Genomic DNA, 72,089 nt, shown 5'->3' on the forward strand with positions numbered 1-72,089 from the left:
TAGCACCCACAGATAATTTTGGGTAAAGAACTCAAGAATTTAAAGAGTAGTTTATAGGGGTCATATTCATACCAAAATGCTACGAAATAAAACTAAAAGTGAGAACATTAAATTAACTCAGAATAGTTAGAAACAACAATAGTTAGGGTGAAATAAAACTAGCATTATTTGACGCTCGTGACACAGCTAGGACACCCAAGTCACTCTAGCAGATACAGTAGTACAAGTCGGATATTTCAATAAGTGACAATGTACTTATCGTCATTTATGCACATATGCTCCAAGACTCGACGAAGTAAGTTGGTCGAGTGTATATTTCTGATGCAGATTCCAAATCTCACCTAGAGTACCTTCAGGTATTCATAAAGACCAAAGGGGTGCATGAGCTCCGAGATACAGAATCTCTCAATTGTACCATGATGTTCAATATAGTATAGTAAACTAGTATATTTTATGCCCTTTTACTTGCTCCATCAACTAGCGTATTTAATGAATGAATATAGTATAATACAATTTCTAGTGAGGCATTGAGCTTGCAAGCTCAGCATTCGGAATATGTTTTCGTGCACAAGTTATGAGACCATTTATGGGTTGTTATCGTCATCAGGTATTCTAGTGTAATAGACCAAAGCAACCAAATATTTTAGAGTATCTCTTGATTCACTTTTAAAGGGCATGTACTATTATAGACCCTTGTTTATTCGGTCATAACTCTTGATTTAACTCAATATAGTATTATTTTGAATACTTTGAGAGTTCCCTTGTACTTGTAACTCATTTGTTTTTATTTTAATTATTATTCGTACGGGCTAATTTACCATACAATTGACATTCAATTATTTTAAAAGAACAAATTTTGGGTTAGCCACTTAGGTGGTCCCATGTGACATCATGATTCAGTGATCTTTGGGCCGGACTGGCTATGGTGTTACATTTATTGGTATCAGAGTGTCAAGTTTAATCAATTCTAGAACCTGCAGGTTAGAGTCATTTAAGTGTTTATAAGTGTACATGCCTATAGAGTGTTAGGAGTACTTTTAAGGCTAGAATGACGATAATAACCCCTGGTCTTTTCAATTTCAGATGACACACGGTCCAATCCACAGTCAGAATGGTAGGGTAGAGAGTCATGTTTCTCTAACAGTAGATTCTGGGGACGAGTTCGTCCCGAATTTAGATCAGCATAATACCCTAGTGGATCCAAGAGTTAAGGAGATAACCTTCTTTAAGGACCTCACCTCGGTACTTAAGTAGATCGCTAGGTCCTTACCTAGTACTTCAGTTGCACCATATCCCCCACCTATAACCCTACCTCAGCCAACAGTAGTTTCCCTAGAGCCCCCTATAGAGAGGCCCCGTAGATACATGATAACTGAATTCTTCGGTTCAAGGGATGAAGATCCTATAGCGGCCGACCAGTGGCTCAGAGAGACCCTTCGTACCCTCAGAGAGCTACATCTCACCCCTGAGGGTAGACTTGAGTACGTCACCGCCTTACTTAAGGGTGACGCTACAGATTAGTGGGAGACCATTGAGCTAGCACTGGAGCCAGAGAGGCTGACATGAGAGATGTTCATTTCTAATTTCTGACAGAAGTACATTGGTGAGGCTCACATTGATGACCTAAGGGAGAATTTTCTACATTTGGTCCTGAGGGATCGGATAATGATGGAATATGAGTTCAAGTTTCTCCGACTAAGTAGGTACACGCCTGAGTTGATCTCCTCACATGAGCATCATTTTCGTAGGTTCAAGGAGGGCCTACACCTTGATATCCTCTCACATCTTACAACCAACCTTCCCTGAGTTTTTGTTGAGTTATCCTGTCAAACTAAGGCATTCAAAAGAATTTTGAGTAGGAGGGCTAGACAAACCAGTGTAACCGAATGGTAGTTTAGGAGGGTTTTCAAGATAGTTGGATCGTCACAGACTTTGACCAAGAGGGCCAAAGCTAGTCAGGGTTCAGGGAGACTCCCAGTCTCACAGATGAGGATGACTAAAAAATCTCAGATCGAGGATGTATATCCTTTTTATGATTAGTGTGTTAAGAGGCACCCAAGGACGTGCCTACAGGGATTGAGGGGTTGCTATAGTTGCGGTATCTTGGGTCACTTTGCCCGTGATTGTCCAGGAGTTTTAGGAGTTACACTGGCGATGACTCAAAGGTTAGCCCCATCCGTACAGACATGACCAAGACCAACGAGTAGTGGTAGTTCAGTGTCGGGATAGTAGAGCATAGGGAAGACCAAGTCAATAGTTGGTACAAAGCCAAGGGTAGCCTCCAGACGATATACGGTGAGAGCTCGTGAGAAGTGTGATGCGGTAGATGTGATCTCAGGTACCTTCATCGTATTTTCCATTCTAGTTACCGCACTAATAGAACCTGGTTCCACCCACTCCTACATATGCTCTGACCTAGTTTAAGAAATAAGAACCCCAACTGAAGACTTAGAGATAGGAGTTCGTGTATCAAGCCCTCTAGGTCTAAATATCCTTGTATACAAAATTCATAAATGATGCCTAGTAGAGATCCAATGACAGACCTTCTCAGTGAATCTAATGGAGTTGACCTTCTGAGAGTTTGGCAGAATCTTAGGCATGGATTGGTTGTCTAAACACGAAACTAGTTTGAAATGTAAAGCCAGACAACTCTACCTCGGGATAGATGATGGTACCAAGCTAATAATGACTAGTGAGAAATCAGGTCAACCAAGGATAGTGTCAGCAATAAAAGCCCAGCGAATGATCGACAAAGGTTGTGAGGCCTTCTTGGCTCATGTGGTTGATACCCGTATTTTAGTTCTAATAATCACGAACATCCGAGCAGTGTGATATTTTCCTGATGTATTTCCAAAAGAGTTGTCAGGCCTACCGCCTGATCACGAGCTATATTTTGGCATTGAGGTAATGTCAGGTGCAACTTAGTGTCTATTTCTCTCTACCGCATGGCACCGATAGAGTTAAAAGAGTTAAAGGCTCAGATTCAGGACTTTTTAGAGAAAGGATTCATCTGACCGAGCATTTCGTCATGGGGAGCACTGGTCTCTTTGACCAGCTTAGAGGAGTGTGTGTTTTCTCAAAGATCGACTTGAGGTCAAGGTATTACCAGTTGAAAGTAAAAGATATCGATATAACAAAGATAACTTTTAGGATAAGGTAAGGTCATTATGAATTCCTAGTAATGTTGTTTGGACTCACCAACGATCCAACGACATTCATGGACTTTATAAACTAAGTCTTTCACCCTTACCTGGATCAATTTGTAGTAGTGTTCATAGACGACATCCTAGTGTACTCATGTTCGGAATGGAAGCATGATTAACATCTTTGCATTGTTCTCTAGACCCTTTGAAAACTGTTAGTTGTATGCCAAGTTTGGGAAGTGCGATTTTGGCTCTCACATGTAGCATTTCTAGGATATGTTGTGTTAGGAGACAACATCATACTAGACTCTCAGAAGATTAAGGGCATAGTCAAGTAGGAACCTCCTAATAATGTATCAGAAGTGTGTAGCTTTCTAAGTTTGGTCGGGTACTATTTGTTTTTGTTTAGGACTTTTTGATAATATCTACCCTGTTAACCAAATTGCTTCAAAAGGGAGTTCTCTTTTTATGGGATGAGAAACAACAGAAAATCATCGATTAGGTAAAGACGATTCTAGCCCAAGCCCCAGTTTTAACTCAACTAGAGTTGGGTAAAGATTTCACAGTTTTTAGTTATGTCTCATTGAATGGTCTTGGGTGCATCTTAATGCAAGAAGGTAAGGTGGTGGCTTACACATCTCGTCAACTTAAGCCCCATGAGCGTAACTATCCTACCCATGATATCGAGCTAGCATCAGTGGTGTTTGCCCTGAATTTGGTGACACTATTTGTTTAGGGAAAAGTGTCACATATTCACAGACTATAAGAGTCTTAAGTATCTACTCACCCAGAAAATGAACTTGAGGCAGCTTAGGTGGATTGAGTTTCTAAAAAACTACAACTGTGCGATAGATTACCACCCATGAAAGGAAAACCTTGTGGCAGACGCCTTTACTCAAAAATCGATGTGAGCTCTGCTTGTGCCGTTGAGTTTCTCTTGTGATGGTGGGTTACTAATCGACTTGTGATTTGAGCCTGAACTAATTACTGAAACCAAGAGACTACAAAGTTTAGAGGAGTGGTGAAGGCTCAGATTGAGTAGGTTCGCCAAGGCGAAGTATCGGGTTTTGAGTTATACGATGATGGTATGTCATACTTAAGTGGTCGATTGTGTCTGCTCACAGATGCTTAGTTTTGTAGCAAGAGAATTCACGAGGCACATCACAACCCGTTGTCAGTCCACTCAAGTAACAATAAGATGTATCAGGAGCTTCGACAGTTATTTTGGCAGCTGGGTATGGAAATAAAAATGTTAGTGTTTGTCTCTCGGTGTCTAGTGTGTCAGCAGGTTAAGGTGGAACACCAGGTTCCTTCAGCGTTACTGCAGCCCATTCAGTTTCCTTAGTGAAAATGGGACTTAATGACCATGGACTTTGTGACCGGGTTATCGATGACCTTGCAGAGGCATGATACAGTTTGGGTCATAGTCAACCGATTAACTAAGTCAACCCATTTTATTCCAATTAATATGAATTATACCCTAGAGATATCAGCTCAGTTGTACATCCAGAAGATAGTAAGACTATACGGTATGCCAGTTTCCATCATATTAGACATAAATCCTCGATTCACTTCTCGAGTTTTGAAATCCCTTAATGAATCCCTAGGTACCAAACTAAATTTCAATACAATTTTTCATCCTCAGGCAGACAGCCAGTCAGAGCTTGTCATCCAGATCTTGGAGGACATGCTTAGGTGTACCATTATAGACTTCGAGGGTAGTTGGGAGAACTATTTACCTTTAGTGGAGTTTTTCTACAACAATAACTTTCAGTCGAGCATTCAGATGGCTTCGTATGAGGCTTTTATAGACACAAATATAGGACTCTGCTTTATTGGATAGAACTCAATGAGGGAAAATAGTGGGTCTAGACTTGATCAAGGAAATCGAAGAGAAGGTTCAGTTAATTAATAATTGACTGAAGAAAGCCTCAGATAGGCAGAGATCCTACGCGGATTTGAAGCTTAAGGATATAAAATTCTCAGTTAAGGACAAAGTGTTCCTCTAGATGTCTCCATAGAAGAAAGTTCTTCGTTTTGGTCATAAAAGAAAGTTGACCCTACGCTTCATAAGATCTTATGAAGTACTAGAGAGGGTTGGGCCAATAGCTTACAAGTTGGTCTTACCCCTGGAATTGGAGCACATCCGCAATATGTTCCATGTGTCTATAATCATGAGATATAGGTCTGATTCATCTTATGTCATCTCTCTAGAGAAAATTAAGGCCAGTAAGGACATGACCTAAGAGGAAAAACCAATTAGGATATTAACCAAAGAGGTTAAGGAATTAAGGAACAAGAGGATTACTTTGGTGGAAGTATTGTAAAGGAACCATGACGTTAAGGAAGCAACTTGGAAAACCAATGAGGACATACAACTTTAGTATCCCTACCTCTTCTACTCATGTAAATTTCGAGGATGAAATTTCTTTCTAAGAGGGGAGAGTTGTAACTCCCCGAAACCCGGGTTGGTAGATTTGAGCTAACCCAAGTCAGTCCTTGAATAAATTTCTTAGCCTATGAAATACCTTGACCCAAGTTGATGGAGTTGGGCTTGGGGTTTAGCCCAATAGTTGGCAAAAAAGAGGATTATGAGACTTGACCAAAGGTAGAGTGCCCAAAAGGGTAAATAAACATTTTTCAAAACAAAAACTAAAAACCTATAATTACATGGTGATATCATGTTGTCCTCTCCCTTCTTCTCTTTTTCATCGCTCACCTTGTCTTCTTCTCTCAAGATCTCATATTCTTGTATAGCAACTAAGTAAAGGTGTTAATTTGGTGTCCTTGTAACCTTAGTTGAGATTCCTAAAGGTAAGTTTAGAATCACCACCTTCATAGCATCAATCTAAGCCCACAATCTCTTCATTCCACATTGACTTCCAAAATGTGGGTTTAATGGGGCTTTTAGCAACCTTGTGAAATTATTCCGTTTGGAGAAATTCAAGTCTTAGAAATGGTTTGTAATCTCTTTTAAACTTTTAGAATAAGTTAGTAACATAAGTTTTTGATTCTTATCTAGTGAGAGAGACCTCTCAAACTAAAGGAAAGGAGAAGCTTACCTTGGGTTGAACCTTGAGCACTTCCAACAGCTTAGGGATTAAAGGTAACTCACTTCAGACTCAACTATACTATATGTAGGTCAATTAAATGTGTTTAGTAGGTTACATGAGCAAAGTGGCATTTGCATGGTAGAAATCGAAAATCAGTGTTTCCAGCATGTTTATATCCTCTTTATGATCATTTTCATCATACATAAGACTTTAAAAATAATTGGGATCCTCAGTAGGGCTTTAAGAGTGTAAATATTGCATTTTTTGTGCCCAAACAGGGCATTTTTTAGTAAGGTTGTATGTACTGGAAGAACAATACATATATTGTTCATAAAACAAAGAGTAAATTTAGTAGGTAGTATTGATACTCCATGAATGGGTATCGATACTGCAGGATCGATCTTGATACCCAAAGGGAGGTGTCGATATCAAGATCACTTAGCAAATTACAATAGGTGTTTTCGTATTGATACCTAAGGTGGTATCAATACATGTACTGATACTCTCTATAGGGGTATCAAGACTCAATCAAATATCAAAACATCGAAGCTAAAATTAGTATCGATACCAGGGTTTGGTATCGATACTCAGGGGTCAATATCAATAATGAAGGCTTAGTTTCGGTACCCATGAACAATTTGGGTTGACAACTCAAGAATTTAAATAGTAGGTTCTAGGGGTCTCATTCATACCAGAATACTACGAAATAAAACTACAAATGAGAACGTTAAATTAACTTAGAACAGTTAGAAACAACAAAAGCTAGGATGGAATAAACCTAGCCTTATTTGAGAATCAAAACACAGTCAAGAGACCCGAGTCACTCTAGCATATACAGTTATTCAGTCGGATATCCTAGTCAGTGTCGAGGTACTTATCGCCAGCTGGGTGCAGATGCCCCAAGACTCGACATAGTAAGTTGGTTGGGTGTATATTTCTGATGTAGATTTCGGATCTCACCCAAAGTACCTTCGGTTATTCAGGCAGACTAGAGGGATGCGTGAGCTCCCAGATACAAAATCCCTTTTACTTGTGCCATCAACTAGTGTACTTAATGAATGCATATAGTAGAGTACCATTTTTAGTGAGCCACTGAGCTCGCAAGCTCACAGTTCGGAATGTGTTTCTGTGAGCAGGTTATTAGACCGTTCGTGGAGAGTTATCTTCATCAGGCATTCCAATGCAGCACACCAGAGCATCCGAGTATTTCAGAGTATGTCTTGAGTCACTTTTAAAGGGCGTGTACTATTATGGACCGTTGTATATTTAGTCATAATTCTTGATTTAACTCAGTATTGTAATATTTTGAATACTTTGAGAGTTGCCCATACTTATAACTCAGTTGTTTTGAGTTTTATTATTATTCCTATGGGCGATTTTACCATACAATTGACATTCAATTATTTTGAAAGAAAATTTTTGGGTTAGCTACTTAGGTGGTCCCATGTGACATCATGATCCAGTGATCTACGAGTCGGACTTGATTAGGGTGTTACAATATATATATACATATATACTCTCTCTCTCACACACACACACACACACACAAGTATATACATAAGTATGTATATATAAAAAAGTATATCATTAAACATAAATGACTAAAATAAAATATTTTAAAATTAATATTCACATTTAATAATTGTGCACGTTAAAGAAAGAAGGGAAAAATTAAAAGTAATTATAATGTATATAGTACTAAATTGTATTGAATTGAAAATTCAAAAATAGATTTATAATTAAACCATGACTGAAATGAAAGAAATTAAAAATCAAATTACAAAATAGAAAAACTTTGAATGTTAGAGGAGCATGACCCTAATTAACCAAAATCTATTAGTTTTTCTCTCTTTTAAATTTTGACAAAAAATTAAATTTATTAATTTCCTCTTCTAAATTCCTAAATATTCTACTTTTACCTAAAAAAATAATATTTCTTTATAAAAGTTCTCACATGTGAATATATATATAAGTATACGGTTTATTTTTAAATTGATGCTTAAATTTTAAAATGTTAAATCTTCAATCTCAAGTAAATTTATCTTTTGTATATATTTTAAAATTTTAAGTTAAATTATATTTAATAAATTAATTAATTATTACATAAAAATAAATTAAATTTATAAATATTTAAATTAATTTTATATAATCAAATAAAATCATGTTCAGTAAATAAATTATTTAATAAAATTAATTTAATGATTGTAATTAATATTTATAATATAAATATTATCATTAATATAGAAAGTAAATTTATTAATTTAATTATCGTAACTAACAATTTGTTTTAACTTTTAAAGAGTAATCATATTAATTATCATAGTTTGTTTAATTGTCAAAAAAATATCATAACTAACAATTTGTTTTAACTTTTAAAAATTAATCATATTAATTATCATAGTTTATTATAAATTTATAATTTCACGACTTAATCAAAATCTTACAACTATATCAATTGTAACTTATAAGTAATGTTGTTTATTATAAATTCAAATTTTCACATCTTCATCAATTGTAACTTATAAGCAAGATAATTATCAAGTTAGGTAAATATCATATCAGTTCAATAACAAATCGGATCATTTACAGGTTGATTCAATTATTGGTTAGGTTCATAACAGGTCGGGTCGATAATAGGTTGGGTAATACCAGTTATTTACTAGGTCAATCTCGGGTTCGGGTTCATATCAGTTGGATGCAGATTAGGTTCAATTATCATATTATCGGTTCAATTACAAATCAGATCATTTACAGGTTGATTCAATTATTGGTTAGGTTCATAACAGGTCGGGTCGATAATAGGTTGGGTAATACCAGTTATTTACTAGGTCAATCTAGGGTTCGGGTTCATATCAGTTGGATGCAGATTAGGTTCAATTATCATATTATCGGTTCAATTCGGGTTCAAGTCGTTCTCAGATCGAGTGCAGGTCTGGTCCAGATCCACATTCTCCAGGTTCAACTCGGGTTCAGGTTAATACAAGTTCAAAATTGAATCGGTTTCGAATCATCACCACTCATATCACAAATAATTTTAACACAAATCAGTTTCAATCAATTTTACAAATCGAGTCAACATTTTACATCTTTAATATCATGAATTATCCTATCATCATTGTCATTGTCACAGTCAATAATAATTTCTTTTAGTTAAAAAAGTCATTGATTCTTTTTTTTTCCAGTTTAAGAGTAACATTAGGTAAAAACAAATTTAGGAGTCATTGATTTAGTTTCAAAAGTTTGAGAGTCTCGAGTACAATTAAACTTTTTCCCCACCGAAGCCAGCATAAATGGCAAAAGTGTTTGAATAATACAATGGAAAAAAAATTCTTCACATAGTGCAGTTGAACAATTATTTGCTTAAGTATGGTGATTGCTACAGTGACCACCATAGGTATCTAGGAGCACACGACGACCTATGGAGCTACAACAGCAAGGGAAGAGGGAAGAGTTGCTACAATAGAGGAAACTTTGTCGCCACTTGACAACCTATGGAGTACTTGACGGAGCACTTAACAACCAATAAAGTAACTATAACAAACACCCCAGTTCAAGAAATAATTTGGGTATAGCCCTATATGGGGAAAAATAGTTTCCAACACCCTACATGGGTGAGGAAGCCCTGCATAAATAGAATAAATAAAATGTGGGCTTTTTTTCTTCTTCAAGATTTATAGGTTGTAACGCGAGTAAAACCCTACCTAACTTAAGCGAATTTCGTGCTTCATTTGAAAGGTTTGCTCTTTCTGGCTAGATTCCTTTATTGTTAGTTTACACTAGAAAATCTGAAAGATACAAAAGATAATCATCAAAGGAATGTTAATTGCATGTTATAGTTTCTTTGCTTTTTTTATTTTTATTTTTGTAGAACTGATCTCCACTTTTAAATCACGCTTTTGATAAGTTTCACTTTTTGAGTTTCTGATCATCCATTCTTGCTAGGATTTATTTCAAATTAAATAATTCGAAGTGGAATTTTTTTTACTAGTTGCTCTTTGATTTCAATTTAGTTCATGTTTTAAAAGGAATAAATTGTGGCTCTTTCTATTCAATATTTGCTTTTTTTATATAGGAATTTGAATTTAGGGTTCTGTTTAATTGAGTACTTGACTCACATTAGGAAATTCATCAATCTCACGCCGGAGACTTCGTCTACTGAATTGGAATTGTTTTAGCAAATGCATGGATTTAGAATTCCAAAAAAGGAAAGTTACATGTCTAAGCAGCGTTTTTGAACTTGGTTTTAATGAAAGAGTTATATGTTTAGTTTAGAAGAGCAACTAGAAAGCTTATTTTGGCTAAATGGCCGATTCTCCTGTAGATACATGGATAATCTATTTTGGTTGCAAAATTGACCGTATGTGCATTCATAAAGCTGAAATAAAAAAAAATAGCCATTTCTCCTGTTTAGCTGCATCCTTGTGGCTGAAACTAGCATAGATTTGGTCCCAAGTTCAACGTTACCATTTCCTCTATGTTATCATTGACCATGATTTTAGGTGTGCTTAGATGACGGATGTTCAAGGCATAGATGACAAACCATGTGAAGAAGGTTTGCCCTGCATGCCTCAGAAGCAGGAAACTCGTGATGAAATGCTTTCAAGGCATAGGTAATATGATGATATTTCATATATTCTTACCATACCTGTAACTTTATTCTTGGTTTCGGACTGTGTTCGTGCTTTTAAATTTAATCTAGTTAATTAATCTGGCTTGTTCCTAGCAAAATGTAGATGGTTTAATTAAGGTTAGCTGCTAATATGAAGTTAGGCTAATGTGTAAATATTAATGTGCCCCAATTTAACAAATTTGATTATTAAACCCTAAATCCTAAGAAAACCGGATATTTCTTGCAGGGATTTATGCCATTGCAAGTTAGTTGGGGCTTCTTTTTTTCAACTTAAATAGCGTCTTTTTTCCCTTTATAGTACCTATTTTTTTTTTCACATCGTATTCTGCAGGAGAGAGATATCAGAGCTACAAAACAAGGAAATTAGTATGAAAAAGGCAGCTGCAAAGGGTAGCAAGGCTGAACAGAAAGCCAAAAAGAAGTAGGTGGAGGAAGAGATCTCTCAGCTCTCTGCTAAGCTCAAGGAAAAACAAACTGAAGAGCTTGCTTCACTGGGCTACAGTAATGGAAAAGATAAAAGCAATATCGACAGCATAGTGAAGGCCATAGCTGGGGTGTCCGTAACTCCTCAGCAGGACCATCCCAAGCCTAGCAAAGGTGCCAAGAGACGAGAGAAAAGAGCTCAGCAAGAGGCTGCTAGGGAACATCGGATTCAAGATGAGCAGAGCAACATTGTGAGTGATAGACTGATTGAAGATGAGAAAAGGGAGAAAAAGCTCAAACCCCTGGGACTCACAATTAATGAAATAAAACCATATGGACACTGCCTCTACCGAGCTGTTGAAGATCAGCTGGCCTTTCTGTCTGGAGCTTCTCCCTATACATACCAAGAGCTACGATAAATGGCAGCTGATTATATGAGGAAACATGCATCTGATTTTCTTCCTTTTTTCCTGTCAGAGAATACTGTAGAGGGAAATTCTGATGATTCACTGGCAGAAAGATTTGAGAACTACTGTAAAGAGGTAGAATCAACTGCTGCATGGGGAGGGCAGTTAGAGCTTGGAGCTTTAACTCACTGTCTGAGAAAACACATCATGATATTTTCAGGATCTTTTCCTGATGTGGAGATGGGGAAGGAGTACAAATCTGATAGAGGGTCTTCATCATCTGAAGGGACTCTCAGGTTGTCATACCATAAGCATGCCTTTGGGCTTGGCGAGCATTATAATTCTGTCATCCCAAATTTGAGCAGATAGTATAGTATAGTAATCTGTGGAATGTTCCTTTCCATGTGCATGTTTACTATAATTTGATGCTTTAAGGGACCAAGAAAAATTTGGCTCTAAACTATACTTTGAAACTTGGTTTTGATTGAATTGTTGATGCATTATTTATCTATCTTATTTTAGCATGATTTGGTAAATAAAAAAATGTGAGAGAGATGTGAAATTCTTTAAAAAAAAAATCTGTGTTTTGGAGATGTGGATATACTCTTAAATTCTTAATAAGGTGCTAAAATATATGCAGAGATGATGATAATTGGCTCACATCAGATAGATCATGAGATGAAACCTAACAGGAAAATGCCCCATCCTTGAAACATGTAGGTCCTTGAAGATCTGCCTAATAAAGGTCAAATGACTTTAAGAAAAGTAAGTAATTCATTAGCAACAGACCATGTGATGAATCTTGTGGAGTAATTCATCAACAAGATGTTTTGCTTTTAAGAAAGTTCTAGATTAGCATCCTACAATGCATTTACTGTTGAGTATTGTTGAAGGCTGAGTATGTTAAGGATAGTGCCGTCATTTTAAGTGGTATTTATTGTCTCATGTTGTGTATTTGCAAAACCATCAATGGCAATTTATAGGAATGATGATCCATTGGATTATTTTATTCCTTTTCTATACCAATAAGGTCCCATCAGTGCTTAAGCAGTTTAAAACTTCAAAAGTCTCCCAATAAGGTCCATTGAACTCCTATTGCCAATACTCTTCTCTGCTAGGTAACAATGGAACTGATTACAAGGATGGTTGCAGACAGGCCAGTGCTGATCAATAAACGGACCACTCGTTGCATGAGCCACACCAGAGTCGCTTCAGGGCCAACCCTATGGTGTACGAACTTGACTGAGTTCAGAATGGGGGACAGGTTGAAAGAGCAATGCAGCAGTTGAGGTGCAAGTCCGGTGGCGGTGTACCGGTCTTGTTCATAGGTTAGCAGCTTATTGGGGGTCCTAACCAAGTCATGTTCCTCCAACTTCAAGTGAGGAACGAACATGTTCCATTGGTCATTAGGGCAGGCGCTGTGTGGCTTTGAAGCCTCGGTTGTTTTCTCTACGCAAGTTTCAATAGCATGTTACTAAGCAAACTCAAGTTGGTGCTAATCAGGTAAGCTTATACTTCCGATGTTTGAACCTTGTTTTATGGGAATGAGCAGCCGCTCAGAGTGATAGATACAAAAGTATAAAAGGTAAACTATGTGAATAGACCCTTTGTTTTCGGTACGACCGACTTTGGTCACCAATTTAACTCCCATTAACGGAAGTATTATGTGGCAATTAATTTTTTTAAATGCCTTTTTATTCTTCTTCTTCTTCGGCAACAAAGGTGCAGTAAGGCCAGTGATATTATTAACAGGATGCCTGCTGAACCAGTAATACTGCAAATAATGGAGGGAAATGCAGTTTCAACAAAAAAAATGTATAAATTAAACTTTGATCAGCTGGGAGTATGAATAATACTCACCAAGCCACCAGCACCGTCATCATCATCAAGATCAGTTGCAGTTGTCCCAACATCTTGCAATGCATTTTGATCGGTAATAGTTGATACCTAAACATATGAAAAAATAAATATATAATATACATGTATATAGTTATATTCAACTACCCTCTTCTTTAATCATTTTGTGAAGGAATCTTCCGTTGTAGGAGTGGCAAACCTCTTTACCTTTTCTATGTTTGATTAGCATTGAGTACAATTCATATCAGCAATCTATCTCTACAGAACTTTTATTAAAGAGCTGGTTTCTCATCTTGCTGTTTCGTTGTCCAGGCGGTGGTGACCACCTCCACCACCGCCCTTGCTGCTTTACGCTATCTCTTGACCGTTTCACTCAAGATCTCAAAAGGCCATCACAGTGTCGCTGAATCTCTTTTTTGTTCTTTGAATATGGGTTTGGTCGGCCTAGCCCTGGTGTTTTTGGGGATTAGGGTTCATTTGACTTTCGTCCCCAAACTTTGATAGTCGACTATTTGGGTGTTCTTTTCTTGCTTGGTGAGATCGTTTCTCTCTCTACCAGTTGTGATGTTATCCCTGTTTCTATTCGAGTGATGTTTCGTGCTTCAGATATGGTTTTGTATGTATTAGTTTCACAGGTTTGTGTATTTGTGTGGGTTAATAGTTAGCTTCTGAAGTCAGAGTGCGATAGTTATTTCTGTATGCAAGCTGTTTGTGTAAATGTAATAGTGAACCAGTCTATTGCTCGTTTGATCTATTTCAACATGTGGGAGAGTTTTCAGGTCTTTCGTCGGAATCTGTTGCGTTGTTTGTGGTTATTCCTTCATATACTCTTCATTGGTAAGGTTTATGGCAGAAAGTGGGTTGTTTAGGTGAGGTTTTGAGTGTGTTTATTTCAGAGAAGAGGAGTCGAGTACGAGTTTTGGTGCGTTAATGTCAGGTGTTGTGGTGGTTTATGGCTTTGGTCTTGAGGATGTTTGTCGAGGTTTTTAAGAGGAGCTGGAGTAGCTTTAGAATTTGTTTTTTAGTGTAAGGTTTTTAGTAGTTTATTTTTATTCTTAGTCTGTTTTGCCGTGGCTAGAGTGTTTTTGGTTGACAAGCTGCTTTATGGTGGATTACTTCTTTTATCCGTTCCCTGTTTGGGGGGTATGGTTGCCCAGTGTCCTGTGCTGTGGTGGGTGGTGTTGTTCTCGTACTTTGATGTTCTACGGAGGTTGAGTGTGTGTCGTTGCTGCTAGCCTTCTTGTGTTTGCTTTGGCAAGCCTTCTGATTTTTGGTGTTGCTTATAGATGTTGTACACCGTCCTTTCCTGCGTGTGTGTTGCTTTGTGTATTCATTGTTGGCTCTCCGGCCGATGTTGGACCGGCAAATTCAGTAGTAGATGCTGTCGAGATGGTTCCTAGGTTGCAGGTGGGTTCTAATGCAGATGCTGGTTTCGAGGTGATCTTTATTGAAGAATGTTTCATTGTAACATTTTAAAAGAAAAGTGAACATGGTGCCTTGTAAGTTTTTACCCGCATGCAGCTCCTGTTGTGGGAATATGGGGGTTGTCGGTAATTGTTTATTCGATTTGCCCATAGTGTCGTTGGATGGGTCGTTTTATCTGTTGGTGGAGGAGAGAATTGGTTTAGTGGGTTTTATTAGACTTGCACGTGTCTTGTGGTAACTTTTGCAATTTGGGTGTTGATTCCGCTAGTAGTACTACAAGCTTTGCCTCTTAGTTTGTCGAGTGATCTCCTTTTTATTCGGGAAGCTTTCGTTGCTGATTGTTATGATTCTTGATGGGTTTCTTTTCGTTCTTTCAAGATGATTTGGGTTGGCTGGGTAGTCTCGTGTTGTCGTTGATATCTGGTATTATGCTTCGGTCCTTGGTCGTGTCTATTTGCAGCTAGTGTTAGTTGGGTGTTGTGTTCTACCGTATTTCTGCTACAATTTGATGGCCATTTTTCTTAAGGGTGCATTGCTTTTTTGAATTTCGAGCTTCATGTCCTTACTTCTTCATTGGATCAGTTTCAGCAAGTGTGGTTCTCCATGAATCAATGTTAGCCTTCGTTCAAGGTCTGGGTGCAGTTGATGTTCTGTTTGCTGTGGTGGTTCGTTCCTTTGGTTTGCTGTCGGTGTCCGATCTTGTTTTAGTTCTCAATTCTTATTAATGGGTTGTTTGTGTTGTATTATTCTTGAAATGATTTGGGGTTGTGGTAGGGTTGGGGTATGGTTATGTGATGTTATAGCTTTGTGCCTTTTGATCCTTATCACCTTAAGGTACACTCTTTTTCCTCCATTTAGAATTAGGGAGATTTTTTAATAAGGTTCTTGAGGTGGTGTACTTTATAACCTTTCTTAATACAAAGTATCTTATTTCAAAAATATACATGTATATATAAACTTTGTTACGGTTGCCTGGTGGCTAGAACATTGATAGATGATAGATGTAATCTATAGATAAGCAGCTAAAAGAAAAATTGGTGGCCAAAGAATATAAAAGGTTACATGTTTGTAGAATTATAGATAATTCACTCAGTAGCTAAAGATTCAAATGCAATAGGAGCCTAAAATCATAAACGACAAATATATGCATATGCTCATACAAAGTATCCTATTTCAAAAATATACATGTATATATAAACTTTGTTACGGTTGCCTGGTGGCTAGAACATTGATAGATGTAGTCTATAGATAAGCAGCTAAAAGAAAAGTTGGTGGCCAAAGAATATAAAAGGTTACATGTTTGTAGAATTATAGATAATTCACTCGGTAGCTAAAGATTCAAATGCAATAGGAGCCTAAAATCATAAACGACAAATATATGCATATGCTCATACAAAACTAAGACGTCAACGCCCATGATTACCTTGATTACTGGACCCCCAATCTCTAGCTGTCCATTCAAATTCAGTGCATTCTTTGCATCTTCCAGACGGGCAAACTGCACAAACAATTATCTCATTATCCTTTCAAAACAGAATCCCTGCTGTCAAGAATAATTGCAGTATCATACCGAAAAAGGACTGTTTGATTACAAACAGTTAATTATAGTTTATCAACATAGAGCAAGAATATAATTATATAATATCAAAGCAAAAGATTCTATAGAATATGGGTAGGACATATGGTTATCGTGAAAGATGACTAAGAGCAACTAAATACTAAAAATATTTCCAGGGTAGACTAGTAAATATTAAATGAAAAAATCAAGTGATAAAAGCACATTTAAAAGCTTGTTTCATATCGCTTATTAAATTATATGATCACTCTAATTCCGGTGAATGATTTTAGCATTTAGTCAGACTGGTATAAAAAATAGAACCCGCCTTATCTCATTAGAAAAAGGAAAAAACTTTGAGTTAAAGAGCAAATTATTGTTATTAATATAATTGTAAAGAACAGCTTGGTAAAGATACAAGAAAAGAAGAAGAAGACCATTGTTTTTACGGAAGTTCTCTCCTAACCTATTAGTTTTTATGAATTTCTGTGGAGAAGAAGAAGACATGTAGGTCTTGGATTTTTTTATTATTTTTAATTGTCACGTCGTACTTTCATTAAGGGGTTAACGAAAGTTAACGGTGTAAGAATTTAAATCAGACGAACTGTTAATATTAGAGATCATTTATCATTAATTTTTAAATTGATAATTAAAATCCGCCGTACCGAAAACAAATGTATTATTCATATAGTTTAATAGAAGCAGTCTTTAATCTGTATCAGCACACCATAGGTGTACCAGCAAATCAGCAGACAATTATACTGTCCCACGTCCTAACAAAAGCAGCCAAAAAGCGTTATCAGTTTTGAATGGCTGCTGGTGGTGGCACAGAACCTGTGAACTCACGAACCTGAATTTGGTCCTAATTCATTCACATAATATATATTTCATCTAATATATTTAAAATTTAAATTTAAACATATGCAACCTCATTTTTTTTTCTTTTATAGCTTTCTTTGTTAGAAAAAGATGAAATCCCACACTCTTAAAGTCCTATATGACGATCCTGTTTAAATTGTATTAATAATGGTTCAAGGTTTAATTCACAGTTACTTAAACTATTTAATTTTGTATTTGTGAGATAATAACCATAAATTGTAGATTTTATTTATGATCGGATGAGATTTAGGGGCGATGAAAAAGGGATGATCGGCAGTTGGGTTTGACAACCGGTGGGTAGGCGGCTGGCGACAATTTTGGCGGTGGGAGTAGCCGGGACAATTTGATATTTTGAGTTTAGGGATTTTAAAGGTTTTTTTATATTTTAAAAATATAATAAGTTAAGAAGAAATATAATTTGGAAACTTATATAATTAAGGATAAAGTACATAAATGTTCTTCCAATTATAGAGTGTTACTTTATTGAGTCATTTAACTATTAAATGTTACAAAATGGTTATTCGACTATAGGACACTACTTTGTTGAGTCTTTCATCTATTAAAAGTTATAAAACGGTCACTTGATTATTCATATATTCTAAACTAGTCATTTTTCATTAAAAAAATTGACAACCTTCTGAGTTGGACATTAACCTACTAACTGAGATATGATAAAATCTTATTTTAATGATGTCTATTAGTATTGTCGTTGTTTTTAGGAACTAGTTCAACGACATAATGTAAATGGAGACTCAACCCATAAAACATAACTTAAATGGTTTTGAGATCAAATTTTTTCATATCTCAGTCAATAGGTTAGCGTTCAGCTCAAAAGACCGTCAATTGTTTAACAGAAAATGATGAGTTTGAAATATATAAATAGTCAGGTGAACATTTTGTAACTTTTAATAGTCGAATGACTCAACAAAAGAATATTGTATAATTGAAGAATTATTTTGTAATTTTTAATAATTTAGAGGTTCAACAAAACATCTTCGTATAATCGAGATTATTTGTATACTTTACCCTATAATTGAGCCGATAAAATTATATTGAAAAAAATAGTTAATTGGTATTATTTTTCACACGCGTGATATTTACTAAAAGCGAGGATGAGTTTCCGCTGAAGGAATCGTGTCCTTCTTTTCACAGTTTATCCGCCACAGCCGTAGTTACCCACTATGTTGCACGGGGACGACCGAGGAAGGGCGTTTCAAGTACCCGAAATGTCCCTGGCACGGAGACGATAAGGGGACGGCCGGGGTACATACCGGGGACGTGCCACGGTGGTAGGATACGATCGAACGATACGGAGGACGTTTCGATGCTCGTTGGGGACGTTTCGAGGACAATCTTTTTCTGCCGTCCTCGTGTAACATAGCCAACCCAGACCTAAATCATCTCTCCAAGCTCAACAAATCTCTCTATAACACCTTCTTGAATCAAGCCGAGGCTTTACTTCAAGAGTGTGACGGATCACTTCGAATTAAACCCATTCATTTCAAGACTCTGTTCTACAAAGGTAAGATCTTGCTTAGTCTGAACATGTATTTAAATGCTTTGACTGCTTCAAAGAAGCTCTCTTTGATCCCTAGGGTAATGGGAATCTCAATATTGTTAATGGGTATTTAGAGAAATGTAAGAAACTTGAGTTTCAAATTCCATTACCGATGTGTCGGCAGAATTGAAAAAGGTGGCCGCCAAGAAGACGGAAGGAGAAGAGGGGACTGTCAAGGAGGAAGTGGAAGGCGGTTGCGGCGGAGGGGAAGAAGTTTGTTTGGGTGATGAGAAAGAGAAAATCGTCGGGAAAGTGGAGGAAAACAAAACGAACTAGGAAGTTGGTGGCGAGGAAGAAGAAGATTCCCCTAACAGTGACATTACCGATTCAGATAATTTTATAATCAAAGCAAAAGTGATATTCGATTATAAACTTTAATTCTCTTTTACATATATGCAAATGTAAAGCGATTATGATTTGTTCCTTTCTATGGAAATTTTTTCTCGTTTTTTCCTTGTGAAGTTTCGACGCCAAATCATTGAACAATTACGGTATAAACCCTGTAGAGAAGATGAGCACTTGCAAGTTGCAACCTAATTGATCAAATATCTGAATTTTTTCCAGGTTATTGAAGCTGACGCTCAACCTAGCGCTCTATGTACACGTCGTGAGTATGCTTAGTGTTTAGTGACTGCAACTAGTGTTCTGTCAAGGTATAGGTCCCTTTCTTGTTATTCATATGTATGAAAGTATATGTGCATTGGGAAGTTAGCATCTAATTATCAATATCAGAATAAGTTAAAACAACTTGCAATGCCTTTTTGTTGCTTGCAGGAATACAATATCAAAAGTTTATCCTGTAATGTATATTGAGAATGTCACTGAACTTGATTTTGATGATATCACACCTGAAGACCCTAATTTTCCATCTATTATAGTTTGAATCTTGAGATTTTACATTTTAATATTGTTATTTGTTTATGGATTTTATTGTTATAAACTTAATATTGTGATTTGAGTCTTGATATTTGACTTTATTTATAATTTTTTACATCTATTTATAATTTTAAAATTATTTTATATGACGTGTCCTTGCCGTTCCCGTACCCTATAATTTTAGAAATTATCGTTTCCTGTCCCCGTCCCCGTATACATCTCCGTATCCGTATCAGTGCAACATATGTTACCCAAACATCGGATTTATCTCTAGAGATACATTGGCAGCCATGAACTATGTTGCAATGAGCTCCACAGCTCGAATTTTCACTACTACTTCGAATCACTTTCCTGTTTGACGTTGTTTTACTCCTCAGTCCATATGTTTGAGTTTGGCAAGAAATTGGGTTACATTCAAAGTGTACGCACCCATTTTTGTCCTGGTTTATAAATTATTATTATTAATTATCTATTATTATTTATTTTACATTTTGTTGGCCCCATAATCGAGGCCCAATTTACAAGACTCAAGCTGGACCCGACCCAAGTCAGTAAACCCAATGCCAAACTAAGCTGGCCCAAATGAAAAATCCTACCCGACCATAACTAGGGTTTCTAAACCCTAGCCCTAATCTGACCTAACTCTAGGGAGCTGTTGTGTAACACCCAAACATCGGGTCAGTAACCAAAGTGTAAGGATTTAAAAGTTAGTGGTAATCTTTTGATAAACTAAAAAGTTCAAGTATTAATTTTGGGAATTTTGTTTAGGACTTATTATCAAAGATTGAAGGGTAAAATGGTCTTTTGATAAGAAATGAATTAAAAATTCATTTTAAGGGCTATTTAACAAGTGATCAAGGGAGAAAGAAAGAAAAGAAAACTCTGGAAGCTTGCTCCTCTCTTCTCCTCTTTCCCATGAACCTCCATGCTAAGGTAAGAGATTTCAAAGTTGATTATTTCTTTTATTTCTGATTTGGTTTTGGTTCTTTGGGTGATGTTGAAGCTTAATAAAGCTTAAGGATGAATTGAAACTAAGATATTAAGGATTTAATGGTGATTTAATAAAATGGGTTTAAAAGATAATTGATTTAAATTGATTGTTTTTTGATCTTTAAAGATATATTTGACTTGTCAAGGGTTTAATTAAGGGGTTCAAAGTGTTAGAAATGATTAAGATCAAGTTTGCAGAATTGATATGATTTTTAGTTTCAAGAGTTTTATGGAGAAATTGAGGTGTTAGAGGGTTTTAATGGATATAAGTTAGTGGTGATAAGTGTAAATGAGTTTAAAGGCATGAATCGAGTATAAGTAGGAGATTTTAGTGAAGTTGGGTAAATTTTCAAATTGAAATGGATGAATTCTGGGTAAAGGTATCGGTACTGGAAAAACAGTACCGATACTATAAGGTTAAATTGAAGGAAATAGTATGAACTGGATGAACAATATCGATACTGGTTGAAGAAGTATCGATATTGATGTGAAGGTATCCATAGCAATGATAAGGTATCGATATTGTAAGTAAAGAAAAAATTCCATAATATCGAAATGGTATAGATACTGAAGTAGGTATCGCTACCATATAAGAGCGTATCGGTACTACAGGAAGAGTATCGATACTATTCATGCTGAAATGTTAAATTCGGTGTTTCATTTTGTTTAGATAAAAGTGAATTGTTTCAATGTAATTGAGTTTTGATATTCATGGGTCATATTAAATGTGTAGATTTGATTGAAAGAAAGTGTCGAACGAATTGATATGTAAAGTTAGTAAGCTAGAGTGAAATGATGTCTTCTTAGAACTTATGTGAGGCAAAGGTGAGTGTATTTTACTATTCTTTTAAATATAATAAGAGGAAGATCACGATGAGTCAACCTCGAATATTTTGAAAGAAAATATTTTGAATTTTACCATGAAACACTTTTATCATACTTTGATAAATAAATTGTGAATAATTTGGTTTTTGAAGAGCCAAATCTTGAAAATTTGTTAAAGTAAATTATTTAAAGTATGACATAATCTTTTCTGATATTTGATATATTTTGTTTATGAAATTTGACATGAAATGATATATGGATTTAAATATAATCCTATGTAATATACTATGTAAAGGTTTTTAAGTGAAAATGTTCTAAATGAAAATGCTCTATGTGTTCAGCAAAGGTGATATACATGAAAGTGAATTATATGTGAATATACTTTATGAGAATAAGATACACTTTTAATAGTGAAATGAAAAATATTGGTAAAGCTCAAGGTATATGTATAAGAATTAGAGGTATAGTTGTCATGCCAAGAGTCGAGGGTTCTATGTGGTCCTTCGAGACAAAACTATGTGGTCATTCGGGACAAATCTATATGGTCATTCGGGAAAACTATGTGGCACTTCTGTCCAAATTATGTGAGTTTTGGTGACAGCATTAGTGCACAACCTCAATGTACTCAAATACCCAACATTCTCAATAGTCAGCATTGGGCTATTAAAAATGAAGTGTTATAAACTGAACAATTGATTAAAGTATACATTTTTGTTATGAAAAGTAACTTGAATTCTTTGAGAAATATTTTCTATGAAATGTGTAAATAAATGTTTTATGATTTTATTATACTCATTATGCCTCACTAAGTCATAGACTAAGCGTGTGATTATTTTCACACGTAGGATCCGCGAGCTTCTAGGAGTAAGTTAAATAAGCAAGGGCAAGACATCATACTGGTGAGAATTATTAGATCAGAGAGAAATTTGAATTGTATAAGTCTTTTTTTTTGAAAGGTTATTGGCATGTACTGATTATGCTTTAAATTGTAGATGCTCTTATATGTTTTGTAAATGTGTTTTCATTTTTCCAATAAAAGTCAAATTTTAGTCAAAATTTTCAAAGAGTCAAAGAGTTAAAAAGTTAATATGACACCTCAGATTTGTATCTGGGTCAGGTATGGGTTAGGGGTGTTACATTTATTGGTATCAGAGCCTAAGTTGAGTCAAGTTTTTGAAATAGATCGGCCGGTCGACTGTAAAAAATGTTTGGTTTACACATGCCAACGAAATAATAAATATCTCTGATCTGATGGTGTAATGAGTATACTATCCTTTCTAGTCTAATTATGAAATTAAATATATGTCAGACTACGAGGGCTCCCGAAGTAAAACAGGATATGATGTTCGGAAACATTCGATTGCAAGAAAGAAGTTGAGAACTGATGGATTTAAATTTTATATTAGAATAGAAAGTGAGGGTTAAATGTTTTATGTCATAAAAGAAAGGATGAATAGTATATAAGTCTCTACCGAGAATTCAGGATAAATTCGGTTATGGATTAGACCTCTCCCATAGTAAGCCCTAATAGATGGTTGTTCAAGGTTAATGATTTAGAAAGGTTCAGAAGAAAAAGATTTTATAGGAAACAAGTGTGAATGATTAACTTCCACGATATGATGCAATAAGGATTCGTATTGGTAAAGATTCTTGTTAAAGATTGAGGAGTATCACAGTTAAAAGTATAGAAATATTTCTTTATAAATTTGATTGAATATTAGAATTAGAAGGGATTAAGGCTAGTTTGGCGAAAAATTTTGGAGTTGAACTAGATTTCGTTGATGTTTATGTGCTAGGGTATTGAATTCCCAGTTGTACCCGAAAGCCAACAATAATTGTACTTTCAATGATATTGGATTTGATGAAGATAAAGGAAGGGCATGAAGTATAGTATGGATAAATAGTAGAAAATATAGTGTACATATGAACAGTGTTTGAGTAGAAAGTATAAAAGTTATTTTGAATTCGAAATCTTTTAGAATTCTCTGATTATTTAAAAAATTCATAAAGAACTTTTAGTAACCCTTCCCCCACTAAACAAGTTATTAGTAAAGGAGGCAACAATTATTTGGATTAGTAAGAAATAAGGAAATGCAAAGAAGGTAATAATAAGATCAGTTGAAATTTATAGTTTGGAAAAGTAAGTCGGAGAAACAAATACAATGTAGTAGAGAATATTTGTAAATGATTATAAATAGTACCGAAAATAAAACAAGTGGGTTTCGTTTGAAGTAGAGAAATTCTTAATATAAGGAATAATAAAGAATGAAATCATTTTTAAATGATTGTAGAATACCAAAGTTAAGAAGGTGCAATAAATTTGGCATTCAGTATTGATTATAAGTTGTATGAAGATGTTTTTAGTATTTTTATGAGAAGGATATTGGAGTATGCAGAAAAAGAGATAACCTATGTTACAAGGAAGTTTTAAATTATTATATTTGTTTAAGGATGATGGCAAATAATTGGATCAACAACATTGGTGATAAAGAGGAGAAACTTGAAGTCTTGCTCAAATTACCAAGTCGAAAATAAAAAAAAGAGAATGATAGAACTTTCTAAGGATATTAAGAAGGTTATAGAAATTCATATGTTATGTCTATTGATTGTTGGAGGAAGAAGAATATAGCACCATGAATAATAAGATAAAGTTTAATTTATTTTGTTAATTAAAGGAAAATGGAGGAGTATATGATATATATATATATATATATATATATATATATATATATATATAAGGTGATAAAGATATAAGAAATTAAAGTGAATGGTTTGGAGCACTAAGTATGACAAAGATATTTTTAGAGAGCTTTAGCTCATAAGCCAGATATGTTGGAAATAAGGTATTGCATAAATTTGAAAGGAAAGGAAACAATTTTCAGTTCTCAGTAGAAATGAGAAAAATATGACCATGGATTTTGTAACAGGGTTACATTTGACATGAAATAAAAAGGACTCAATTTGGGGTATTTGTGGATCATTTAATAAAGATAACGCATTTCATTCCGGTTCGAAAGTATATTTCAATGGATAAGTATACGTAACTATACAACTAGGAGATAGTAGACATCATGGAGTGCCAGTTTTAATTGTATCTGATAAAATATAAGGTTTACTTTAAGGTTTTAGACTTATTTGAGCAATACCTTTAAATTTTGATTTAAATTTAGCATTAATTTCCATCCATAGAGAGATGGTTAGTCTGATCAGGTTATTCAGATTTTAAAATTTATATTAAGGCATGTGTGATTGAGTTTTAAAGGATCAGGAGAAAATTTGTATGCTAAATTGACCAAGCATAAGTGAAAATTTTCTAAGGTTATATTCCTTGGCCATGTAAACTCAGCTAAGAGGAAAAAGATATGTGTATCAAGGAAACTTGAGATATAGTTGAATGAAATTACAAGGATTAATAAGAATATAATCAATGATTGTGTTTTCTTTGACTAAGTTATTGATGATAGACATATTACTTAATTTTGATTGGTAAATGTCAAGAAATGTTAAGCGGTTACAAAGAATATTGATATAAATTCCAAGGTTAGTATGATTAGAATTTGGAAATATGGTGTTATTCATAGCAATGTGTATTATAATTATAGGGTGTGTGTGTTTGTATAAGAAGAAAAAGTTTTAGTTACATTGTTAAGCTACTAAATAAGTATGAAATAAATCATCTGATTCACAATATCTAGTTAGCAATAATTGGAGATACATTGCTAATAGGAACTACTAACTTCAAGGTAAAGGATATTATATCTATATGAATATAAAAAGCTAAGGGTATGTGTTCAATCGAAAGAGTGTAAATACATGATATAGATTGAAATTTTGAAGAATGAGGACGTGTTTATCAATTATAATCATGAAAGGTTAAGTACGATACTAATACGATAGGGTCAAGAGTCACTTTCATTTTAAGAGTTATGAATATGAAATTGCCTTTTTAGATAGATAGTGTTTTGATTGTATAATTAAATTTAAGCCTTTGATGTTGGATTGATTTATGGATCTTAAGAGAAAGATGGAATTTCAGTACTTTCTAAGTACAAATAAGTAGGAAAATGGAGGTCTAAAGTCTGATGAATGTTTATATACCATGGATAAAATTGTCATTGAGTTGTTTTTAAGTGAGAGACATTTTAGTAAGTTTAAGAAAAATATCAAGATAGCTTTAAGTGAAGTTTTGCATAGAAGAAAATATGGGACACCATTAGGTTGGTTCGAATTGAAAGATCGAGACTTAGTGCGGCTAGATTTGATCAAAGAAGTTGAAGAAAAAGTGAATATTATTTAAGATAATTTTTAAGATAGCTACTGATCAACAAAAGTCCTAAATGGATTTGAAGAGAAAGGAAATTGAATTCCAAATAATTGATGAAGTATTTCTCAAAGTCTTGCCTTAGAAGAAGATTCTCTGTTTTGTATACAACGAAAAAGCTTAGTCATAGATTCATTAGATCTTATGAGATCTTAAAGAAGTTGGACCAGTAGCCTATCAGTGAATGTTGCCACCAGAATGGAAATGATTCACAAATGTCTTTTATGTTTCGATGCTCAAGAGATATTGATCCGATCTTTTTCACATCATAGACCCAGAATAAATAGATGTTCAATTTAACCGACTATAAAGAAGAAATAGTATATCAAGCTTAATAACTAAGAAATTAGATGATTTCGTTAGTAAGAGTGTTTTGGGTAATCACAAAGAGGAAGATGTGGCGTGGAAGTGTGTAGAGGATGTAAAGAGAAAATTTCTTTATCTTTTTGTACAGTGAAAATTCAAGGATGAATTTTCTTAAGGGAAAAGATTTGTAACACCCCAAACATCGAGTCAATGACCAAAGTGTATGGATTTAAAAGTTAGCTGTAATCTTTTGATAAACTGAAAAGTTCAAGTATTAATTTTGGGAATTTTTGTTTAGGACTTATTATCAAAGATTGAAAGATTGAAGAGTAAAATGGTATTTTGATAAGAAATAAATTAAAATTTTGTTTTTAAGGGTTATTTAACGCGTGATAAAGGGAGAAAGAAAGAAAGGAAAACTCTGGATGCTTGCTCCTCTCTTCTCCTCTTCCTAGTGAACCTCCATGCTATGGTAAGAGATTTCAAAGTTGATTATTTATTTCATTTCTGATTTGGTTTTAGTTCTTTGGTTGATGTTGAAGCTTAATAAAGCTTAAGGATTAATTGAAACTAAGAGATTAAGGATTTAATGGTGATTTAATAAAATGAGTTTTTAAGAGAAATGATTTGAATTAATTGTTTTTTGGATCTTTAAAGATAAATTTGACTTTTCAAGGGTTTAATTAAGGGGATAAAAGTGTTAGAAAGGATTATGAACAAGTTTGCAGAATTGATATGATTTTTAGTTTCAAGAGTTTTATGGAGAAATTGAGGTGTTAAAGGGGTTTTAATGGATATAAGTTAGTGGCAATAAGTGTAAATGAGTTTAAAGGCATGAATGGAGTAAGTATGAGATTTTAGTGAAGTTGGGTAAATTTTTGAAGTGAAATGGATGAATTATGGGTAAAGGTATCGGTACTGGAAAAACAGTACCTATACTATAAGGTTAAATTGAAGGAAATAGTATGAACTAGATGAACAGTATCGATATTGGTTGAAGAAGTATCGATATTGATGTGAAGGTATCGATACTAAGGATTAGGTATCGATAATGTAAGTAAAGAAGAAATTCTAAAATTTTGAAATGGTATCGATACTGAAGTAGGTATCAGTACCATATAAGAGAAGTATTGGTACTACAGGAAGAGTATTGATACTATTCAGGCTAAAATGTTAAATTTGGTGTTTCACTTTGTTTGGGTAAAAGTTAATTGGTTCAATGTAATTGAGTTTTGATATTCATGGGTCATATTAAATGTGTAGATTTGATTGAAAGTAAGTGTTGAACTAATGGATATGTAAAGTTAGTAAGCTACAATGAAAGGATGTCTACTTAGAACTTATGTGAGGCAAAGGTGAGTGTATTTTACTATTCTTTTAAACATAATAAGAGGAAGACTTGCAATGAGTCAACCTCGAATGTTTTGAAAGAAAATGTTTTGAATTTAACCATGAAACACTTTTATCATACTTTGATAAATAAATTGTGAATAATTTGGTTTGTGAAGAGCCAAATCCTAAAAATTTGTTAATGTAAATGATTTGAAGTATAACATAATCTTTTCTAATATTTAATATATTTTGTTTATGAAATTTGAAATAAAATGATATATGGATTTAAATATAATACTATGTAATATACCATGTAAAGGTTTTTACGTGAAGATGCTATGTGAAAATGTTCTAAATGAAAATATTCTATGTGTTCAGCAAAGGTGATATACGTGAAAGTGAACCATATGTGAATTTACTTTATGAGAATAAGATACACTTTAAATAGTGAAATAAAAAATAATGGTAAAGGTAAAGCCCAAGGTATATGTATGAGAATTAGAGGTATAGTTGGCATGCTAAGAGTTGAGGGTTTTATGTGGTCCTTCGGGACAAAACTATGTGGCCATTCGAGACAAACTTATGTGGTCCTTCGGGACAAACCTATGTGGTCATTCGGGACAAATATGTGGCACTTCGGTGCAAATTATGTGAGTTGTGGTGATAACATTAGTGCACAACCTCAATGTACTCAAATACCTAGCGTTCTCAGTAGTATGCACTGGGCTATTAAAAATAAAGTGTTATAAATTGAACATTTATTTAAAGTATACATTTTTTTTTGTTATGAAAAGTAACTTGAATTCTTTGAGAAATGTTTTTTATGAAATTTGTAAATAAATTTTTATGATTTTATTATACTCATTATGCATCACTAAGTCATACACTTAGCGTATGATTGTTTTCACACGTAAGATCTGCGAGCTTCAAGGAGTAAGTTGAATAAGCAAGGGCAGAACAATATACTGGTGAGAATTATTAGATCAGAGAGAAATTTGAATTGTATAAGTTTTGATTTGAAATGTTATTGGCATGTACTAATTATGTTTTAAATTGTAGATGCTCTGATATGTTTTGTAAATGTGTTTTCATTTTTCCAATAAAAGTCAAAATTTAGTCAAAATTTTCAAAGAGTTAAAAAGTTAATGTGACACCTTAGATTCGTATCTAGGTTAGGTACGGGTCGGGGTGTTACATGTTGTCGTCGCCGTCGCCTGTTGCCATTCTGCCAGCACTGTCTCATCACCGTCATTGTTCCAAACCTGTTGTCGCCACTAACATCATCAACGCCACCTCAGTCGAGTCACCCCTGTTCAACCATCAACAAATCAAATCAAAATCAAATAAAAAATACACCAAATCCCGACCAATCTCAGAAAATTCGGGAGCCATACCCAGAAAATCCTGGAACCATTATTGAACTTACCATTTCTCCACCAAAACACATCCAGAACACCATAAAAAAAAGAAGGAAATTTGGCATGGAGGAACCAGAGAAGAAATGAAAAAAAAAGGAGAATGAGCCATTTGAGCATAAAATAAAAAAAAATCAGAGGATGATTTGAAAAAAATCAGAAGAAAACAATCAAAAAAGAAAAAAAAGGAAAATGGGGCTTACCTTCGGTCGGAGTTCCTCGTCGGCATTTGGAGGGTCCGATCATATATCGGGATGGTTAGGAGGAGCACTAGAGAGAGGGGAATAACATACTCCAAAATCAAGGCGATCTGATGACCAGATAAGGAGATCAGAGAGATTGAAATTCGAAAGATTTTCGACATATTTGTGGAGCTTGAGATGTTTTTCGGGAAAACAAAGTCAAGATCTATGCTCAGTGCCTCGAGACGAATTCACCGGTGTAATCGGATCTAGAAATACCACCAGAGTACAACGACGAACAGTGGTCGGTGGCAGAGTCACTCTCTTGAGGCTCACCAGATCTGAGAGAGAGAGGAAAAGAAAAAGAATGATAAAAAAAGGAAGGAAAAGGGTCTTATATAGATTGTATAAAATGGTGTCATTTTGAGCGGGACGATCCTCGTATTTTTGTGCGTTGGCAAATATCCATTTTGATCCTCGCAGGTTTTGTAAATTTTCATTTTAGCCATTAAAGGAAATGATTAATTCATGTGTGTGGTTCTTAAATTATGCTATGTTTATATTTTAGTCCATTGTTTCCAATATTGCTGAAAAACGTTCTATTTATGTTTTCAATTCCTCAGATTTTTGTTTATATGCAACCTGATCACTATTTTATGCTTAAAATTTTAGATTATTGTTTGATTAGCTCCCTGTATTTTTGTATTCATGCATTTTGATCCCTATATTATTTGTTTATAGTATATTAACCCTTAACTTAGCATGCTCATATTTTTGTTGTAAATATTGCTATGCATGTTGCCATGTTAAATATTTATATGTGCATATCTACGTGCATATGTATTTATATGTTTTACGTAGTATATTTATGTACATTTTTTTAAAATTTTGTTAAATTATTATTTATTTAATAATTTGTTAAATGTCACTCGCTCGAATATCTTCAAGAACGCTCGTCGTAGAATGAGCGTGAAAAGTACGTCCCTATAAAGAAAATACGATTCGAAGACATTTGAACTAAAAGTGAACTTGAAATAAATATGATATATTTTCCGTGCAATTTTGTGATTCAAAATAATTAATCATTGTACGATAAAAAGGATTGTATTTTAATTTTAGACTCGAATTTGCAGATTCTACTGTTATGACAACGTATAAATGACTAGGTGTCAATTTTGGGCATTGTGGGGCATTCACCCTTCCCCACGCGTAATCGACCCCCGAACTCTTAAAAATAAATTTTTGGTAACACATACCAATTTTTGTCTTTAAAATAATTTTTCTTAAAATTATTTTAAACGATATTTTTGGGATTCGCCGTTTTAACTCAAATGTCGATAGCAACTTCAAATTCGATTAAATATCAAATTCATCGAAAACCCCAAAATTTCAAATTAAGTCATAATTATTTTTAGGGTAAAGTATAGTAATGGTCATTGAACTTTTCTAAAGTTTTCATTTGGATCCCCTAACTTTTAAAACTTACAATATATTCCCCCAACATTTAGTCTTTTTGCATTATGGTCCCCAACGTTACATTGCAGTTAGTACGTTTGTAATATGGTCACTAAATTTTTTAGACGCTTACATTTAGGTCCCCTAACTTTTAAAACTTGAAACATAGTCCTCAATTTCATTCTAAACTTTTCGATCTCGAATTTCCTTTTTTGCTTCTTTCTTCTAATTTCCAGCGTAACTAAGTTTTGTTAGAAATACAGAGTTGACAAATACTACTAAGATGAACTAAGTATCCTTGTTGAAAGTCACCAACAAAGCTGGAATTATTTTGTATAAATGGCATATAATAATTTATTCGTTTAATCCTTGTGGTTAAAGACTTTCCAACATATGATCAAATATAATGAAATCCCAAACAGCGTATTCACCTCTCAGTCTCTTTCGTAACTCGAAAGGTATCATGACAGGGTCAAGTAGCTGCTTCAAATATACTAACCTGTCATGATGTCTTTCAAGTTGCGTGCATGTAGAATTGTCTTCTAAATCTATAATTCAATATAATTCAACTGTAAAAGTTCTAAAACATGAAAAAAGTTCAATTCGTTAATGATATATCAGTCCCATAATCAACATGAACTTATTAAAAAGAATACGAGCTCCAGGACACCGAAAATCACAAGTCGGATCCATACAATTCCCAGTAAACTAGTACTAGTAGTATCTCAGATTGAGTCTGGCGATTTCACTATGTCGATACTCACAACCAATTCCCTCATTTAAATAAAAACCAAACAAGAAGATCAAAAAATTTAGCCTAGGACCCTATTTCACTTCTATTCGGATGGACTGAATATCTTTCATAAGGAGTACAAAAGTTTTGATTAAGAAGAAAGAAAAAAAAATAGATGGTTTTGGTTCAAAACAAACACTGAATATCCAAATTATTGACATGCAATTCCAGAAACATAAAAATTTCAACAAAAAACACACAATGCGAGCTGAAAATGGGAAAGTGCGAAAGAGGAAAAGCTTACTTCCAGATAGCCCAAAAGAGAAAATAAATACCTTCTTGCAAGAGAGGGGAGAGGCTAAGAAATAAACGCAATCGGTGTTGTGTTCCAACAATTCTTCCTCCATTTTTTCTTTGTAAATAAAAAGCTGAAAGATAGAGCACTGCTTGGTTTTACAATTTACATAGCGGAAAATTGAAGAATAAAAACCAAACGATAGTGTATGTGAGCGAAAGAGACTGAGAGTTGAATGACCTGTTTGGGATTTCATTATATTTGATCATCTATTGGAAAATCTTTAACCACAAGGATTAAACGAAGAAATTATTATATGTCATTTATACAAAATAATTCTAACTTTGTTGGTGACTTTCAACAATGATACTTAGTTCATCTTAGTAGTATTTGTCAACTCTGCATTTCTAACCCCATTTTTTTCTCACAATCATTTCATCAAACATCTATGCTTCACCTGAGATAACATGTATCTAACATTACACCTTGAATCGTTAATGGTCTCGATAGTCCCTTGGTCGAGTCTTATCTCAATTGACCCTTATTCAAGTCAACACCTCCACATAATTCAAAGTTAGATTAGAATTTCCCATGCATTCCCGATTGAAAACTTACGTTGGAAATGAGAAGAGAGAATCAAAAAAGGAAATTCAAGATCGAAAATGAATTTGGGGTTTAAAATAAAATTTAAGACTGTGTTGTAAGTTTTAAAAGTTGGGGGACCTAAATGCAAGCGCCTGAAAAGTTTAGTGACCATATTGCAAACGTACTAATAGTAGTGTAACGTCGGTGATCATATTATAAACACACTAAATATTGGGGGACTGTATTGCATGTTTTAAAAGTTAGGGGACCTAAATAAAAGTTTTAGAAAAGTTCAGTGACCATTACTATACTTTACCCTTATTTTTAATTTAAATTTTTCGTTTAAAAACGTTACGACACAGCTTTCAGGATCGTTAGTATGGCGGTGCGTTTGACAAAAAATTCTTCGTTTTAATTTGAGGAAAGGAGCTGAGATTTCGCTCAACATAAGCTTTTGCTGGTTTCGTTTTTCTCTTCTTGATATTTTTTTTTGCAGGAGCCGTACCTGATAACGAAGCTGGAATCTGCGGAGAAGACTTGGAAAGAATTATCGGTAGAGTTTTTAATTTCTCTATATTTTCTTGTTAAATAAGTTTCGATTATTTGAACACTTAGAGTGTTTAAGTTGTGTGTTAGTCAAATTGATCGACCTGATGATTATTTTGTTTTTGGAATCAAAGTTCGCAACTTTCGTTCAAGATAATCTTTAGCTGTCACTTACACTTTAGCCAATTTTTCGTTTCCGGTATCAGCTGTTTATAATATTTTTAAACGTGGTATGATTGTCTAAATGAATGAATTTGGGAGTAAAACTATCTATCCAAGGTTTATCTACATTAATCTTGAAAGTATTGTTCTCTATGTCATTTATAGTCCCTCAATTCAATTGTTTATTTAAGTTTCTGTTTCTCTAAACAATGACACTGCAGGTTAGGCTTGCTGATCCAGATATTGTTTCAAATCCCACTGAGTACCAAAAATTGGCTCAATCTGTAGCAGAGCTTGACGAGGTACTGGATTTCATCTTACTTTCTCTAAGCTGGCTACTGCACTTAATCTCTTTCATTGCTAATTAGAGTTTCCATTGACATGGAATTTGTGTTCTAATTTCTCAATGGATAGGTTGTATCAGCATTCAGAAGATTTAAGGATTGTGAGCAGCAGTTAGAGGAGACCAAAGGTAACTTTGACGATCATCTTTTTTAAAATGTTCTTGCTATAAGATATTTTTTTGAGGAAGTTTTTTCTATAAGATAAAAGCTAGTCAATCCTTTTTCTTACTTTTGCAATTATTCTTTTTTCAGCTTTATCAGAAGAGGATGGCACAGATGAAGATATGGCTGAGATGATAGCATCTGAAATCATCTCTTTATCTGGTCAAATGAAAGAGCTTGAGGAGAAGCTTAAGGTTTTTAACCACTACCTTAAGTCATATCTCACTACCTCCATAAATATTTTTCCATATCTAGGAGCCACTCTCCGACTGAATAACTTTGTGTCTATTGCCTACTTAGTCAAGTGCATGATAGAAGTTTTGATCACTTTTCTTTGCATTACAAAATAGTTACATTGTTGGGTTCCAATAGTTTGGAATGAGATTTTGCTAATTGCACATTTTATATAACATTGTTCATTGATGAGCATTAACCAATGTTGAGCCTTACAGTGGAATATGTCTTATTATTGCTGATTATGCTATTTTTGCTTTTGGACTCTCAAACTATTTTATTGCTTGTATGTCAGCAGGTGCTGCTGCTTCCTAGTGATCCTCTTGATGCAAGAAATGTAATGCTTGAAGGTAATTATATCATCTTTCTTTATCTTGTTGGAAGGCAATTATGTGACTGAATTTCTAGGTCGGACAGGATTCAGGCTGTACTTTGATATACGCAGCAATGTGCTGCATTTTGAACAGTAGTCCATGTCAGAAATTCATTCCTCTTGGTCTCATATTTCTATCTACTTTAAGCATTTCAGTGTGATATAGATGATAGTTGTAGATGCATTATCTAATGAAATTTTCCTTCACATTCCCACTTCAATGAACTATGCTTGTCTTTATTCCAGTGAGGGCTGGTACTGGTGGTGATGAGGCTGGAATATGGGCCGGTGATCTTGTAGGTACATGTTTATTTTATCCTTTCAGATTTATGGTTTGGAAACATATTTTATCTTTGAATATTTTATGGTGATCCAAAAGCAGCTATTATCTTTGTCACACTGAAGGAAATATTTTTAAAAAGTTCTGGGGTTGAAACAGGAAAGCATTTAATTTCTGCTTCTACTTATATTCAGCGTCACCGGCTTATGGAACCAGGCGAATGACACGTTTTGATTTTTTTTATCTATATTTTTTTTTTGCAATGTCTTGACCAGAGATCAGCTAACCTTGCTTTTTTAAACATATCTTAACGGACCTTCAATATCCCTTGTATCAATATCCAGGTCATAATGTATCAGAAGTACAGTGAGCGGAACTCTTGGAAATCCACCCTAATTTCATGCTCTGAGGTATGTCTTACTGTAGTAATAGTAATTGTATCTTCTTTTTACTATGTTACTAAAATACGTTGGTGCCATTAGATACTCATCCTATCCAACCAACTACAGCTGATAGTTAATATGAGTTTTAGTACTTATTGCTAGAAAGTTTTAGTTAAAATAGTGTACCAGTATTTCTAGCTTATACTTACTGTTTTTCAATAGCAGCAAAATATCCATGCTATTGTTCTCGATATGACTGTCAAATTCTGGTATTTTTAAGGCTGAAAAAGGAGGATTCAAAACCTGCGTGATAGAGGTCAAAGGGAGTCGTGTCTACAGAAAATTGAAATATGAATCAGGTGTTCATAGGGTTCAAAGTGTTCCTCAAACAGAGACGCAGGGCTGTGTTCACACTTCTACAGAAACTGTAGCCATCATGCCCGACGTAGATTACATTACAGACCTGAATCATATTTGACTCGAGACATCTTGTGTGTTAAAGATGTCATCTAAATTTAGTTTTGAACCTAGGAATTAATATCATTTAATTTAGCCTTTTGAATGTGTATTACAAGCCTTTGTTTAACAGAACCTTAGATTTTTTTTGCCGCTGCATTCAATATGTCTGATCAGAATCTCCTTTTTTATTCTTTTTCATTTGAGCTCATTTTTTATTGAGATGAATTTTGGCTTAGGCTGATGAAGTTGAGGTGGAAATTGATCCAAAGATATTGAACTCACAACTGCAAGATCTGGTGGTGCTGGAGGTATAAATGCATAGAATATGGATCGAACTATGATCAAGTGAATCTGTAGTTCTTCGTCTCATTTCCCTTTTCCCCATTTTTTTGGAAAATTTCTTTATGCTTAATTATTTTGCAGGCCAGAATGTCAACAAGGTGGAGACAGCAGTGGATCTCTTCCACAAACCAACTGGGATCCGCATCTTCTGTACCGAAGAAAGGACCCAACTTCAGAACAAGAATCGTGCCTTGCAGCTGCTACGAGCTAAACTGTGAGGCATAATTTAATCATATACTGCTTTCGTTTGTTGTTTTAGAGTGCTATTTATTTTAATCAGTAATTATAAATTATTATCTAAGATAAGTAATCCGTATCCTTGCTTTCATATTTTCTCAAAACTAGTTTTTATCTTCCATTTTGGTCCTTTCCTTATGATATATTTCATCCTAACAGGTATGAAATAAAAGTAAGGGAACAGAAAGAGTTGATACGGAATCAACGGAAATCACAGGTACATCATTGGCATTCTTGTTACACGAGGGCCAATTTCATGGGGGTTAATGTCGATGACATTTCATGTCCAGCTTCAAGCGGCCCCATTCCACTCCCATACCTCCAGTTTAAGTACAAATTAATAACTATCTATGGCGTGTCCAATGGTAGAATGGTAAATCTTGGGCGATCATCATCGTCATTAATAACTTTTGAGTAGTTATGTAGCAGTTAACAACTTAACATACCATTAACTAAGCATTACAATGATTTAAGACCATTGTTTTGCAAGTCTTCCATGTATCATGCTCACTTACGTGATGTAGTGACATCATTTTAAGACCATTGTTTTTCCCATTTCCTTGTTTGTTGTTTCATATTCTCTTCAAATGTTGGTAGATTTGGAGAATTGGAGTTGTGACAGACTGGCATAGAAAATATGTTGATTCCGGCTTTTTGCATTTGCTTTCTTCTAAATGGGATTTCCTCTTCTGTGATTGTTCTTTTTCCTGATATCAAATATTTGGGACTGGATTGAAATGGCCTTATGTTTATGTCGCATATGTCTTGATATGCAGGTTGGTACTGGTGCTCGTGCTGAAAAGATTAGAACCTACAATTACAGGTTCCCAAACTTCTTCTAAGTTGCTTTTAGTTAACATGAAATAACATATTCTCCCTCTTATGAAAACTATATAAGAATATTTGGACTAAATTTACACAACCATAGATTAGATATGCTGAGTTTGTCTTCGAGTCTTCCATACGCATATGTTTTTGTTTATGGAATTATTGGTTGCTAATGTTGCCTTTGTTAGAAACTCAAATGGCTTATGGCTGACTGAAGTCACTTGTGGAATCTGACAAGGATCATGTTGCTACCTTTTACCTGGACAATAGGGTTACCGACCACCGGCTAAAGATGAACTTTGAGCTTACATCTTTTCTTGAAGGTGATATTGAGAATGCAGTTCAGGTACTTTTTATGCCTCTATTTCTGCTTTGATTACCTCCTCTCCCCCCCCCCAATGTTTTGCATGAACATGTATCTATCTCGATATTGTGATAGAACCAAACCATAATAAATATGAAAACTAATCAATATTTAATTATGTCAAACAGTGGCGGATCCATAAATTTATGAATAGGGGTCCAAAATTTTAATTTTATTTTCTTAAAAATAATGGATATGCAAAAATTGTAATTTTTTATTTTTTCCTTAACACATTAAACTAAATTTAACCACTTTTTCAAAATAATGGGATGCACTTGGCCCCTATGAGGGCTTAGTGTATCCGCCACTGATGTCAAATCATCAAGAATAAAATTCTAGTCGCGGAAGCCTAGCTGAATTAATTTAGGTTGAAAATTTTGAATCTTTCTTTGGTTGTGATCTTCCGAGAAAATAAGTTTTTTCTTTGCCGCAAAAATTCTCTAACTAATACAAGTTGATTTGTTTCTTGGGGATCATTACCTCTTATTTAGAATGAATATTAGGTCAATCTATTAAATATTTATAATTTTGTCCTTATCAAATTATAAATACGTCTTATGATATTTACACTTTAATACCTCTGTAATTTAATTGATATTTACACACATAATATAATTGATCACTTAATGTTGTGTCGTACTTTATGATAACATCATACATATGTGCCCACAATTATGGATTTTAATCTATATCGAACTAGAAAAAATCGAATAGGATTCCATACAGGAATACGATCGGAATTGTAATGCAAATTCTTGCGTCTTGCTGGCTTGAGCATCTATGGAACAGAAGGAGCTCCTGGAAGAGCTTGCCGAGTCTGTGACTGCAACTGCCGAGTAAACTGTAACGTTCTGCGATTTGCAAAATGGGAGTGTTGGTGATGTCAGGCGAGGAATGGAGTAAATATTGAAGAAGTTAAAAGAAATCACCGAGTCAACAAATCAAGAAAGCACTGTCGCTTGCACTCCCAGTCTCCTCATCACGGCAATGCTTTACGCTTGGGTGGCTTTGAAAATTGTTCAAATACATAGGCAACCTTTTCTCCATTCTGCATTAAAATCTTCAAATTTGATTTTGTAAATTATTTTATACTCGACAAATTTTGGTTTATACATGAAATTACGCAGTACAGTTATGGGAACTATCAATGACTACTTAGCACTTACTAACAGGGTTTTAAATAGCGTTCGTGGTCATGTTTTCGGTCGCGTTGCGTTTATCACGGTTGCGGATATAACAGATGCTATTGCGGTCATTGCGGATATCGCGATCGTGAATTTTTTCCGAATGAGCTTATTTTTTAATAAAAAACCTATTTTTTAAAATAATTTTAAATAATGGAATAATAGAGAAATAGCGATCTGCTATTGCCGCGATTGACAACGATCTGTCAAATTGCGGCCACGATCCGCCGCTATTGGTGTGATACCACTTCACATCGTTATTTTCCGCGATAACGGTTTCGGACACCGTCGCAGTCGCGATACCTCTATTCGGCCGCTATTTGAAACCTTGCTTATTAATGCCCTTTCACCCTTTCGAAATGCTATATGTGTAGTTAGCGATAGTGTTGTATATGAGACGAGACAGACACGTATAGGGATAGTGCTGTAAATGAGATGAGACAAATCGCGAGCTACTTGAGATCGAATCAGTCAAAGCTCGATAAATACTCGATTTGAATGGATTCGACTCGAGCTCGAGCAAGATTCGAATTCTTAACAAGCCGAAATAAGCTACTTGATACTTGACTCAAAAAGCTCGTGAACAGCTCGAAAATATAATATATTAAGTGTAACATCCTCAATACCGGGTTAGTGACTATATTGAAAAACTTCAGAAATTGGTGATTAAAGTAGGATAATTGAATAGTTCAATGACTTATTGAAAATATATGATGAAGGCTAGTTAGTAATTATTGAGTGAATTAAAGTGTAAAAATGGTAATTTGACAAGTAAGATTTTTATTTTTTCTTTATAAGATATAGGAACCCGTAGAAAATGAGAGATTACTCCAGAGTTCTCTTCTTCTCCTTTCTTCTTCTTCACGTGAAAGCCAAGAGTAAAGGTGAGTTCATGGTTATTTAATTTCTTGATGAATTCAAGGTCGGGTTATGATCATTAGAGGATAGAAAAGCTTAAGGAAAGCTTAAGTTAGCTTTTAAACAAAGAATGAAAGAGTTATGGGAGATTAAAGATTTGGAGTTTTTGAATGAAATTTTGGAGAAGAGTTGATAAGTAGAATTTGAAGTTAAATTTGACTTGTCAATAGTTGAATTAAGAGATTTGAAGTGATAGAATTTGATTTAGAACATATAGAAAATTTGGTAGGATTCTTGAATTCTATGTGGTGGATAGGATTTTGAGGTTTAAGATGTGATTAATGAGTAGAAATGGGTTTAAGCATGTGTATATGAATTATGAATATGTAAAGGGTTGAAACATGAGGTATTTGTGAGAAATGGAGTGAATTTTTGTGCTTAAAATGTGATTTTTGGGCTAGGGGTATCGATACCCATTCAACAGGTGCCAATACCCTCTCAAACGAAAAATCACAGAATGTAATGAGGATACCGATACCCTAAGAAGGGTATCGATTCCCCCTAAAGGAAAAAGTAAATTTTTGGTTCATTAATTAAGCTTAAGCTATTAATATCGAATTATGAGGTTTAGACATCTGATAATTGTCTTGGAAATTATATTTATGTAGATGCTAAGCCTAAACAAGTTCCGGAACATTGGGCAAGTAAGATCGATCGAGGAAAGATAAGAAATCAGTATTGACTAGTGAGTGCACATTATTTAGTATATGGTGTTTAACTGGAAATAAGACTTGCGATAAGTCTATTTCCAATAGTAAAATGCATGTATTCATATATAGAAGTATGCGTTTGTTATGATTTATATGTGTGCATGAGAGGATATGTTCATGCATGTTTATATAGTTAGAGTTCTTTTATAAGTTTAATGCCTCACTAAATCATAGACTTAGTGTGTGATTGTTTCACACGTAGGTTACAGAAGCGAGAAGAGAAGCTAAGAGGAGCAAGACAGGTCATCATCTTCCTTACGAATATCGGACCAAAATCATATTAAATATATGTATTTTATTTTATAGAATGTAGTTGGCATGTAGTTTAAAGATTTGAATAATATAAGCTTTGATATGTTTTATAAAATCCATTTATGTCAATTAATATGAAATATTCATTTTATCGAATAGCGAGTTGGATTTTCATCCACTTGTAAAGGAAAATGTTTTGAAAAGTCAATGTGACACCTCAGACTCAGATTCGGGTTGTATACGGGTTGGGGTGTTACATTAAGATTTTTATTTTGGCAAAAGAAGTACCAAAGGCCCTCGTACTTTTAAAAAAAATCAATGTGGCCCTCCATTTTTTTGCACCCAATGTGGCCCTCCAAGTCAAAAAAAAAAATTCAATGTGGTCCTTTGACCAACGTTTTCTATTGTTGACTAACGACTCCATTATTTGTACTAACGTGACACGTTAAATAGACCAAAATCCTATTTTTTCTCTCAATTTGACCCTTCAACTCAAGAAAATAACTCAATCTGACCATCATATTCTTTTCTCTTCTATTTTGGTCACTAAACTTTAAAAGTTTTCAATTTAATCACTCAACTTTTGAATTACTCTTATTTTAATCGTCATGATTTATTTTATTAATTTTTATGTATGATGTGGCATTTATTATTATTATTTTATTAATATATGATTAAAACAATATTAATTAAATTAAAATTTTAAAATTATATTGAAACAAAAAAATATTCCCAACATTATAATTAAATTAAAAAATATCCCTCTACTTTATATGTTTCTAAATTTCCACTCTTCTCCTTTATCCTCTAATTTTTTCTTCTTTTTCAACTAAAGATTTCTTTTTTTTATTACATGGTTAAGTAGCTCATCCCTAACTTTTTCAAAAAAATTACAAGTTCAATATGAGTTCACTAAATCTGGTAAATAAAGAAAAAAAAGAAATCTTTCGTTGAAAAGAAAAAATGCCACATCATGCATAAATATTAATAAAATAAATTATAATGATTAAAAAATAAGGAATTCAAAAGTTGAGTGGTTAAAAAAAAATTAAAGTTTAATGACCAAAATAAAAGAGAAAAAATATGAGGGTCGTATTTAGTTATTTTCTTGAGTTGGAGGGCCAGATTGAGAGGAAAAATGGATGTTGTCATGCTTAACGTGCCACGTCAACACAAAGTAACGGAGCCATTAGTCAACGATAGAAAACGTTGGTCAAATGACCACATCAATTTTTTTTAATTGGAGGGCCACATTGGGTGTAAAAAAAGTTAAGGGACACGTTTTTTTTAAATATAAGGACCTTTCGTACTCTTTTGCCCTTATTAAATAAATTATAATAATATTAACATTTATGTGTTGATTTTTTTTAAAATATAGTATAACATTTTCATGTATTTAAGGTTTAGGTTTGAGTTTGAGGCTTTAATCGAGTAAAGTTTAAGATTTTTTTTTTCGTTTGGAGTCTTTACGAACTTTTACGAGCTTCAATTCATGATTTCGACTTCTAGTCTAGCTTGAAAATTTTAGGCTTGTGATTTTTCAAGTCGAGCTCTATTTCAGAGTTTTCGAGTCAAGCTAAGCTCAGCAATACTCGTGCTCGATTCGGCTCATTTATAGCCCTAGTTAGGGATAACAAATAGGCAGGGCGAGTGTAGATACCCTTTCCCTCATTCCTATATCTACTTAATATTTTGTATCTGCCACCTATCCATTACCCACGATGGGTAAAAATTTTATATCGACATCTGCCTATGCAGATACATCCTCAAATTCATCCCTACACCCATTACCTAATTAGATACCCACCACCAATTCAATACTAGTATGTACTTGTCTATATCCATCCATACTTGTCCGACAACAACTTTAAAAGTTACATAAGCAACAAAATATAAAACAAACACATCCAATAAGAATCATAATAAAATAAAAACAAAGATTAATTAAGTTTATGCCCTATCATTTGGTTAAATTACAAGTTATGTCCTATAAAATTTTAAGATTTATATGATGGATATTCGACTAGTGGGCAGGCAGATGCGGACCATTTGGTTAAATTACAAGTCATGTCCTATAAATTACAAGATTTAAATTACAAGTCATGCCCTAACATTTGGACCATTATAAATTTAAGTTCATCAACTATTAAAAGTTACAAAATGATCATTCAATTACTATTTAAGCTAGACATTAACTTGTTAATTGTGATATGATAAATTTGTTTAAAAACTCATAAGCATTAGATAATAATTATTCATACCCTTACATATGTGGTACTTAAACCCACAATCTCATGGGATAATAGTAATTCCTTCATCACTAACGATTACTTAATTCATACTCCTTTATTATATTATAGGTGTGCAATTGTCTTCTATAAAAATATTAAGCAAAGAACGTAATAAATAATTAATTTAAATTGAACTCATATGTATACTCCATTAATTGGCTTATGATGTCACACCCCAATTTAGGGGTCAAATGATAAGTTTTTGAAACTTGTAGTCATTTTTAGAAAGTTGAAGGAAATTTGGGAACACAACCTTGAATTTGCCCATTTTCTGTTGGCAGTGAAAAATAAACTCGGTTAAACCCCCTCCGATTTTGAAGAACCAAAAATCCCCAATTTTTTATACCCTAGTGGTTATACATTCCCCCCTCGATTCTTCACCCTCCGATCAGTGGTGTACGTCACTGCCCGTCCCAATCGAACCGGTGTTCTACCCTGACCAAACCCCAACCGTCGAAGGCTCTAGATTGACCACCATGCGTCGTGGGTGAGAGGTTGAAGCTAAGCCGAATATCCCCTCGTGGCCTCGTTTTTTTTCCGAGTTTTCGGCCGCCTCCATCGCCGTCTCACCTCACCGCCACTCTAAGAAGACTCCTCAGCTCCGTGCGATCAAAACCCGACTAGTAGGTGAGACTGTCGCCGCCAATTTCCCTCCATCGCCGGCGTGGGTAAGTCCTGAATGTTTCTAGTTATTTTTGGCTTGGTTTGGTTGATGTTTTTGGTTTGATTTTGGTCTGAAACGGTGTGTAGCTGTTAGTGAAGTAATCGGCCGACCACCCCAAGCCCGTTGCCGCCTTCACGCGTCTCCGCGTGTGCGTGGGCTTCCTCTCCTGTCCTGGAAATATTCTATAACTGGTCTAGTCAGTCTGGACCAGCCCGAACCAGTCAACCAGGTCTGAATCGGGTTTGTTTGACCCGACCGAGTCAACTCATCTGAGTAAACCCGTTGACTCTGACCCAAAAAGGCAAATATTCCAAAATGTCATATTTTATGTTTTTCGACGTCCTGAATCCGAATCCGAAGTCCATTTTGCCAAATTCGCACTCGGTAAGCCATTTTTCAGTATTTTACCTTCATATTCAATTTGGTTTCTCAATTAAGTTCAGTTATGACGTAAATTCAGTTGCTATGTATCCGGGAAATTATTGGACGTTGAATTCAAGTTTGAGAGTGATTAAATGGAGTTTAAATGTTCAATCGGTGGGGCACGAAAATTGAGGTAATACATTACTACCTTATGCATGCTTTATGGAACATGTTGGAATTGATAGATATGTGGATGAATATGATTGGTCTCATCTATATAGTAAATTATTTCTAAACTCGATCTGAATACGATAAAAAGTCAGTAACCGAATATCAATCATATGAATCGTATAAGAAATTGGGGGACCGATAGGAATTTAATTACAAGTTCTGTGATTAAGTGGTAAAGCAATCAAACCCGTGAACTATAAATTTTGATTTATCTCATTAAAGGTTAAATTCCAAAAGTACTTGGATGAGAAATTATGAAAATACTTTGATTGGGTAAAATTATGAAAATACCCTTATGGGATAAAATTACAAAAATACCCTTAAGTTGTAAAAATGGTATGTATTGATCCTGATAGTGGAATTACCCTGAGAATATGTATTTCGACCCGATAAAATTTATGATACACCTGTTAACTCTTGATTTATCTGGAAAACATATTTTAATCAGTTTTCTCAGAGAAAGAACAAGGCCTATAAAATTTGATTATTGATTAAACACTTGAAGCTTAAGTTATCAGAAGTAATGCCACTGACAGAATTGAATGAAATGACAATAATACCCTTAAAGTGTAAAAAGGACTATGGATGGATATGATAATGAACACGATATGAGAACTTATATTTTGATCCACTTGAGTCTTGGAATCACCGATTAAATACATGATCTATTTGGAATGCCCCTGAAGTGTAAAATGATTCGAAGTACGTCCAAGCTCTAGAATAACTAAATACCCTCAGCTCTAAAAATGAATAAATCAACCTCGAATACCAAAATAACTATATTATATGACCAAGTTGAAGTGAATAGAAGTATTGTATGTATTCAAATTTGTGGAAATGATCAAATTACTTTAGAAACTCTGAAGTGACCTGGATAGACTTGACTATTAAATGACCTAAGTACCCTCAATGACCTAAGATTAAGAGAGTGACTTGGATAATTATGGAAACACCGACAAAACCTATGTATTGTATCGTCCCTAAAGGTTATAGAGTACGAATCTAGTATGTTGGTCATCTTAGAGACTGTTGCAATATATAAATCAAACAAATAACATTTGAATACATACAATTCCTTAAGATCCGTTCAATGATGGTTTTATAGATGATCAATTTGACTAGTGTTGTCAGTATTAAAATGTGAATATTCTTGAAGCGTATCGATTGAGTGGTATATCTAATAAATCAAACAAATAACATCTGAATACATACAGTTCCTCAAGATCCATTCAATGATGGTTTTGTAGATGATCAATTTGACTATTGACTAGTTGATGGGATGTGCATGATATCCTAATAAATTGACATGAATCTTGAACACCATAAATCATTGTTTCACCCTTATTAAATTAAGTTGTTAAGAATCCACTAGAAATTAAAGTATCCGAAATACCCCTATTTGCCTGAATAATGGAAACACTCATGTTATATCTAGATCTTCAAAAATTCTAATATAAAGGTTCCTGAGAACCTTTTTAATACACTCGAATCTTAAATGATTCTTGAAACATCAATTTTTGAATGTTGATTATATCTGCTAGTGAACGAACCATTTTTAACAGACCTCAAATATGAACTCCAATCAATCTACAAAAGTTATACGTTTTTCATTCCTGTAACGATCAATTGCCTCCGAAAAATATTCGAATGATTGATGAATCTGTTAGCTATCAAACCCCCTTTTTATAGGGGTCTCATTTCTAAAATTTAATAAGTTTGCATAATTTCGTGTTTCCCCTACTGGATAATTGCTAAGTACCTCCGGAAAATAATTGGATCCTCTAATGTGTTCCCTATGTACTACATAACTATTTTATTTGTTTTGAAAATATGTTTCACCGAAGTTTATGATTTACTGGCTTATGAACTATGGTTACCTGAAATGTGCTATATGTCCTTTTTTTATTGGAAAATATAATCGTTTCTGATTTATGGATCATGAAATTTATTGGTTACTATTTGAACTCTTTTATTGGGACATTATCTGGGTAGGATACTAGAGTATGGAGGTTCAGCTCAGTCAAACTGGTAATTCCTTATATAGGTTCAGACCGATCAAGCTGTTAATTCCTTACGGACCTAAGGTGACCCTTAGGTAGGCTCTGAGTCCCCGAGAAACTTAATTGGGTAGGCTCTCAGGCCCCAAGGCACTCCATTGGGTAAATCATGGGACTCTGGGTGGAGGGAATTTATGTGATTTAAATAACTACATGATAATGTTTACTATATACTACTGGATTGTTATTTTGATATTAAAGATATTGTTCAATCTGATTTCTACTAGGTAATGTATGGGTAGGCTGGAGTATACAAGTTCAACTCGGTCAAACTGGTAATTCCTTATATAGGTTCAAACCGATCGAGCTGGTAATTCCTTAGGGACCTAAGGTGGCCCTTGGGTAGGCTTCGAGGCTCAGAGAAACTTTCTTGGGTAGGCTCTCAGGCCCCAAGGTACTCTCTTAGGGTGGCTTCTTTGCTGTGTGCTTAGGGTAAGTCCTTATGGATGCAGTTCTGGGGAAACTGCATAAAGGTGTTCGGTTGGAGGGTTTTACTATGGTTTTAAAAATATGTTTTAAATTGTTACTGTTTTAAAAAGACATGTACCCTTTTTACTGGTTTTTGGTTGGAACACACTAGACGTCCTATTTCGATCTCTTGAAAACTTGGTACTCTGAATGTTTCTTATGAACTAAAATCTTTATGGCTTTTACTCGATTAAATATCAGTGAAACCTCAGCTCATTATGAAAACCTACAGACGTCTAAGTCAATAAGAAAAATTTATGGTGTTCCTTTTATCTGCATGTCCTTTATCATCACTTGGTAGTTCCATATTACTTAGCTTCCCAAAGCTCACTCTTTTACTCACCATTTCAGGTTAAAAGAATAGTACCAATTCAGCTATCAACATCAGTAAAAGAGTTCCACCGGCGTTGCTTGTGAAGTATGGTGCATGTGATTAGGAGGCATGTAGATTGTATTATATTTTTATATCAGAGTCTGAAACTTGTATGATTTTAATCATGTTTATAACATATGAATGATTTTTCTGAATTTGTATTATTTATAAATTATTTTATGATTTTACGCGTTTTAACAAAAAATTTAATTTTTCCCGGATTTTTATCGTGGGTCGCTCTAGTGGCCTTAATGTAACATCCCGGATCGGATCGAGTCACCTACATCGGTCTGTGGCTGTTACAAATGATAATAGTAAAGAAAATATTTTATGATAGATTATACCTGATTTTTAAAATAATAATTGAATTATTTATTTATTTAATAAATAAAAATATGTATAACTCATTGTAAATTCATTTGAAAAAGGGTAATTACGCGTTTAGTACATAAACTATCAATTTTAGTTTGTTTTAGTACTTAAACTTTTAATTTTTTAAAATCATACCTAACGTTTATTTTTTTTATTTCATTTTAGTATCCGTCTTTAAAAACTTAACACGTTTAGTACATAAACTATCAAATTTGATACATTTTAGTACCTAAAATTTCAATTTTTTAAAAAAATTAACGTTAAATTTTTAATGAAATACTAAAATAAAATAAAAACTAAATATTATATATGATTTTAGAAATATTATATATGATTTTAGAAATTAAGAAGTTTAGATATTGAAAAAAAAATTAGGTTAAATGCTAAAAGTTATTTTTTTTGTTGAAAAGAACAGACATTTGATTGTCTAATGCATGGTTATCAAAATCGGATCGGATCGGTCGGTTCAATCGGTTGAACCATGAACCGGTGGCCTGTCCGATCCGGTTACCTCACAAAATCGGTCTGGCAATGAACCGGCTGAAAATCGGTAAAATCGGGATGAATCGACTAAAAACCGGTAAAATCGATTTGAACCGTCGGTTCACTTTTTTTCTTTTAAAGAAAATTAAACCAAACGACGCCATTTGTTCTACGAGCCAAGTCAAATTCGAGTATTGCTAAGCTCGACTTGAACTCGAAAACTTTAAAAGTAAGCTCAACTCGACTCAAAAACTCACGAGCTAAAAATTATCAAGTTCAACTCGAACTCGAAATATAATATTAAAACTTGAACTTGAAAAGGCTCGAACTCAAAAAAAAATTAGAAGTTCGATTGAAGCCTAAAATTTGAGCTCAATTGAAGCGAAATATTAGTTCGCTCTGTGCTCACCAAAAGGCTCCATGATTTTGAATGGCAAATTACCTCTATTTTTTATAGAAGTAAGTTTGGATGTTTTTCTATGTTTCTTAGCCATGTGGGATTGTTTTGTTATCATATTTTTACTCTTTAAACTTTTGTGACGCTCTTCTATGTTTCTTAGCCATGTGAGATTGTTTTTTTAAAAATTAAATTAAAGCAAATGATATCATTTGTTATAATTTTTTTAAGCTCTAATTTTTTTATTATAGTTATATAATTATATTTATTATTTAATATGTTTTATCTTAAATATTATGTTGTAGTTGATTTGAATCATTTTGTTTCACTTGATTTTATGGTTTTTAATTTATATATGTTATGACTTGTGATATTTTTATACCTTTTAATTTATATATGTTATGAATTGTGATATTTTTATACCTTTTAATATTGTAAACTTAAAAAAAATGTTATATATATATTAATATTGTTTTGAATATTATATAAAATTAAAAAAATATTATTATATATAAAATCCGATTCAACTGCGGTTAAATTCGGTTGAACCAATAAATCAATACCTTCACCGCTTCAATGTCCGGTCCGATTTTAAAAACATTAGTATAAAGTGAAGCCATTGCGAAGTGGAAGTAAGTTTCCACAATGGCTTTATCTCTGTAATATCCAAAAGAATCTAACCGTTATCTTTATCATCTTCGTCATCCATTCAAAATCTGCAACAGTGGCTGTAAACCAAAATTTCCAAACCCTAAGGCAGCACTAACTATCAATCTACTCCGCACCGTTCCTTTTGAGAAAGCCAGCTCAACTCAAAGGCGCCCTTACCGAACCAAAGCCAACACTCGTCTCTCTCAAACCAAAAACAACTTCCAAGCAACGCCCTTTTCCTGTCACTTACCTCATTAAGTCATGCGGTCTTTCCCTAGAATCCGCCATTGCAGTTTCCGACAAGGTACAGTTCCAATCCCCCGAAAAATCCGATTTAGTCTAAGCTCTGTTGAGAAACTACGGCTTCTCCAAAACCCAGATCTCAAATCTCATCAGAAAACGCCCGCTGCTTCTTTTAGCCCATCCCGATAACATCCTTTTGCCAAAGCTCGAGTTTTTTCGGTCCATCGGGTTGTCAAGCAGTGAACTTGCGAGGACTCTTTCCTCAGACCCAACCCTTTTGACTCGAAGCTTAGAGAACCAAATCAGCCCCACTTCCGAGTTTCTCAAGAGCGTTTTGCGACGAGAAAATTGTTTCTGCTTTAAAACGCACCACATGGATTATTTCGTTAATGAAATGGGGTGGCCATCGAGAGCCATAGCAGAATGCCCTGTGGTGCTGTTCTTCAGCTTGGAGAAGAGAATAATCCCCAGATGTTCTGTTTTCCGGATTCTGTTGTCTAAGGGATTGATAAAAGAAGATTTCAGCTTGACGACGGTGTTGCTGGTTTGTGAGCAGATATGAGGAGGATGTGCCTGGATTGTTGAGTGTGTATCGAGGGAAGGGTGAAATCTGAGGGGTTGTGATGTTTTTATCTGATCCACAATTGCTAGTAAATATTGATTTACTTTGATTGTATCGATGAAGCATTGGTGAATTTTGGCGCCAAATTAGTATCACTGCAACTTGCATTTCATGTATATACACTGCCTATTATGAGTTCCTTGTTAAGGCCTATATATATGAAGTGTGGTGGAATAAGGTTCTGATCTAAAATGTCTGCAATTTTCATATATTGGCCTTGACAAGGTTCTTAATTTTAATTTGCATATCAGTTTAGTTCATCGGTCATTATTGTCAGGAAATTTGATAATTTGTATTTTATTTGTTTTTCTTCTCCTTAAATTGTTTTTTTTACTAAATCTATTTAGAATCGACGAAAATATATATAAAGATTCAATGTTTTAATGCTTTGAACTTTTTCGACTATAAGATATATTTCGAGATATGTTGTTTATGTTCTCAAAAAAAATGTTTATTTTTGTTTCGAGATTTGTTTTGAACAAACCCTTAAATCCTAAAAATAAAATTTTTAAGTTTACTTTTGTGAGTAAAATTTTTAGAGATATTTATATTAATAAATTTAGAGGATGACAAGATAAATTAATTTGCATCTAAAGTCGCATAGGTAAAGAATATCATCGTTTGGCAATGACTAAAATATGGGGGGGGGGGGAAGAATTTATTAATTGTCACAACTGATCTTTCGGGGAAAAGGCGACTAGCTACGACGATGAGATTTTTTTTTGAAAATGTTTTAAATGAAAATATGGAAGTTTTCACAAATCATTTTTAAGGTGCGATTGGAATACCTAAAATCGGATTATTTTAATAAAACATTTTATTTTATCAAAAATATCAAATTTTGGTCTACGAAAATAACAAATCAAGTTTAGGAGTCAGTTACGCGTGTGGAATGATTAACACTCACAACACCAAAAAATCGGTACTTAGTTAATTACCCTATTTTTTAAAATTAGAAATTTTGAATTTGATGTTTTATTTAATTTAAATTTCATTATGTATGAATATTGATATTCATTTATGAAAACCAATAATGTCCACCCCGAGCATTAGCGGAAGTGTCATTATCGATCCCAATAAATGAACATTGCCTTAATGGTTTTGAAATCATGATGCAAGGTTTTGAAAAGGATATCGATTTATTTCAGAAATCAACAGTGGTCACCCTCGAGCATTTAAACAGAGGATACAATGTTAATTCCCTGATAAATGAACATTGCCTTATTTTTGAAATCGAAATGCGATCAAACAATTAATTTATTGAACTTAATTATCCTAGGTGGGTTAATTAAGGCTTTCTCTCTAACCTAAAATGTCAAATTATAAAATTTAAATAACTTTAGGGACTAGACCTAAAAATTTAGATTCTAATATTAATCCTAGGGCATTTAGTGCAACGATCAAATCGAATATTCCCTAAATTAAGGGACTAAAGTGAAATTAAGCCTAAAATGGAGGTAATTAATAACCTTTATTGATTTTAACAAATTATTAAATTGAATAATCGATGTGGACCATTGGACATTTAATGCGATGACCAAATCAAATTATTCACCTAATTAAGAAGTTTCAGGGACTAAAGTGATAAAAATCTAAATTTGGGGACTAAACCTAAAATTTAAGACTTCTACCTAAAAATCTAAAAACTAAAGTCTAAGTCTAAAATTCAAGTATTGATTCGGGACTAAATTAAATATTCACATAATAACGCATAAATTAAAGTAATCGCATAAAAACAAAAAATAAAAATAATTCGATAGATTAGAAAAATAAGAACTAATGAATTGAGCTTGACTAAAAAAATATCGGTTAATAATTTACAAATTGTAAGATTGATAATTTAATGATTAATATTGAATTTATTAATGAAACTAATTTAATGACTAAAACGTAACAAAAATAAAATACACATACCAATTCAAAATAAACAGGTACAAGTAACTTAATTAAAATAAAACAAAATAATATGCAAAATTCGAGCACAATCAAAAGTGAAACCTCTAGGATTAAAATACAAAAACATGACAAATGTTGAGGCATCTAAACCTAAATTTTTCTTTTTCTTCTAAAGCTAACATATTAAGAAATAAAATGCAAAATACATGAACAAGTCTTCCAATTTAAACTAATTCACGAAATTAAAGCAATAATGGACCGTTTTGCAAAACTATGTGTAGAGTAGGGGGACTATATTGTAGTTTTTTATTTTTAACCTAACATATCACGAAACAAAAAATCAATGGGGAAAATTCTACAATGAGGAGACCAAATTCGAGACATAACACACCAACATGAGATTAAGGAGACTATTATATAAAAAGGTAAAAGTTGATTAAAAGATTATTTTATCATTTTCTTTTAAAACCAATAGATATAAAACTTGAATTTATTTTTTTTATTTCACTTTTCTTTCAACCCTAAAAAAACTCTCATCTACACTATCCCAACTTCCCTTACCACATGGCGCCACTCTCACCAAACACCCTCAACACTGCTCGGTCGCAACTCGACGAAAAAGTTCCCCTCCAACCAGCTTCAACGACTGTCCAAGAAGTCTAAACGAGACTCACAGAAGCCTCGAAATCTCTCATTCTCCTTTCTTAGCCCCAACATGCTTCGATCAACACTACTCACTCGTCGATAAAGTCGGCTCTGATGTGGGATCCAGACCACACTGGTAACATTTCTATTTTTTTTCTTGTATTAGTTGGTTTCAAAAATCATGAAAAAAAGAAAAAGGGCTAAAAAGTTGAATATCTTTAGAAAGATTTCTTTTATTGTTTTCTTGGTTCGAATGCTATGGGAAAAATCCCAAATACAATATATTTTTGGGGGGTTTTATAACCTTCAATACATTTAGAAAAATAAAAATCAAGTTACATTTCCTTTGCATTTTTTGTTTTGCATGGATGTGTTGCAGAAGACGGCTATCGGATAGAGCAAAATCGCAACTGATAATCTGAGAAAATAAAAATTTGAGATAAAGAGGACACAAAATTTACGTGGGAAACCCCTAAATAATATAAGATAAAAACCACGGGCAACAGTATAAGAAATTCACTATAAGAAAATAGGAATTACAACCTCTCTCAATATAACAAGGAGAAAACAATGATAATTCTCTCTTGATAAAAATGAGAAAAACAACTCTAAAGAAACTATCTAAATTCTCTAGTATTGGGAGAAAGCTAGAATGATTTGAGATGGTTTTGAAGCTAAATGAGCTAGGGTATTTATAGTTGAAGCTTAAGTAATCTTATAAATACCCTAAAGTACAATGAATAAATTGTGATTTTACCATTGTAAAAAATTCAACAATTACAACCAATTGTTGACTCCACCATTCGGTGGAATTGTTTATTTTGTTTTCAACATTCGATGGAAATCTTTTCCAACTTTCGGTGCAAGTTGGTTCACCGAAATTCAATTTTCAACAATCTCCCACTTGAAGATTTGATTGGAACAATCATATCTTCACACCATTCTTTCTACCTTATATCTTCATGTTTCTTACGTATCTGACAGGCTATAGGAGAATCGACACCAGGTAAATTTATCAGCGTTGATCGCCTTCATCATGAAATCTGCTATGTTATCTTTGGTATGGATCTTCTGCATATCTATCGTCCCTTCCTCCACCTTTTCACGAATAAAATGGTATTGAACTCGTATGTGCTTTGTCTTTGAATTAAATGATGGATTCCTTGCTAGATGCAAGACGCTTTGACTATCACAAAATAGAGAGACATACTCTTGATTGTGCCCAAGCTCCTCCAATAACATCTTCAACCAAATTGCTTCTTTACTAGCTTGTGTAGCTGCTACATATTTTGCCTCTATTGTGGATGTAGCCAAAACTGACTGCAATTTTGAAACCCAGCTTACAACTCCACCAGTAACTTTGAACACATATCCTGTAGTAGATTTGCTTTTATCCAAATCCCCTATATAGTCAGAATCTACATACCCATTGATTAGTAAGTTTTATCCTCTATAATATAATGCAACATTTGAGGTCCCTTTGATGTATCTCAAGATCCTCTTTACTATATTCCAATGCTCTTTGCCTGGATTTGCCATGTACCGACTAACCACTCCCACTGGTTATGCAATTTAACTTCCCAGTGTCGATGCATACGGTACTCGAGACATCTCTATCCTCTCTTCTTCACTACTAGGACTCATACTGGAGGATAATTTGAAGTTAATAGGAAGAGGGGTAAAAATTGGCTTACAATCTTGCATATTGAATCGTGACAAGATCTTCTTCAAATAATTATTTTGTGAGAGCCAAATCTTCCTATTACTTCTGTCTCGGTGAATTTGCATCCCTAGAATCTCATTTGCTGATCCCAAGTCCTTCATTTCAAATTCCCTAGCCAGTTGTGCCTTCAATTCTTCAATATGATCTTTTTTGGGTCTTGCAACCAACATGTCATCCATATACAACCAACATGTCATCCACATACAACAACAATATAACAAAATCGTTATCACCAAACCTCTTGAAATAAGCACAAGGGTATGCGTTAAGTCCGTTGTATCCAAGGCGCATAATGAAAGAATCAAATCTCTTATACCAACACCTTAGCACCTACTTTAGACCGTACAGAGATTTGTTCAACCTGCAAACCAAGTTCTTCTTTTCTTATTCTTCAAAACCTTCAGGTTGGAGCATGCAAATCTTTTCTTCAAGATTTCATTGAAGAAAAGTTGTTTTAACATCTAGTTGGTCTAGATGTAAGTTCAATGTAGCACACATTTCCAAGACTACTTGAACTGTTGTTAGTCGAACCACAGGAGAAAAGATTTCATTAAAATCATTACCTTCTTTTTGAGCATATCCTTTGACCACCAGTCTTGTATGATACCTCTCAACTTGATCGTCACCATTTCTCTTGATTTTGAAGACCCATTTGTTACCAATTGGCTTCTTTCCTTGTGGTAGTGGCACAAGGTCCCATGTATTATTTTTTATGAAGGGCTTCAATTTTTTCTTGCATCGCCATCATCCATAGTGAAACATCTGAGTTGTTTATTGCCTCCTTATATGTTGATGACTCACCGTCCTCAGTTAAAAGGCAGTATATAATATTTCCTTCTATAACATAATCTGAGTGCCAATTGGGATGTCTTCTCACACGATCTGATTGACGAGTTGTTGGAGCTTCAGAACTCTCTGATTCTTGTTCATCATGTGCTGGTTTTGCTTCAGAAGAATCTCCTTGTTCAAGCTCCTTTTCCACATATATATGTGTAGTCTCTGAATTTTCAGCACTATCATCGTATTCTTTTCTTTGTAGTTTATCTTCTACAAAGATAACATCTCTGCTGATGATCACTTTGCAGGCAGTGGGATCCCAAAAGCGATACCCCTTTACACCATCAGAATACCCCAAGAATTTACATTTCCTGGATTTTGGATCCATCTTTGAAATTTCTTGGGAGTTGTACATTACATACACAATATTTCCAAATACATGGAGGTTTGAATAATCAGTTGGTTTACCAGTCCACATCTCCATTGGTTTCTTCAGCTCTATTGCAGTTGATGGAGCTCGATTCACCAAATAATAGACGGTATTGACAGCTTCTGCCCAGAATGTTTTTTCTAGGTCTGTAGCCCTCAACATTGTTCTTGTTCTTTCTAACAAGGTTCAGTTCATCCGTTCTGCCACTCTATTTTGTTAAGGAGTGTTTGCCACTATGAACTATCTTTTGATGCCTTCTTTCTTGCAAAAGTCATCAAATTCTTCACTTGTGTATTCTCCTCCATTATCTATTTTAAAACACTTGATCTTATTTCCAGAATCAAGTTCCACCCGCGCTTTGAAGTTTTTGAAAGTTGAAAACACGTCTGACTTCTTTTTAATATGGTACACCCAACATCTCCTAGAGTAGTCATCAATAAATGAGACAAAATATTTTGCTCTGCCTAGGGATGTAACTGGTGCTTGCCATATATCAAAGTGAACCAATTCTAGAACACTTTTACCTTTAGAATTTGACGTGTTGAATTTCAACCGGTGCTGCTTACTTGTTATGCAATGCTCACACAAAGTAAGTGATACCTTTGTTAAGACTGGAAGTAGCTTTTGTTCCACAAGGATTTTCATTCCTTGTTCTAACATGTGTCCAAGTTTCTGATGTCATAGCATTGCAGAATCTGAACTACATGAGGCAACAGAGGCTTCTGCTTCTAGCAAAGTCTCTCCCTTCAGAATGTACAAGTTTGCAGTTATCTTTTCACCTTTCATCACCATAAGCGCTCCATGGAACACCTTCGTGATTCCTTTCCGTGTTTCAATCTTGCTTGCATTATTATCCAACAATTTCTGTAGGATAATAAATTTTTCTTCAGGTCTTTCACGTGCCGCACGTCTCGAACAACTTTAATTGTTCCATCATACATCTTCAATTTGATGATTCCAACACCAACGAACTCAAAGGCATGATCATTGCAACTATACACAGATCCTCTTGAGACAGGTTCATAATGATAGAACCATTCTCTTCCTGAGGTCATATGATATGTTGCTCCTGAATCAATGAGCCATATATCTACAAATCTCTTTCTACTTTCCACGGTGGTTGACGTTTCACAATATGGATCATCTCTATCATCTGAAGTGTTTGCGGTATTGCCTTGTGGATTGGAGTTTTTATTTATACTCCAATAATCCTTCTTCAAGTGACCCTTCTTTCCACAGTTGTAGCACTTTAAATTCTTTTTGTTTCTCGACTTTGATATACCATGTTTGTGACTGCTGCTTTGGCCACGTTTGATCTCCCTCTCATCATTGTCAACGCTTCTGCTTGTTGCAGATTTACTTGTCTGTATTCCTTGTTCTTGCGTCGATTTTTCTTCTTGTAGAACAGCAGCTACTACGTCATTGAAGACTAGACTAGTGACATTATTGTTTGTCAAGTTGATGATGAGTTGATCATACAAATCAGGTAGGCTTTGAAGTAGAAGTTCAACACGTTCTTGTTCTCATATTGTACAACTTAAGAATGTAAACTGAGAAAATAAAGTGTTCAGTGTGTTTAAGTACTCTGTCATTGAAGTAGATTCTGGCATCCGTAGAGTGTACAATTTCCTCTCAAGGAAAATTTTATTGTGCAACGATGTGGACTTTTACAATTTGGTGAGATGATCCCATATCTCCTTAGCTGTCTTCTTCTCCTCAATGCTTGACAATACTTCATCTGCTAATGCTAGATGAAAGTTTTCCATAGCATTCCCGTTCATTTTGATCTATTTGTTGTCATCTATGAAATCTACCGGCCTTTCACTGATAGCTGCTAGACATCCATCTTTCCTCAGGATGTCCTTCATCTTCAATTTCCACAATGAGAAATTTCTTCCATCGAACTTTTCAATATCAAATTTCGTTGCCATAGCTTCTATTACGGATGGCTCCCACTATTTCACTATCGTGAATAGTTCTCTGGGACCTTCAATGAATGAGTAATACCTTCTTGCTTTCTTATGTTGGAGGATCCACCTTTTGGTGGCAACCACAAAGACAATAAGTAGATATTACACACTCTAATCTGGCTCTGATACCAATTATTGCGGAAGACGGCTATCGGATAGAGCAAAATCGCAAATGATAATTTGAGAAAATAAAAAATAGAGATAAAGATGACACAAAATTTACGTGGAAAACCCCTAAATAATATAGGGTAAAAACTACGGGCAACGGTATAAGAAATTCAGTATGAGAAAATAGGAATTACAATCTCTCTCGATCTAACAAGGAGAAAACAATGATAATTCTCTCTTAATAAAAAGGAGAAAAACAACTCTCAAGAAACTCTCTAAATTCTCTAGTATTGGGAGAAAGCTAGAATGATTTGGGATGGTTTTGAAACTAAATGAGCTAGGGTATTTATAGTTGAAGCTTAAGGACTAATCTTATAAATACCCTAAAGTATAATGACTAAATTATGATTTTAGCATTGTAAAAAATTCAACAACTACATCCAACTGTTGACTCCACCATTCAGTGGAATTGTTTATTTTTTTTTCAACATTCGGTGGATATCTTTTCCAACTTTCGGTACAAGTTGGTTCACCGAAATTCAATTTTCAACAGGATGCTGATCTGGATTTTGTGAGCTTGGTTGTTGGAATTCTCTAGAAACAGTTGAGCAAGAGGGGGCCATTGTTGGTTTACTAAAAGTATGGTTACAACTAGAGGGGCACAGTTGTCATGGCTCATGGGATCAGTTGGAGACTCAAGCGGCGACTGTTGCATGCCATAGTTTATTAGGGTTTGACCTAATTGTAATTTCATCAGATCCCTTGGATCATGCCATCAGTGTGCTCAAGTGTAATGACAAAACTCTAATTTTTTAGGGTTGAGCACATGGGGCCTCTATATGGGCCTGTTGGTTTGGGTATAGGGTTTAATGATGGGTAATATTTGTAATGGACTTAGAGATATTTGGAAAGTGAATTAACTACTTGAATCTGAAGTTTAATTTGTTTCTCTATTTTTGTTTCGAAATAAGTTGGAGGAGGAATAAACACTTGGGTTAATCCAGAATTCAATTAATTTAGAGCATCAACACATTCCATTGAGACCCTTGCTTTTGATCTATGAAATTACCACAATTTTCTTCTTCTTTTTTTTGTAATTTCTCTCGTCACTCAAATAGTCGTCTATTGACTTGTAGCATTATCGACCCAAAGTAAATGAACTTATAACATTATCGACCCAAAGTAAACTAACAAATAAACCAGAGCTTAAAATAACTTGAGCTTTTGAACGTTTAACTCCAAAGGCGCATTCAACTTAAATTTTGGTTCAAAATTATAAAATTAGGTTATTACAGATGTCTCTCTTTACTCATTATTGGAAAAAGAACAAAGTAAAAGAGAAATAATGGCCTAATTTTGTTTGGTTTGATTGCAACTCCATTTCCTCAGCACCATCGATTGTCTTTGGTCTTCCATCCCTTTATCACTTTGTCTTTTGTATCAATTTTTCTTACTATCAACATCTAAAAATCTTCTTGTTTGATCTGCCCCAATCCCCTGAATATTGGTCCTGGAAAGAGACAATTATCTTGATCAATACATTTGAGTATTCATTTTTATATTATTATTTTAGAATTGGTGTTATCTCATGTGAGATTGAAAATAACCTTTTTATCTCAAGGGAGATGAAATTTTTCATTTTCAAGGTTTATATCTCGAGAAAAAGAATCTCAAGGGTGATATTTTTAAGGGAAATTGTATTAAAATTTGTATTTCAAGAAAAATAATTGTGGGAGATTAATAAAATTTTGTCTCAAAGAAACCATCTCAAGTGAGATAAAAATATTTTATTTCAAGTGAAAAGATCTCAAATCCTGTGTTTCAAGGGAAACTGTCTCAAGCGAGACGAAATTCATTTTTAACAATCTCAAGTGAGACGAAATTTGTTTTAGAAAAATAATCTCAAGTGAGACAAGATTTTTTAAGAAAAAACACTCTCAAGGGAGATAAAATCTTGAATGAAATGATTATGAAGTTTGAGTTTTAATGGAAACAATCTCAAGCGAGATGATGCTGATCCAATTCCTCATGTGAGGAAATCGAGCAAAAAACAACATTGATCTATATCCTTCTTTGATGGAATCAAACAAATGAGTAATGTTTATCTAACTCCTTTTGTGATGGAATCGAGTAAAAAGAAACGTTGATCCTTCTTATTCTATGACAGAATCTAATAAAAGAGTAATGCTGATCCAACTCCTTCTATGATAGAATTGAACAAAAACAAATGTTGATCCATCTCCTTCTATAATGGAATCTAATAAAAAAAGTAATGTTGATCCATCTCCTTTAGTGATGGAATCGAGAAAAAAGAAACGTTGATCCATCTTCTTTTTTGATGGAATCTGACAAAAGAATAATGCTGATCCAACTCCTTCTGTGATGGAATTAAGCAAAAACAAAGATGCTCGCCCATCTCCTTATGTGATGGACAAGCCAAGGTTGACTAAGTTCTTCTTATTAAGAACCTCTTCTCTTTCATCGAACGAGTTCTTCTCATTATGAAACCTTTAATTAGAAATTGCCGATATATCTTCTTTTTGAAGAATTTTATAACTGTAAAAGATTATCATATGTCATTAAAATGTTTTTAAAATACTCGAATGTAATGAACTGAAAGTCCTTAATTCTTTATTAAGATCCACTTCTTTCAGCAGTGAAAAGGTGGACTAAATCTTTGTTGAAATCTTGTTATTATACATGAAATCATGAAATAGAATCTTTTTTGAACTTTTGAATTCCTATCAAACATTCATAACTTGATAAGAATGAATATGTATGCTAATAATTTTGCAAGTGCCTAAATATGCATGCATGATGTCATTTTAGTGTTGCAAGCTCCACTGTCTTGCAAATCTTTGCCTCATTCTCTTTGTTGAGTCTGTGTTTGCTGAGTTCTCTTCTTGTGAAAAATAATTCCTCTTGCCCCAAACAATAGTGCCATTTAACATTCAATGCTTTTCCCCTAATTTCTTATTCTTAGCTTTTAAGTCTTAGAGACCTTTCAAAGTTACCACTCTAAGGAAATTATATTGTTTGAAAATAAATTTTTTCTTCTTTTGAAAAGTTTGTTGAAGAAACAAAATAGTTCATCTTTTTTAGGCTCACAATTAAAGCAAAATACAAAACACTAGTTCAGTGAATATCAAAAGAATAAGTTGCTCTTTAAATTTTCAAAGTTCTAACCCTTTGACAAGTGTTAGTACTGATAGGTTGATTTCACGTTGGCTTCCTATTTTCTAAGGTTTCAGCCATCGAGATGTCATTCCTTTTTCCTCTGAACGTGTGAACATTAGGATATATCCCTCTTTCTTGGCTTGACATTATAATCGAATGTAGACAAAATGAAACAACTAGCATGATCAATTACTAAACCTTTTAGAACACTTTTATTTTGATTCTATGAAATCTTCCATTTGTTCAAGCTTCATAGACTCCTTCAGCAAAGGTAATGAAAAAATATCAGTCTAAAAACAAAATTCCTAAGTGCTTGTGTGAAGTTGACTATAACAAGTGTTTATCAACTTGCTTAGTCCATATTTCACTTAAATTCATCATAAGCCTTAGACATTAATGCCTTTTATTGGACTGCACGAACTCATTTTACCTTAACATTAGGCATTATCACCTTTATTAAACTCCTCATCATTATTTTTCTTCTCTCATTTCTTTACCTCATTCGAGGAACTCATCGCCTCACAATTAATGTCATGGTTTGAATATAAGCACTTCATGAAGCTCAGACTTACCTCAATAACCATTTAAAATTATCTTCAATATATATTAGCTTTTTTACTTTCATTAGAGTGACCCCGTTTTATTACACTCACATATTATTGGCTTTTCGAGTACTTAGTTTCAAGATTTCTTAAGCTTATTAAGAAGAACCTGCTATAGTCTGGGTGTCATTGATAATAAAAAAGTTTCATCTTTAGAGTTCAATTCCTAAGCAACTGACTTAAACTAAGTTCTTCCACTCTACCATTCCATATGTGAAGATTAGGATCATCACTGAACGTCCTTAATAAAAAATAGATGTATAATCTAATCAACTTTGCAACATCATACGTAAAAGATGCCTCATTTTGTCCGTTCATATACTTACCTGAACATCAAGCCCTTTGATTATCTCTTTTTGAGAGGAGAAGGCTATCTTAGTCCATGCTAGAAAGGGTACAATATTCTGGTGTAACTTCTAAAGTAGAATCAGGGGTTATTGTTTTACAAGGGTTCAATCTTATCACTTTGTCAAAGATTTATGACCTCGATTATTTAAAGATTTTTATTAATTCAGTTGATATCTAAAGAATTTCAAGATTTTAATTTGCTCATTGTTCATAATATTAGAAGGTATTTTATTCAATGTGTTTGAAAGTCAAGCGACTTACACGTTTTTAAAACAAAAAGAAAGAAAAACAAATTTAAACAAGTTATTAAACTTGCAAGTGCAACAAATATTCATGTTAGATACAATGACTTCTCTATTCACATTAGAATGCCCCATTACTCATCAAAGGTCCATGCCCCTAAATATAAACTTTATGCTTCAAAGCCCCATAATTCTTAGTAGTGTGTCCTAAGCTTCCTATGTGGTAGCTATACACTGTATTAACATCATAATCTTCATGAAACATGTTCTTTTGGTTTGGAGTGCACTTGAGTTATCATGTTCTTTTCAATTAGTGTTGGAAGTAATTTCTCATACGTCATCAGAATTGGACTAGTATGAGTATTTTATCGTATCACCCTATTGTATCTAGTCTCAGGATTGGTTGAAAAATATCCCACTATATTAACCTCTTCTCTTTTCTCGATATCAGCACTGTAAGTGCCTCTTATGTTACCATGCTTGATAACTCTTTCTATTATTTCTCCACACATGACAATGTCAAAGAAACTCTTAGTGACTTACCCTATAATGTGATTAATATATGGATACTTTAATGTATTGATGAACAAAATTATAAACTCTCTTTCAGTCATTGGTGGATGCACTTGGAATGCAACATCCCTTTATTGTTGTGCGTACTGTCAGAAGCTCTCGTTATACTTCACCTTTATATTTTGTAACATTGTTTGATCGAGGCCCATATCAGTCATGTACGTGTATTAACCTAAGAATGCTTGAGCTAAGTCTTTCCAAGAACATATGTAAGCATGTCTTAACTGATTATACCATTTGGAAGTGTGTCCAGTCATGTTGTCTTAAAAACAGTAGATCAATAGCTTCTCATTCTCCACATGGCCTGCCATTCTCCTACAGAATATAATGATGTGGGACGAAAGGCAGGTGGTCCCGAAGTCAGGAACTTGGAAATTTGACGGAAGGACTTAGTTTTTTGGCATCAAACCCATAAAATGACTCAAACATATCCCTAGATTTTATCTTATTCTCTAATTTTTTTAGTTGTTGAGTGAGGTCATCCTCAACTCTTTTCTTTTTAGATATTTCATTCAAATCGGGGACCTCATTATCAGCATGAAAAACACTAGATCTTGCTATGGATGCATTATGATAGTTAATGTGGATAGAAGTTATAGCCTAACATTGTGATGAGTTCTCAGTAGAAAAGAAAAGTTAAGGTCCAAATTTTTTATGCACAGGGACGAGCATTGTAATATGAATATGTGTAAAATATAGAAGGTGTGCTAGGTCTTCAATAGGACCTTCTCCAGCGGTCAAGTGTCTCTTGAAATCTCTTTTATCTTTTTCAGCGAATCAATTTGAGAATTAACGATGTCAGCCTCGATCTTAGTGAATCATCTATTTATCTCTTCTTGAAAATCCTTATATTCTTTCTCAACTTTAGCTATTTTGTCCTCTTATAACACCTCATACCTGATCACGGAGAACTACTCGGTAATTAAGCGTACATTAGAATATGAACTTGTCAGAAAAAACAAAACATGCAAACTATGTGGAAGTATTCAAATTTAAAACATACATCACACAACACGTGACATCCGATAAACACTAACAATAGTACATCATTAAAACAATTGATGCATTGCAATATATACATTATTAACTATGTAGAGGTAAATCAATAATTTCACATCATCCAAAAGAAATACTTAGAACACTAATTTAAGTTTACCAATATTCATTATTAATTCTAAATTAGTGTCATGCAAAAATTCAGATTAATCGGACACCAAATAAGGACCTAATTGAACATGCTTTTCTATGGACTAAAATGTAAACAATTCAAAAGTCACATAAGAACAGCAAACATACAATTGACACCTTAGTTATTAAATTAAGTATATTTAAGAGTGACAAAACAAGTCTCATAAAACACACATAATAATATGAACTTGTTGGATATAATAAAAAGCCTAAACATGCATACTATGGGGAAATATTCAAATTTAAAACACACATCATACAAAATGTAGCAACGGATAAACACTAACAATAACACATCATTAAAGCAATCGATGCATTATAAGATATATGTTATTAACCAAGTAGAGGCAAATCGATAATTTTACAGCATCCAAAAGAAGTACTTATAATACTAATTTAAGTTTATCAATAATCATTATTAATTCTTATTAGTGCCATGCAAAATATCATATCAATCGAACACCAAACAAGAACCTAATTGAACATGTTTTTATAGGGACTAAAACGTAAACAATTCAAAAGTCACATAAGGACAACAAACATACAATTGCCACTTTAGTTATGAAATTAAGTATATTTAAGAGTGACAAAATAAGTCTCACCAAATTCCAAGTTAAGGTCTAATATTAATTAGCAATTCAATTTCTAGACCATTTTAAACTTATACAAACATTCTTTGGTCAAACTAAGACATAGGGACACTTATGACCTTTAATGAATGTTATTTTACCAATTTTCATCGAGCACATAGCGAAGGGATTAATCTTTTTTCACAGGGAATCGATCATTTGTAAAACAGTGAATCTGGGATCGATCCTTTTTAGAAAGGGATCAATCCTTTCCCTTAAGGGATCGATCTTATTTCTAGAAAAGTGAAAAATTCTCAAGAACATGCATAAATAGGCTACCATACTTTCACATAATCAATTCTAGGGGCTAGTTACATGCTTGGACACTCTCATACCACATCATACATGATAGAATACACTTGTAGCATGCTTTATAACACAAGTCAACACATCGTACAAAGATCTAGCATCAAAAGTCAAAAATGCATAAACTTTAACTTTTGGTATAATTCACGTAGTCCAATTATGCAATTTGGGTCATTTCATGCATCATATGAGTCCAACATACTTATTAAACTTAGTGTCACTTATCTAAACACCCCAAACACTTAATTAAGGCATAATTCAACATTTGACCACTTTGTTACTCAAGCTACACATGTATATGGATTCATCAAGTTCAACAACAACACCAAATCATCAAAGAACTTCATTGCTAATATTAAGTCCAATTAACATGAAACATTATTACAATTCAACCATTCAAATTCAACTAAGTTCCCAATGGTTCCCAAATTGTCATTTTATGAAAAACAAACCACATACACTTTATTTAACAATTATCTTCCTTGATCACACCGGATGCTTGCTCCTTACCTCCAACTCAGCCACTAATCCTCTGAAAAGTACTAAAAATCTAGTATGAGTTGAAAGCCTAGTGAATAACTAACATTCAAAGTGATGTTCACATCAAAGCTAAAGGAAAACTCCCATATGCCTTAATTCCACATTTTTTTACCTTAATAATCATGCCATCATGTCATGCTTTCGTATTTATCTAATGCACCATAAATGTAAACAAATTCCAGAATATACACATGTTTCTCATCATCATATACCTTGAAGCAAATTACATTCACATGTGCACAATTACCTTTTTGGAAAAGTCACACACATTCACACATAATTTTTCAATTAAGACCAATGGAATTTAGTTCCAAACACAACTCACTCATTGGATAAACATACTCCATACAATTTCTCTTTATTTGTGGACTCACCTAGGCCCAAAACCACATGATTCAGAGTAAAGCTCAACGCACCAACCTTACCTCGTAATCTTATTGGAGCATCACTTAATGCACTAACTTTACCCCTATATCCCTTCGTTCACACACATATAGAAAACCATAGAGTACTCTTTCCTAGGCATGCCTTTCATATCCAAAGGTCCTATTAAGAACAAATAACAATTAATCAGAGTTCACCAAGAGTGGTTATCAAATGATGCATAGCTTATATGCATATACACTTTCAAACACATTTTGAAACACTTATCGAAAATGGTTGTCATGATCAACCTTATATGGACAACAAGTTGCTCACTCATAGATGGATAGTCAAGTTATTCCACTCATTCTTAACAAATTCATATATATATATATGCTTTCAAAATACACTTTCAAAACCACTATGCATCACTTGCAACACATATTCCATACACATGCCAATATTCACATTTTATACCACATTCCATAACGATTATGTACATAAAAATAGGTACACTTATACAAAAGTTCAAGCTAAGATAATCACCCTAAACTATACTTTCTTTTACCCTTGAACATGTTCATCAGCTAAGAATGAAAGTCACTCACCTTTGTTATCCACTAACCAAAATTGCCTCAAAACACTTACCAAACGATCACCAAAACGCGAGGCACAAATTTTCCTCAATTATCAACACATTAAAAATATTTGAAAGCAAAACAACACATCAAGAACACGTCCAAAACAAAGTAGAATTGTTTATTTCTAAAACAAAGCGAAAATACCAAATTATCAAAAACCTTACCGAAACGACTCTCTAAGCCTTCGATCCAAACGACACTACTTTTCCTTAATAAGAACTGATCAAGAACAACTAATATCAACAACCAAAATTATCTAGAAACCTAAAACAATTTTGGGATCGTCCGTACACCGCATGACACAATGAAAAATTATCTGATGATCTTACTAGTGATCAAAGTACAAAAAAAAAATTTGAGAGGAAATGATGTAACATCTATAACCCTTATACATGAATCAATACGAGTTATAGATGTCACATCAGAAATTCAAAATATTTCTTCTCACACCCTAATTTAGGGGCTAAAATTTATTAATTTAAAGTATCAAATAAGAGTCGTAACAAAGGAAAATTTGAGGACTAAATTATAATTTTTTAAAAAGTTACAACTTAGTTTTGGAACTTGTGGGAAGTTCAGGGACGTAATCTTGAACTAAACCATTTTTCTGGTTAGTTGAAAAAATAAAAATAGGGATTTGGTGGCTGAGGGGGCTTAAACCCGTAACCCTAGCGTAATGGGTGCCCATGCCTTAGCCATCTAGCCTATGTCACTATTTTAGAGTAGATTAAGTAAAAATACATTTGATATTTTTAGCTCGGGTTTGATTTTTAACCCTAAATCAAATTTAAAACCTTGAATTTCTTAAACCCCAAACTAAACCATTCATCGCCCTTCTTTGTCCCCCTTCTCCGGTCAGCGGTGTGTGTCACAACTACCTCTAATGAAGACGTCATCATCATCCGACCGAAATCCCTCTGCCAATTCGTTGAAAGGAGCCACCATTTTCTGTATAAATGTCAAAGAAGTTCGGTCGAAAACCCAACCCCTCCCCTCGGGTTTTCGATGATTCCAACCACATTGCTATTTGATCCGCCTCACCACCCCGGGCACTGAAATCCCCAGCTCTGTGAGACCAAAACCCAACTGGGTTTGTCGGCAAAAAATTGTCCCATTTTCGACCCTCGTTTTGGGTAAGCCTTGATTATATTTTATATATTTTTGGCATGATTTTGACTAATATTTGGCTTTATTTCGATTGTAATTGGTAAGTGCTTGAATAGGGAGTAATCGGCAGGCGTTCCTCGACCCATCACCATCTTTATGCGCCACCATGCGCTGCCGCATGCACGTGGGACTTGTCTCCAGTTTTGGTTTCTTCAAGAACATGTCTAGTTGATCTGGACTGGTCTGAACCGAATAAACCCGACTCAAATCGAGTAAACTGAACCCGTTAACTTTGACCTGTCCTATTAACCAGTCTGACCGTTGACTTTGATCGATCTGACCGTTGACTTTGACATTGACAAAAAAATCAAAATTTTTATATGTTTTTCAACGTCCTAAGTCCAAATTCGAAGTTCGTTTTTCCAAATTTGCACTCAGTAAGCTGTTTTTCGGTGATTTATCTTCGGAATCAAATTTGGTTTTATAATTAAATCCAGTTTTTGATGTAAATTCATTTGCTATGTATCTGAGACATTATGGGACATTGAATTTAACTTCAAGAGTGATCGAATGGAGTTTAAATGTTCGATCGATAGAGCACAAAGATCGAGGTAATACTTTAATAACTTTTGTATGATTTCCAGAACTTGTTGATAATTGGTAACTGCATCGATGAAATGATTGGTCCTTTTGGTAAATTAATTATTTTTGGACTCGAACATAATTTTGGTAAAAGACAGTAATTTGTATAAGACTCAAATGGCTTGCATAAGAAACTGAAAGATCGATTGGAAATAATTAAAAGTTTAATGATTCATTAATAAATGATTTGACTTCAAGATCTTTACATTTTGATTAATTTATTTAAAGGTTAAATACCAGGAATATTTAGATAAGAAATTACCAAAAAATAGCCACATGGGGTAAAATTATGAAAATACCCTTGTATTGTAAAAGACCAAGACTTCCCATGATAGTGAAAAATAACCCAAAAAGGACATACTTGACCAATTATCATAAAAAGTGCATATGTTTGGATTGATATAAATTATAAAAATGTCCTCGAGCTACGAAATAATTAAAATAACCTCCAATATTCAAATGACCAAAATACCCTGAACTCTAAAGGAACTAGAATACTTTGAAGCCTAATTTATCGGAAGTAATGCCAATGACATAATTGAATGGAATGATGATAATAAACTTAAAATGTAAAAAGGACTATGAATGGATATGACCCGAGAACTCAAATTTTGATTCTCTTAAACCTTCGAATCACCGATTAAATTCCTTATCTATTTGAAAATCCTTAAAAATAAACTTCTACATTTGGAAAATTCTTAATATGACGATCCCCTTATTTTTAAATGATCATTTGAAGATTAGATTATTGGAAGTGAGACACGTCACTGAAGTATTTAAATGAATGATTATTCTCAAGTTTTTAAATAATTATTGTGTCTGGACCCCAAAATGACAAAAATAACACCAAATACCGAGATGACCTAAATACCTTTATGACTTGGATTAAGTAAATATCGTTGGATAAACTATGGGAACATCGATTAACCTAAATGATGTAATGCCTATTAAGGTATTGGACCACCCAATTCGTCAGACATTTTGGGATACTATTACAACGTGGAAATGAAATAAATACCAACTGAATACCTATTCGTCTCCTCAAGAACTGATAAAGGATGATTCTGATATTGATCAGATTAGCTAGTGTAGTCAATAATAAGAAGTGAATAATATTGAAGTATCACAATCCTAATGATTGACAAGTATTGCAGTATTGTGATCTGTAGTTTAATCAGACTCGAAATCCTGATAATTCAATACATAATCTTAAATACTACAAATCACTGCTCTAGTCTTATTGAGTTAAATTAATAAGAAATCTCCAAGAACCAAAATGTATGAAATACCCTTGTTTTTTTGGGTAATGGAATCACTCCTTTCATACTTGAAATCTTAAGTAACTCTGATGCACAAGATTATAAACACCTTCTTGATTACCAAGTAGTTCTGAAGAATATTTGGACCCTCTAGTGTATTCCTTATGTGACATGTAAATGGTTTACTTATTTTAAATAAAATTTTCTGAAATCATTGATTTACTGATTTACTGGCTTATGAGCTATGGCTACATGGTATATGTTCTTTGGTTACATGTTTTCATTGGAAAATATAATAGTTCCTGATTTATGGATAATGAAATCTATTGGTTTATGAACTATGTTTATATGAAATGTGTTATCTAGTTTCCTATTTTCACTGGAAAATATGATTGTTTCTGATTTAAAGATCATGTAATATATTGGTTATTACTTGAACTTTTTTACTGGATATTATTTGGGTAGGTTGGAGTATGGAGGTTAAGCTTTGATCAAGTTGGTAAATCCTTATAGGCCTAAGGTGACCTTTAGGTAGGCTCTGAGGCCACGATAAAATTTCTTGGGTAGTCTCTCAGGCCCCAAGGCACTCCTTTGGGTTAATCATAGGACTACATATGGTGTACGGGTGGAGGGCAGTTATATGGTTTGTTTCATTGTCACACTAACGAGATTTTACTGGATCTTGATCTAGATATTATTGTTTACTATTAAATCTGATTTCTACTAGATATTGTATGGGTAGGATTCTAGAGTATGGAGGTTCTGCTCTGATCAAGATGGTAAATCCTTACAGACCTAAGGTAACCCTTGGGTAGGCCCATAGGCTCCAAGGCATTCCCTTAGGGTGGCTCCTTTGTTGTGTGCTTAGGGTAAGACCTTATGGATACAGTTCTAGGGAACTGCATAAAGGTGTTCTGTTGGAGGGTTCTACTATGGTTTTAAAAATATGTTTTAAACTATTACTATTTTAAAAAGATTTGTATCTTTTCACTGGTTTTTATTGGAACACATTAGACATCATATTCTGATCTTTTGAAAACTTGGCACTTTGAATGTTTCCTATGAACTAAAATTTTCCTGGCTTTTACTCGATGAAATATCATTGGAACCTCACGTCATTATGAAAACTTGTAGACTGTTGAATCAATAAGGAAAATTTATACTTTTCAATTTATCTACACGTCCTTCAGCATCACTTGGTAGTTCTATATTAATGAGCTTCCCAAAGCTCACTCTTTTACTCACCATTTCAGGTTAAAAGAATCAAACCAGTGCATCTATCCACATCAGTAAAGGGGTTCCACTGGCGTTGCTTACGAAGTACGATGTATGTGATTAGGGGGATGTTGGTTATACTCTGTTTTTATATCTAAGTCTGAAATCTGTTTTATATTTGGAAATTGTTAAATTCTATTTTTTAAAATATAAATAACTTTATGATATTACACACTTTAACAGAAATTTTAATTTTATGGGATTTTTACGGTGGGTCGCTCCAGTGGCTCTAATGTGACACTTTAGAGTGAATCGGGTCACCCGTATCGGTCTATGGGTGTAACATTTAGTGGTATCAGAGCTTAGGTTGAGTTAAGTTTTCTGGGTAGACCGGCCGATCGAATGTCATAGGATGTCTGGTTGTACATGCCCGGCTATAATCGTATTTCTCTGAACTGAAACTCCAAAGTCGAGCTCTTCTCTATAATGAGCTAACCTAATTTTTCTATCAATTAGTGCTTGGCCTATGCTTAAAAGAATACCAGTAACATTTGTCCAAATTTTGTAAAATGCCTCACGAGTAATCTGAGAGTTACTCATCCGAGAACTTCTGACCCAACTCTAGAAATGAAATTTGGATATATCACCGCTCTATGAACCTAACCTCATAGCCAAGGTCAAATTGATTCCACAAGGATAATTCTGTTCAAATTCTTTTATTGGGATGAGGGAGAGTTTTGACGAGAATGTATACTTAGTTGGTTAAGGATTAATAGAGGACCCATACTTCTGTAAAAGCTACTTGAAGATATTGAAGAACTGATGGAAGCTTCATTTATGCATTTTTGGACTTGATTGAATTTCAAGGAAGAAATTCTTTTAAGGAGGAGAGAATTGTCACTCCCTAATTTAGGGGCTAAAATTTATTAATTTAAAGTATCAAATTAAAGTCGTAACAAGGGAAAATTTGAGAGCCAAATTGTAATTTTTTTATAAAAATTGTAGCTTAGTTTTAGAACTTGTGGGAAGTTTAGGGATCTAACCCTGAATTAAACCATTTTTTGGCCAATTGAAAAAAATGAAAATAAAAATAGGTATTTGGTAGCTGAGGGGGTAGCCTAGGTCATTGTTTGATAGTAAGTTTAGTAAAAATAAATTTGATATTTTTGACTCGAGTTTTATTTTTTAACCCCAAATCAGATTTAAAACCCTAAATTTCCTAAACCCCAAACCAAGCTATTCATCACCCTTATATGTTCCTCATTCTTCGGTATGTGTCACAACCACCTGTAATGAAGATGTCATCGTCGTCTGATCGAAACCCCTATACCAATTCATCGAAAGGAGCCAACGTTTTCCATGGAGACATCGAAGAAGTTCGATTGAAAACCCCCACCCACCCCTTGATTTTTTGACGATTCTGGCCACCTCACTCTTCGATCCGTCTCACCTTCTCGTGCACCGGAATCCCCAGCTCTGTGCGACCAAAATTCGATATGGTTTGTCTGCCAAAAATCATCTCATCGTCAACTGCCGTCTTGGGTAAGCCCCGATTATATTTCATAAATTTTTGGCTTGGTTTTGGCTGATATTTGGCTTTATTTCGGTTGTAATTGGTGTGTGCTTGAACAAGGAGTAATCCACAGTCGTCCCTCTACCCGTCACCGTCGTTATGCGCCACCACGAGCCGTCGCATGCGCGCGGTGCTTGTCTCTAGCTCTGGTTTCTTTTAGAACCGGTCCAGCCGGTCCGGACCTGACACGACCTGATTTGACCCAACCTGAGTCGTTGACTTTGACCTGACCTATTAACCGGTCTAATCGTTAACTTTGATCCGTCTGACTTTTGACTTTGACCGGTCTGACCGTTGACTGTTGACTTTGATAAAAAAGTTAAAATTTCTAAAAATTCCTATTTTATGTTTTTTACTGTCTTGAGTCCAAATCTGAAGTCTATTTTGCCAATTTCACACTTGGTAAGCCATTATTTAGTGATTTATTTTCGGAATCAAATTTGGTTTTCTGATTAATTTCAGTTTCTGACGTAAATTCATTTGCTATGTATCTGAGACTATGGGACATTGAATTTAAGTTCTAGAGTGATCGAATTGAGTTTAAATGTTCGATCGGTGGAGTATGAAGATCAAGGTAATACTTTACTACCTTTTGTATGCTTTCCATAACTTGTTGATAATTGGTAAATGCATCGTTAAAATGATTGGTCCTTCGGGTAAAATTAATTATTTTTGGACTCAAACAAAATTTCAGTAAAAGACAGTAAACTATATAAGACTCAGATGGCTCACATAAGAAACTGGAAGATCGATATAAAATAATTATAAGTTCAGTGATTCATTAATAAATGGATTAACTTCAAGATTTGTAAATTTAGATTAATTTCTTTAGAGGTTAAATACCGGGAATATTTGGATAAGAAATTACCAAAAATAGCCTTACGGTATGAAAATGCC

General features: G+C 34.0%; 1 protein-coding gene and 2 pseudogenes across 1 annotated transcript; all 3 read left to right on the forward strand.

Annotated features, from left to right (window-relative positions):
- Positions 1-9,867: 9,867 nt before the first annotated feature.
- Positions 9,868-12,044, forward strand: LOC120182933 (annotated as a pseudogene).
- A 20,555-nt stretch (positions 12,045-32,599) lies between these two features.
- Positions 32,600-37,974, forward strand: LOC120182934 (peptide chain release factor APG3, chloroplastic-like). The gene is given in 16 exon segments (XM_039187751.1): positions 32,600-32,630; positions 32,742-32,798; positions 33,175-33,255; positions 33,368-33,425; positions 33,550-33,653; positions 33,992-34,043; positions 34,313-34,362; positions 34,691-34,756; positions 35,010-35,174; positions 35,425-35,452; positions 35,455-35,496; positions 35,612-35,744; positions 35,927-35,984; positions 36,544-36,589; positions 36,856-36,941; positions 37,728-37,974. Coding segments are annotated over 16 exon segments (1,038 nt in total). The 5' UTR covers positions 32,600-32,624; the 3' UTR covers positions 37,734-37,974.
- A 10,526-nt stretch (positions 37,975-48,500) lies between these two features.
- On the forward strand, positions 48,501-49,209 carry LOC120183080 (annotated as a pseudogene).
- Positions 49,210-72,089: the final 22,880 nt, after the last annotated feature.

This window comes from Hibiscus syriacus, unplaced genomic scaffold, assembly GCF_006381635.1.
Source record: "Hibiscus syriacus cultivar Baekdansim isolate YM2019G1 unplaced genomic scaffold, ASM638163v2 tig00112738_pilon, whole genome shotgun sequence".
Lineage (NCBI taxonomy): Eukaryota > Viridiplantae > Streptophyta > Magnoliopsida > Malvales > Malvaceae > Hibiscus > Hibiscus syriacus.